At 48.6% G+C, this 69718-nt stretch overlaps 1 protein-coding gene across 4 annotated transcripts; it reads left to right on the forward strand.

Moving 5' to 3' along the window:
* Positions 1-11514: 11514 nt before the first annotated feature.
* STX2 (syntaxin 2) lies at positions 11515-57088 on the forward strand. 4 transcript variants are annotated; one of them, XM_038574714.1, is made up of 11 exons: positions 11515-11646; positions 21897-21971; positions 23958-24057; positions 29741-29815; positions 31073-31146; positions 31906-32014; positions 33322-33395; positions 33507-33644; positions 35638-35748; positions 55774-56728; positions 56926-57088. In XM_038574714.1, the coding sequence occupies exons 1-10, from the start codon at positions 11617-11619 to the stop codon at positions 55945-55947; spliced, it is 960 nt and encodes a 319-aa protein (XP_038430642.1). In that variant the 5' UTR covers positions 11515-11616; the 3' UTR covers positions 55948-56728; positions 56926-57088. The 4 variants fall into 4 exon arrangements, with proteins under 4 accessions (XP_038430642.1, XP_038430641.1, XP_038430643.1 ...); XM_038574713.1 differs by lacking the exon at positions 11515-11646 and adding an exon at positions 21410-21493; XM_038574715.1 differs by lacking the exons at positions 11515-11646; positions 55774-56728; positions 56926-57088 and adding exons at positions 21410-21493; positions 37478-37603; positions 40812-41711.
* Positions 57089-69718: the final 12630 nt, after the last annotated feature.

Here is a 69718-nt window from a genome sequence, read left to right on the forward strand (position 1 = left end):
CGCAATTCAAATGCCCGGAGACGCAGCCGACGCCGGCGCGCGCCGGGGGGGGCGGGGCAACGGCGCCGCGTCGCTCCCACGTGGCCCGGCGTGCGCGCGCACGCACGCCGCGGGCTCGGCCGGCCACACCCGTCGGCCGGGCGCGGAGGGGAGAGTCGCGGCGGGGCGGCAGTCGCGCTCGGCGCGGGCGCGCGGACGCACGCCGGCTCGCGGGGCCACGTGCGCCGGCCCAAGGGCGGGTTCCAGCGCGCGCATGCGCCGACGCCGACGCGGCGCGCCCAGCTGCGGCCGCGCCACGACACTGGGAGGAGAGCGCAGGCCTCTTGGGCGGGAAAGTCGCGGGGAGCGGCCGACACAAAGCCCCGGGCCTCCGGGCGTGGGGCCTCGCCGTGGGCGCGCGGGACGGTGCGCCGCGGGGGAAGCGGGCGCGTGCGGAGGCCTTGGGCCCTGCCCCTGTGGCCCTGCCCCTGTGGGCTCTCGCGGCACCCCGGGCGCTCCGACCCGCACCCTCTCCCGGAGCCGCCCGTCCATCTGCCACCTGCCTCCCCCGGGCCTCCATCACCCTCTCGGCCGCTTCCTGCGCCCCCGGCCCGGCCCGGCCCCGGCCCTTCCTCCCAGACCCCGGTCCGCAGAGCCTGCCCTGGGCCCCCGCCGCACCCCCTCCTCTCACCTGGACCCCGCGGGCCCCTGCCTTGTGTTTCAGGCCCCCCCACCGCCCACACCCGGTGTCCCTGGCTCCAGCCAAAACCTTACTTGGGGGTAAAGGGTGCAAAATCGATGCTTTTTCTCACCCTAAAAGGCAGCCACCCTTTTGTTAAAGCATTTCCTTGGTCAGCAGCCTTTGTGACTGTATCCTGCGCACAGGATGACGAAATCGTGTTTTCAAACCTGGCGGCTCGCATCCCAGTTACAAATTTGGATGCAATCGATGAGTATGTAGGTTCCAGACTGTGGAGACAATAAAGCTGGCAAGAATGCAGACGAGATCCATGCACTCAGAAGTCACATGCTGCTGGGGATGCCCACCTCGTAGGGCCGGTGTAGGCAGAAAGTAAGATGAGCCACAAGCTCAGCAAGTGTTGACAGTTAACTACTATTCATTCTCAGCAAGGAAGTGGGCCAAGTGGAGTCCTCTAACCTCTTACCCTAAATCTAGGGCCAGTTTTTGGCATTTGTGTGGACAGCCACAGATTCTCCATAACCCAGATCCTCTCGGCCCCCTCTGCAAGCAAACATCCGCACTCGCGGCAAGAGTAGTACCGCTGGTGGCCCCATCAGAGTAGTCTGGTTGCTCAGGAAGGATTCCACCGTGGGGACTCTTCCCAGAGCGCAGAGAACCCAGATGACGGAGGAGGAGTTAGCCACTTAGTCTTCAGTGCCCTTTGCAAGCAAACCTATTGGGAACACAAGTGATGCAAATTGGGCACAACACTTGGGCGAATCTGCCTGCTGGGAACTCCAATCCCACTGCTCTCCAGGACCCTCAGGAAAACACCAAACAGATCTCTATGCTGCTTGGGTGTGACCATTGCTTTGGCCTCTCTGGAAAGCAGGAACTGATAAAACATGAGTGCCGAGAGCTGGCGACCCTGTAACTTCCACTTCTAGAGAGATTCTCTGGAGTTAAACTCACACATATGCACAGGGAGACAGTATCTCAAGCGTTCGCTACAACATTATGGCAACAAAAAATGCAGCTTCCAGAGATACCCATTGGTAGGGAAACTACAAATATTTAACTATTACAGTATGCCATCTGAAAGGAAGCAAGTTCATCTGTATCAACAGGGTTAGATCTCAAAGGATAATGTTGAGAAAGAAGGAAGTTCAAGAAAGATGTGATAATGGTCTTAAATAGTCCACAGTATATGTAGTTTTATAGAGAGATTGTACGGTACAATACCATTTATGTACACTTTTATACATATTAGTTCTTGAATGTTATGTAGGTAATTTTTTTAATTGATTACAACAATATACACGGAATCATGAAGCTGTTGTTTCGAGAGACAGTAGGAAGGGGTATGATGGGGCGAGCAGAACAGTCACAGAAGATTCCCTCTCTTCTGTTAAAAGAAGGTAATTGAAGCAAACAGGACAACATATTAACCACCGTGTAGCTCCAGGTGGTGAGAACACCGGTGCTCCCACCTTCTGGCATTTTTTTTTTAATTTTTTTTTATTTATTTATGATAGTCACAGAGAGAGAGAGAGCGCGGCAGAGACACAGGCAGAGGGAGAAGCAGGCTCCATGCACCGGGAGCCCGATGTGGGATTCGATCCCGGGTCTCCAGGATCGCGCCCTGGGCCAAAGGCAGGCGCCAAACCGCTGCGCCACCCAGGGATCCCACCTTCTGGCATTTTTGAAAAATATTTCTTCCCACCAAAAAAAAAATCCAAGAGGAAATCTGTCAAATATGGATATTAGTTGTTCTCCATGCTTAGCATTCTAAACGGAGCTCCTGGTGGTTTAGTTTGTTCATTAGCTGCAGATGTCATTAACTGGCCCTGTCCCAGAACTTCTGAAGATGATCATCTCAGAGAGCACATGAAAAAAATGGGAACACATACTCTGGCTGACATAGATAATGAGTTTCCCCAGTAAAACTCCCCGAGCCCATCCTTTTTTTTTTTTTTTTATAAGTTTTTTTTTTATTTATTCATGAGAGACACAGAGAGGTAGAGACACAGGCAGAGGGAGAAGCAGGCTCCCTGCAGGGAAGCCCGATGTGGGATTCAATCCTAGGACTCTGGAATTGTATGACCTGAGCCGAAGGCAGATGCTCAAACACTGAGCCACCCAGGTGCCTCTCCCTCAGCCCTTCCAAATGCTAATGACTTTGCAGTCCACAGGGGGTACTTCTGGTCTCTGCCGCACAACATGGATTGCAACTCCGTGCTTACCCGGTAATTTCAAACTTTGCAGCCAAATGCACTGAGAGGAAACAGAATTATAAAAACCCAGGGATTTCAGCTGTTACCTGTAATTTCCTCAAACATCAGCATTCCTCATTGGCCTTAGTCCTCCTCTCCTTCTTTCTCTCAGTAACAATCTCATTACATATATGATTTTAAAATATATATAGGATTTTTTACCTCTGGGATGTTTGAGAATATGCAGCATGCAGGATGCTCTTCTGTGTGTATTTCTTAAAACCAAGGACATTTTGTTACGTAACCACAGTTCCGTTACCCAAAGCAGGAAACAAAGCCATCTGCAATTGGATCGCCTCCTCTACAGACCAGAGTGCCAGTGGTCTCACTGCTGCCCTAGAGCTGGTTTGAGATTATTTGGGATTACATGTGACCCTCAGCTATTCACTCTGTGTCTTTTCCTTCAGTCCAGAGCAGTCACTTCGACTTTTATGCTTCTGCAGCATATTTTGTAGTCCAGGTCTTCTGTGGAATACCCTCCGTTTGGATGTGTCTGATATTTCCAATGGTTGGGATTTGAGTTCTGCAGTTTGGGCTGGGATACCCGAGAGATGGTTATGTCCTTCTCAGTGCATCTTTTCAGGAGCACAAAGTGACCTTCGTAGAACATTTCAGACCCCCCTCCTGCCCTTTAATGGCTCGCTTCAGATACATGAAATCCATGACTGGCCAGACCCGAGGTAAGCTAAGATGGGCCTACTTTTCCATCCTCTGCTCTAGCTTTTTTTTCCCTGTAACTCTTCTGTAGCCATGCAAACCTTTCTGAACGTTACCTCCCCCAAGTTTGTCCCTGCCTTAGGGCCTTTGCACTTACTGGTCCCTCTGCTCTTTTTCTACATCCTTGCCTGACTGGTTCCTTCTCACCCTTCAGGTCACAGCTCAAATGTCACCTCCTCAGGGAAGCCCACTCTGACTGCCCTCTTGAAAACGGTGTCACCATACCAGCCATTTTCCATCTCAGCCCTCACTTGATTTTCTCCCAAGCACTTACTCCTACCTGAAAATAGCTTGCTTAATAATTTACATGCATACCATTCTGTCTTTCTTTCCCTCACTAGAATAAACAAAGCACCTTGCTTGGCACAATCCTCAAGGTATCTAGCACAGTGCCTGGCTCATAATGGGTGCTCAGTAAATATGTGTTGAATTATTGAGTGAACTACTCTTAACCCCATCTTAACACAAAAAATCAGAAATAGCCCCAATAATGCTAATAAAATAGTAATAACTTACATATACAAGCTTATCAGAATTTCAATATGCTATTTCTTGTCAAAGACTAATCATTGAGGAAATAACAAACATTTAACAAATACAGAGTCAACCTTTCCTATTTGTGCAGTTTCCATCAACTTCCTTGACTTTGCAAACCAATAAGGGAAGATCCCATTATCTACTTCACTCATCACTCCAGCTGGATATCAATGACTTGTCAAATGAAATGTTTTCCTTACTGGACACTCACTTTTCTATATAGGGAGCACACTGGTGCATAGATTACATGCTACTTCTTAGCATTAGTGCAGAAATTATTTCCCCTGACAGCAAAATCGAGAGCCTTGTCATATACTCATGCCAGATATCCATCCAATCAATGACCAGGGCAGCGTAGGGGGTACACTTTGGTGGCCCATGAGCTAAATCCTGCCTTCAGTATTCTTTGTCCTATCCTGGGGTGGATCACAACATAATTTGTATCTAAATGTGTTGCTAGCACTTAACAACGTGATGGTTTGGGGGAGATCCCTGGGTGGCTCTGCGGTTTGGCGCCTGCCTTCGGCCCAGGTGTAATCCTGGAGTCCCAGGATGGAGTCTCGCGTCGAGCTCCTTTCATGGAGCCTGCTTCTCCCTCTGCCTCTCTCTCTGTGTCTCTCATGAATAAATAAATAAAATCTTAAAAAAACAAACAATGTGACAGTTTTTAAAGTGATCCCACAGATTCTTTGAAACTTCTCTCTTTAAGGGGCACCTAGGCGGCTCAGTGGTTGAGCATCTGCTTTTGGCTCAGGTCGTGATCCCAGGGTGCTGGGATTGAGTGCTGTATCGAGCTCCCCACAGGGAGCCTGCTTCTCCCTCTGCCAAGTCTCTGCCTCTGTCTCTGACTCCCATGAATAAATAAATAAAATCTTTTTTAAAAAATCAAGATTGGGAGTCACTGGGCCTGCTTTCTTGCATGGCTACAAGCATCTGGATTAGATCCTGCCTCCCAGGGATGGGTGAACACTGCCATTTGTCTCAGGCTCTTCTGATCCCTACTATGTCTCAGACCCGAGGCATGTTGTTTGCCCTTGGCACCTGCCCTGAGACCCTACAGGATCTGAGTTCACAACCTCTGATTTGGTGTCTAAGACACAAAGATGATGAAAAATGCACCCATTAATTAATCCATTCAGCAAATATTTAGTGAGTACCTACTGTACTCACTATGGCACCAGCCATTCCCTAAGGACTGGGGTAGTGAACAGAACAGACCCAAAAGGTCTTGTCCTCCTGGAGCTTTCATCCTTGAAGGAAGAAACAGGAAATAGATTTGCTAACAAAGTAAAATATATAGGATAGTAATAACTGCTAAGTGAAGAATAAAGCAGGTAAAAAAGATATGAAATGTCAGAGGAAGAGAGGAGCAACCAACAGGTCTTCCCTGAGATAGTGACATTTGCACAAAGGCCTGTAGAAGATGAGGGTAGAAAGCACGTAGATATTTGAGTAAAGATAATTCAAAGGCCAGGGAATGGCCAGTGCAAAGGCCTTAAGGTGGAAGCCTGCATGGAGTTGTCGGGGACAGCATGGAGGCACATGGCCAGGGCAGGGGTGCGGAGATGATGAGGGGCCCCCATGCTGGCCATGCTTCTTTGTGAACCCAGGGTCTTAGAATGAGTGCAAGGAGCCTCTTGTATTAAGAACAACAATTGCTTCTTTATAGCAAGAGGAACTTTCAAACCAGACTGTTGGCAGTTCATGTAGGACAGAATGCTCTCTGTGCAAGGACTTTCATGTGTCTCATGTCACTTTAGGGCAATCTGGTCTAAGAAAGAGGATAGAAAATGGTTTAAGAAAACACAGGTATAGAACAGAGCAAAACAGTTCTCAGAGGCTGAGACAGGCCTGGGGCAGTTCAGACCACTACAGATATCATGTTTCTGCATATCTAGCTAGGTTTCATCCATCTAAAGTCCAGATGCTTATATTTACCTTCAGATCGATCTAGATCTAACATCTATACAAAATATGGTATAGCAGCTCTACAGCATCTCTGTCTATACAGATACAAGACCTGTAGATATAAAGATATATAGGCATTTATATATGGATGTGTAGATACACAACTTTTAAAGTATATGTACGAAAAATTTCAGTGTATATGTTTTCCAGTATATTTTTAAATGTATGTATATTTAAAATTTCAGTATACATATTTTTCCAGGGTTTCAAAAATTGTGGCAATTTTTAAATGCTTACTTTTAACAAACTGGCCTTTATAAGATGTAGAAATCGCCAGACAACATAACTCTGCTATTTATAAGATAATTACAGGGTGTATTGGTTTTGAGGGGCTGCTGTAACAAAATGCCACAAACTGCCTTAAAATAGCAGAAATTTTATTCTCTCACACTCCTAGAAATTTGAATTGGAGGTGTTGGCAGGGGTGTGCTCTCTCTGGAGGCCTTTGGGGAGAGTCTGTTGCAGGCTTTTCTCTGAGCTTCTGATTTTGCTGTAGATCCCTGGCAATCTTGGCTTGCCCCTGCATCAGCTTGCAGTCTGCTGGGGTATCACATGGTTTCCTATGGTCTTCCCTCTGTGTTTTTGCATCCTAATCTCTTCTGAGGAGGGCACCAGTTGTATTACATCAGGACTCACGCTAACAACCACATCTTCTAACAGACTCATGTTTGTAAAGACTGGTTTCCAAATAAGTCACACTCCCAGGTATGGGGGTGAGGACTTCAGAATATTTTTCTGGGGGACGTAATTCAACCGTAACACAGGGTTTATAATTTTTTTTAGTTTTATTTAAAATAAATAAAATGTGTGTTGTTAGTTTCAGAGGTAGAGGTCAGTGATTCATCAGTTGCATGTAACACCCAGGGCGGGAGCACCTGCGTGGCTCAGTGGTTGAGCATCTGCCTGCCTTTGGCTCAGGGCATGATCCAGAGTTCCAGAATCAAGTCCTGCATCGGGCTCCCTGCAAGAAGCCTGCTTCTCCCTCTGCCTATGTATCTACCTTTCTCTGTGTGTCTCTCATGAATAAATAAAATCTTAAAAAAATAATACAAGATTATTTATTTATTTATTTATTTATTTATTTATTTATTTATTTATTTTAAGATTTTTAAAGTGATCTCTCCACCCAAGGTGGGGCTTGAACTCACAACACTGAGATCAACGTTCCTCCAATCCTGCCAGCCAGCCTGGCGCCCCTGTCACACCACAGTTTTAATCAGCATTTCCTGATTATCAGGGATATGTGTATCTTTTCCTCTCCATGGGCTGACACTTCAGCCTGCAGGTCAAAAGGTGGCTCCTGGGGACTGATCTGATTATAGTAGCCCTTCAAGTAGTTTTTTTCTCTTAAATGACATCGATACGAAACAAAAGTCATGAGTCACAATCTACGAAGTATTTCATCCTGTTTCCTTTCCATTCACGTAAAGGAATACATAAAAAGTTCCCTGAAAAATAAGCCAAGCACATGCGTAGTAGGCAGACTACTGGCCCCAGGGACGTCCATGCTCTTGTCTCAGGACCTGTGACTCTTTGCCGTCCCCAAAAGGGACTTTGCAGAGGTGATGAGCAACACAGACGCTGAGAGGGGACACTGTCCGGGGAAGCCCCGGCTGATGACAAGAGTTCCACATGGTGGAGAACCGGCCGTGGGCAGGCAAAGGGATGGCTGCGGCTGGGGCGCCCACGCCATGCTGCAGTGCTGGCGTGAAGGAGGAAGGGCCACCGGCAGGTCACGTGGCGCCTCCAGGAGCCCAGGAAGGGGAGGAAACAGACTCTCCACAGCCTCCAGAAGAGGCTGAATTTAGCCCAGTGAGACATCTGGTCCTGCAAATGTGAGATAATAAACGTGTTTTGTGTTGAGCCACTAACTTGGAGGTCATTTGTTACAGCAGTGAGATGAATCCAATATGTGACATCACAAGGCTCTTTCCAGATAATACATTCGGCCCTGTCTTTAAGAGGGTAGCCTATTCTAAGCTAAGCATGATGATCAATTAAAAAGGCACCTGTATTTCCAAATACCCCCCAAAGGTATATGCAGGATCAGGAGGGGACTGCAGATTCTTCCATGAATGGCCAGAACAAATGCTCTATGGTCAACTGACAGTCATTCTGCAGAAATCTGACTTTGAATCTGGATTTTCGAAATTTCCCCCAGTATTTCATGAAGTCCAATGAAAATACATTAATTTAGAATCACAGAATTTTAAAATAGGCAGGAACCTTGCTGGGTTCAAATCCAGACTCTTTGGCCCAAAGTTCCGTATCCTGTACTTTGCCATCACTTTCCCATCACAGTAACGACGTTTACAATGGGTACACATGCTAAGCAAATTTTGTGGCATAATTTTTTCATTCATGTAACAAATATTTATTTCATGCCTAATGTGTGTTAGGCTCCATTCTCAGTGTTGGAAATGATTAGGGAGTAGTGGACAAAAATCCCTGACTTTGGTGGAGTGGACATTCCAGAGGAAAGAGATAAGCAGCAAACAAAATACATACATGTATGATGTAGTTCATCAGAGGGCTGTAGGTGTTAAGGGGGAGAAAAAGTAGGGTAAGGTGGTTTGGAGTATGAGGTATGGGGTGCAATTTTCAACAGAGTGGGTCAGGACAGGCCTCACACAAAAGACATCATTGGAAGTGAGGGATCAAGCTACACATAAATCTGGGGAGAGAGCAGACAGGAAGAGCCTGTGCAAAAGCCCTGAGGTGGAACGGGGCTGGGTGGGAGTGAGTGGAGGGAAGGGTACCAGAAAATGAGACCCTGGAGGTATTGGGGATAGTCGGATGGTGCAGTGCCTCCCAGGCCACTGTGAAGACTTTGGTTTTTACTCCAACTGAGTAAATAATTTACATATAAAAAGTATAAACTCTCCCACAAATCTCTATACCCTGTTACTGATGTACTGTAACCTCCAGAGTGTTGGCTTAAACCTCAGTGTATTGAAGAATCAAACATGGTGCACGCAACTGTTTCTAATGGATGAGGCAGTGTCTAGAGGCAATGTCTAGGCTACAGAGAAGAAAGTTGGAGACAATGTCATTAGGCTATCTATGGCCTGTAGGCTTCTTACCTTGATATCAGGAGGCACTGAATTCTGTTCTAACTTTACAGAGGCACTTCTCACTCCCTGGTCTAAGTAGATGATTGATTCATTCATGTCCTGTCAACCAGAGACACAGGTATACTGGTAGGAAGGAAGGACACAAAGATCAGTAGCCAGCAAAGGTGTCCTCCTCATTCCTTCATTCATTACCTGTAACATTCCTCCGAAAGGGGCAAGTAATACAGCTTATATGCCCTATCCAATGGGGGCTAAATTCCTGATTACAGTAAACCACTGTGTTACTGTTTTTCAGTTGTTGTAACAAATTATAAAAATCCAGCCGCTTTAAACAATACCTATTTATTGGCTCACAGTTTTAAGGGTCAGAAGTCTGGGGTTGGGCTCTCTGCTCTGGGGGTTCAGGAGGCTGAAATCTCGATGTCAGTGGTTCACTGTCATTGGGGGCCACAAGGATGAATCAGCTCCCAAGCTCAGGCAGGGTGCGGGCAGAGCGTGGGTCCTTGTAGTTCAGGACTGACGTCCTCATGTGCTTGCTGGCTGTCAGGTGGCAGTTGGCATCCACCCTTAGCTCCTAGAAGTTTGTCTTCAGTCTTGTATATGGACCCCATGTTTCAGAGCCAGCAGTGGAGCACTGAATCCTTACCACAGTTGGAGGTCTCTCTGATGTCCCCTCTGCCCGATCTCCTCTTTCCGCTGCAGAAAAGTCCTCTGCTTGTGAAGGTTCAAGTGGTTAGACCTGGCCCATCCCCATAACCCAAGGAAGTCCATCACCTGTCACCATGAGGCGACATGGTCACACTGCATATGTATGTATGTGATAGAGACAGCAATGACACATTATGTACTAATATTCACACTGTTAATCTTTCCCTGGCAGGGTAAGAAAGCTCTGGTTGACAATTTGACATTATCCAGTTGCTGTCCACATTACGTGTTTGGGCTGGGGCATGAGGAAGACATGAGGCAGGACCAGCACTCACCAGAGACGGGGTTAGCCCTCTGTGCTGAGAGAGGGGTGCTGGCCCACCTGCAGGGCCACATCCTGGAGGTGTGCAGGGCCCAGGAGGAGGTGGTCTTGGAGATGTGTAGGACCCACGGAGTTCTGCGACTCACAGGAGGTAAGACATGGAGCATGAGAAACTATACACAGAGGACTTTAAGTGGGATGCTCTGGTCATAGACGTTCTTTGGGATGCCTTAATCAGGACTGGACTGGGGCCTCCCATATGTCAGAGGCACCTGCACGCTGCAGACTTGGGCACGCTGCAGACTTGGATGCCATACTCAGGCTCCAGGGGCACTCCGGGCTACATCACTGGGTTTTCACGAAGTAAGTGCTGTCCAGAAGAACCTTTGCTAGGGTCCTTTGGTGCCCCACATCGCCCCAAGTGGTGTCCCTGCAGCAGGGCGTCCCTGCACCTGCCCAGTGTTCCCAAAGAAAGTGGTGTGCGTCCTTGAGACAGAGCCCCTCCAGGTGCATGTGTCCAAAGCTGCACCCAGCCCTTTCCCACGGCCTGGCTGAATTGCTCACCAGTGTGTTCACGATTTTTAAAAATAAATAAAATGCGTGCGAAAGCACAAAAAAACAAAGTAAATCAAGAAGGGACGAAACGGGACTGAGCCTGGGGGGCTCAGCGGGTGAAGCATCTGCCGTCAGCTCAGGGCGGGATCCCAGCAGGATGGAGACCTCACGTGGGCTCCCAGCTCAGTGGAGAGCCTGCTTGTCCCTCTGCTCCTCCCCGTGCTTGGGCTGTCTCAAATAAATAAAATCTTAAAAAAGAAAAAAAAAAAAAGGAGGAAGGAAAGGCCAAGGCGGTTCTTGTACAACTCCGCAGGGTACCCGGGGGTACCCTCCCCTGCGGGCCAGCCCCCAGGCCCCACCGCTTCCTCACGCAGGCCCCGCCCTCCTCCCGAGGCCCCGCCCCCTCCCCGCCGGGCCGCGTCAGCTCCCCGCCTCCAGGCCCCGCCTCCCCCCCCGGGCCCTGCCCCTGCCCCTCCCCTTCGACCCCGGCCTGTACCCAGCCGCGCGGGCCCCGCCCTCCTCCCAGGCCCCGCCCCCTCCCAGGCCCCGCCCCTCGCGGCCTGGCCCTGTGCGCTCCCTTGCCTCTGGGCCCCGCCCCATCCCGCCCGGCCCCCCCGGCCCCGCCCCTCGGCCGCGGCTTTCACCGCGAAGGCTCCCGCAGGCTGCGTGGGCTGGGCATGCGCAGAGCGTGCCGGCGCGGTTGCCGTGGCAGCGCCGGTCGGGGGGAGGGCGGCGGGAGAGCTCGCCCCGGGCCGGCGACCGGCAGGTTGAGGCGGCTGCGCGGCCCCTGAGAGTCCGCGGCGGCCGGAGGCGGCGCCGGCCAGGCCTGAGCGGCAGGGCGTGGCGCCCGCGCCCGTGGGGATGCGGGACCGGCTGCCCGACCTGAGGGCGGTGAGCGGCGGGCGGGGGCGATAGCGGTTCGGGCCGGCGGGGCGGGCAGGGGAAGGGGCGGGGGCCGCCGGGGCGGGCGGGACTGGGCGGGGGCGACCGGGTGGAGAGGGCAGGGGGCCCCCCCAGAGGGCGGGGAGGGAGGGAGGGCAGGGGGGCCCCCGGGGAGGGCGGGACAGGGCGGGCAGGGGGCGGGTGGGGAGGGAGGGCAGGGGGGTGGGGGGGGAGGGGGGCGGGACAGGGCGGGGGGCGCGAGGGGGAGGGCAGGGGGGCCCCGGGGAGGGCGGGCGGGGGGTGGAGAGGGAGGGCAGGGGGGCCCCCGGGGAGGGCGGGACAGGGCGGGGGGGGGCGAGGGGGAGGGCAGGGGGAGGGCAGGGGGGCCCCCAGGGAGGGCGGGCGGGGGGCGGAGAGGGAGGGCAGGGGGGCCCCGGGGAGGGCGGGACAGGGCGGGGGGGGGGGAGGGGAGGGCAGGGGGGCCCCCCCGGGGAGGGCGGGGCAGGGCGGGGGGGGGCGAGGGGGAGGGCAGGGGGCCCCCCAGGGAGGGCGGGGGGGGCGGGGAGGGAGGGCAGGGGGCCCCCCCGGGGCTGGTGGGGAGGGAGGGCAGGGGGGTCCCCAGGGAGGGCAGGGGGGAGGGCAGGGGTGCTGAGGGCAGGGGGGCCCCGGGGAGGGCGGGGGGCGGAGAGGGAGGGCAGGGCCCCCCCCCCAGGGGGCGGGGAGGGAGGGCAGGGAGGGTGGGACTGGACAAGGGGGAGGTGACTGGGTCTGCTGGGTCCGGGGGCTCCCGGGCTGGGCGGGGCTGGGTGGGGGTGGCGGCGCTCGGGACTGGCCGCCCCCTCGTGGGTCACTGTCTCCACGGTGTTCTGGACGCCCCCCCAGCCAAGAGACAGAAACACTTATTCTGTCGCTGACAGATGGGGAAACTGAGTCAGCCCGGGGCTGGGGGGCACGGGGCAGTGGCTGGGCTCCGAAGCCCCTTCTGAGCCGCGCCGGCCCAGCTGCTTCCCTAGGCTGAGGTCGCTCCATGGCATCGCCTCTTGGACCCTCTGCAGCAGTTAGGACCACCAGAAGTTACTGTGCTGTGGGTGGGTGGGAGCTCCCGAGAGCAGGGGCTGGTGCGGGTGCTCCTGTCCAGTCCCTGGGGCCTAACACGGGACAATGCACGTGGGAGCAAGGAAGGCACTCGGTGGTGCCACCTGCCTGTGGGCACAGGCGGGCCCTGCGCGGTGCCAGTGCCTCCCGGGAGAAGCTGGCCTTCTGAGCGCGAGGACTGCTCGCCTGCCCTTTCCTAGCGGCCAGTGCACCAGGCTTGGCCAGTCCGCCCGTGTGTAGACCCTGCCAGTGACCTCTGCGAGTTACCCTTTACTACGTGAGAGTAATGGGCAAGTTCTGATGTACTGGCCTGTGCTCATTAGGGCAACTCCGGAATCAGACAGGCAGTGGGACCACCGTGGGTGTCGGTAGAATGTGGGAGAGATGAAACATTTTATGCCAACGGTTAATGATGACTTTTTTCTTACAAATGCAAGTAGCGGTTAGTGCCGAGTCCGTACGTAGTGTGTCGCAGCTAGTGTGTCGCGGCGCAGAGGGAAAGCCTGTGCCCTGTGCAGGCAGGCTGCCTCAGAGCAGGTTGTCTGCTGCTGCCCAAGGCACCCATGGCATGTGGTGAACTACCTTCTATCCTTTGCTTCTGGAAGGTAGCTGGTTATAGGCCATGCTTTGGAAAGTAGAGGGAATAGTTGTGGTTCAAGAAGGCAATGGTTGACTCTCCCTTGGGATCATAGAAATTATGCTTTACACACATTGTAAGAACCTTTCTTCGAAGTGATTTTCTTCTCTTTTTGTGAATGGTCAGATACTCTGATCTCTGCAGTTTGCAGATGAACAGCATCATGTTAAACTTAACAAATAACCACTACCTCACCCTATAGAATGTCTTTGCCATGCGCTCAAATGTCTGTTGAGTGAACAAATGCTGAATGTATCTGCACATGAGAACTGTAACTGTTTTGGCACACAAGAGAACTCCAAACATATGTAATATTGGAGAATAGTAAGAAAAATCTGTCAGCTTTTCTTGGCTTGATTAGCAAAAATGAATTGGGCGATTATTTACCACTGTTGAAGCTTATGTGACCTCCAGCTCTCCCTGCTGCAGCGTGAAGAGCATGTGACCTATTTTGATCTAGAATTTCAGAGCTAGAAGTGGCCTTCTCTAGTCTAGTACCATCCTGCTCTAGATAAAGACACTGAGCAATTGTAGAGCAGATTGCTGGAAGTTTCTACGCGTGTAGTTGTCTAATCTTGGGCAAATTATTTTTAAAGCTTTCAGAACCTTAATTTTCCTGTACATAAGGTGGGGGATAATGATATCTCTCTTGCTTAGTCATAGAAGGAGTTGTGAAATGTGAAATTATCTCCTGTGTGTGATACTCTGGGAGAAGGTGGGAGAAAGTGCTGTGTAATTATAAGTGCTATTAATATTTATTTGTTTTTTTAAATGTTTGCTGGAAGTTCTAAAAAGCAATATTCTATCTAGAGTAAAATATTAATTTAAAATGCAATTTGACATTTTTAAAGTTTAATAACGTAATATTTAAAAACATCTGAAAATTATCAGAAATAAAAGTTAAACTTTTACTTAAAGAAATGTATCAAAAAAAAAAAAAAAAAAAAGAAATGTATCCTTTCCAAGTAACCCTGGGAGTAGGTTGTGTTTTTTGTTTTTTGTTTTTTTTTTCACTTTTATTTGACAATCAGCGATTAGTTCTCATCCACACAACAGTCTGTAGATTTTTGAAAGTGGTGACAGGTACGTAGGTAGCCCAGCGTGTAGAGCTTGTTTGGTGAATCATCATCCTTGTTACATTTTCTGGACAACTGCACACGGATACGGTATGGAACATTCCTTATTCCTTTGGCCCGGACAGCTTTGTTGAGCCTGGTGTCATTGTGCACAGCTGGAGTTCCCATCTCCTTCATGGCAAATTTCCAGCTCTCTTTGAGTGCCCAAGGGGCACGCTTCTTGAAACCCACTCCATGGACATGTTTGTGAATGTTGATGGTGTATTCTCTGGTCACTACCTTGTTGATGGCAGAACAGCCCTTCTTCTCACCACCCTTCTTTGCGGGAACCATTCTGCCGGGCCCTAGTTGGCGCCCTTGGAGTAGTTGAATGTCTGTTCATAACCATGTTCCTAAACAGCTCATGTTTTTTTCCTAGGTGAATTTTAAATTTTAATTTGGTAATTAACATACCCCATCAACAATGTCTAACCTGGCCAAATAGTTGTTTTTGGAAACCTCCAAAAAGTTTCCTTTATTAGCTATGAGTGCTTCCTCCTGAGAAGATTACCACTGATAACCATTTGGAAAAGACTTAAATGTTAGTGTGTCCAATACAATTTATCAAATACAGACTTAGCTGTTTCTAAGCAATTATTTTCTCTTTTTGAGCAGCCAATTTATTTGGGTATAGAAAATTTAAGTGACTTGCCCAAGATCTTCTAGGCTTTAAATCTAGAAAGATGTTGTTTCTGATTTACAGAAAGTAAAAGAACCTTCTGTTTAAGAGATATGTGAGTGCTAGGTGTCTACAAGGTGATGTGCCAGATGCAGAGAAACTGCATCCACAAAACTGATATGGGTGCATGTGTAGAGGTATATAGCCAGGGGAGGAGTTGGAGAGGCAGGGTGGCATATGTCTCAGGATGTAAGTATATATAAGTGGAATATCTGTTCTATGAGACAGGGATTCCAAATGTGTTATGATTGCCTTTTTAAAAAAAAGTTTGTATATGTAAATAGATGTATTTATTATAGTAAAGAGGAGAGAAGCTATGATCTCAACTGTGGGTATTGTTTACAGGATAATGAACATAAACACACGGTCCTTACATGTCTTTATTACTAGATCTAAGAGAAATGAGGGAAATGAGAAAAATCAGTATTTTTAATCCCTGGATTCAAGGTGACGAATTGCAAATACAGTTTTTTAAGGGGCAAGAAAAACTGCCCAGATATCTTAAAAGTTATTTTTTGACAGCTTAACCTGCACATGTGGTGAAGAATGTTAGAAAGATTCAGAATCCTGTTTGTAAAATGAAGCATTTTTTTCTAATCGCTTCACTGAAACTTAAAATACTAAGAATTATATAGTAGATTTATAATTTCCTATATGCGTATGTTTATAATTTAGAATTTTATGGTTTATTTGGTCCTGCCAACTTTTTATATTTCATTTGTTGTCATAGAAACAGTTCTCCCATTTGCAATCTATGGGTCCTCTATTCTTAACTATAATAAATATATTTGTTGGTATACATAATATCTCTTTTTTTAAATGACTTTTTTTGAGACAACAAAACTTTGACATTTCTACAGATTAATACTTCTTGTTTTTAACTTCAGGTCTGTTGTGAATTTAAGGAATAGCAAACCTAGGAGAACCAGTTCACAACAAGCCTGATCATAAAAAGGTTTCCTCTTTGGTGCACACTTCCCACGGCTGCCTTGGTCCCTTCATCGGGTGCTGTCTGCTGTTCCCCATGCATTCCCCCTTCTCAGCCTGCCTCACACCTTCATGGTCTCAGTGCATGCAGGCATCACCACTGTAAGGTCTTTCTGTCCTCTCTCCTCTTATGTCCCATGTCATAAGAGGTCTTATGGCCAATGTCTCCAGAGATGGCTATCCTCTTGTCGCTGAGCGCCCATGCAGTCCTGTTTTCTTCTAGACTCTTTACCCTTTCCAGGGTGGACCTGGGTGGCCAGTTCTACTCTGAAGCCTCAGTATTCTCTGCACAGAGCACCTGCCAGGTGTTGAATTGGTGTGTGTCTGTTTGAAGAGTCCATGGTGAGAAAAATGTAGATGACAGTGGAGTCTGTTGTCCTCAACGTTCTTTGGGTTGCAAAGTGCAGAAGCCCATTAGCTACAACAGAGAAGGGAGGGAGATTGATTACAAGTTAAAAGGGTGCCTCAGAATTGGAGGGCAGAGTGTGCTGCCAGACCCCCTGAGGAGTAGAACCCGGGACCAGTGAGCACCTAAAACCTCCGCCCAGGTCACACCTGCTTTGTCTCAGCCATGCGTGCATCTCTGCTTCTTGTGTCTTCTGTCCTTCCACCCTCACTGCCCTCACCTTGGTTTCATCCCCCTTCTTTTCATTTGCTCAACTGCTCCCTCTGAGTGGGTCCCGGCACTGTCACAGGCCTGATGCACGAGCTGTGAGAAGATAGGTATTGTCCTTGCTCTTGTGGAATTTGTGGGGAGTGGGGCAGGAATCAGCCAAGGAAAGCAGGATGTGGGGCTGTGGGTGGGCTGCTTGGGATGGGGCAATGGGGGAGAGTCTCTGAGCTGAGGCCTGAATGAGGAGGGGGACGAGCCCCGAGGCTGCAAGCTGGGGATAAACTGGCATTGCAGGAGGAGAGAGGACTAGTTTGTCCGTGAGTGAAGGTGAGAGAGAAGGAGAAATCTTTAAACAAGTCATGGGGAAAGACAGGGTCAAATTGCAGAAGCATCTGTGCAGTACAGTTCTGTTTATGTAAAGACTCAGGACCTGTAGAAGGTATTTGTATGATGTTTAATAGTGGAGACAAACTAGAGTAAAAACATAAAAACATGAAACGATGTGACATCCTACCATAGGGCATAAACCATAGTGATATAAAAACATGAAGAAGGCATGTTACATACAAAGGCTAGTAGACAGCTTTCACCTATATTCACTTACAGGCACGCTTTTCTCTTCTTCAGGTGATATAACTTCTATAAGTTATAAGCAGCAGAGGTATAGGTGCTGAATATATTTTGAGAAGATTTAGTTGATATGCCCAAAATTACTATCTGTGCAAGGCCCTCCTATAGGTGCACGTGGAGAAAGAAGTCAGTGTGTTTTCAAGCTTGGATTCTACTAATTTGTGATAATTCAGCTTCTGTTGAAATCTAAACAGTGAGCATTCCAGTGATGACTTATTCATGTCTGTTAAATAGTCTCTAAACACGGAAGCTATTCACTGTCTGCTCCTGACAATAGTCACACTGGGAGAATTTTATTTTTTATATAATGCTACTTTTAAGGAGACCTCTTTTAAAATCTAACAAATGGAATGTTGATATTTGAATGTTTATCTTGCACTTTGACACTCTGGAAATCAAGTGTGTCATCTTGGAATATTCCCACTGCCTTTAGGAAATGCTTTGGCATGAATCGTCTTGTTATTCACAGTGAAGCCCATGCCCCACTATCCCCACCAGAGGGACTGGACGAGGGCGCTCTGTTCACGGGGCTGTAAGGTGCCTTCAGTGAGGCAGCAGTGCCCTGGCTGCTCTGTCTCTGTTTCCCGTTTTGAGGAATGGAGAAGCTAAGAGCGATATGAAGCCTGTCTCCGGTTACAGAATAGCGTTGAGAATTCCCATTAGAAATAAGTAGAAGTAAAGGTTGTAAGATAAGGATAGATAAAGTGGAGGAAATGCATTCCTAGTCCTCTCTTTCGTGGCTGTGGGCAGAGAGGGCGGTCTGTCACCCACAGGGCTGGCTGGGGATCAAGGCAGGGCACGGGTCCGACGGAGGCTGTGTCCAAGGGCGGAGGCCACATGGGCTTCCTGGGTCAGGTTTACTGGTGGCCCCATGCATAGAGTGCAGTCAGCGCACTGTGTGACAGTGTGGCGGTAACATGCACTCCCCTGGGGGAATGGGGTCTGGACCGTCTCCCCAAGCACCAAGGTGGGCAGCCGTGTCTCCTGGACTGGCAGCTGGAGTCTTCTGCTGAGTGGGAACCCCCAGCGGGCATCTTCTGTGTGGGATTTGCCTGGGGTGACCTAGTGCCCTGGGGGTGGGCGTGGGACAGCAAGTGGAGTGAGACTGGCTGCGGGGAGATGGTGGTTGAACCATGGAATGGGTACATCCAGGGCTCATTGTAGTATTCCTTCGACTTTGTGTGGGTTTGCAATCTTCAATACGAAAAAGCAAAACAAAAGCCAGTGTGTGTGAGTCTAGAATTCCATTCAGAGCAGTGAGACCTGGGCAGCTCTGTGAGGGTCTGGTGGGCAGATGCCTTTCTCATTTCCCTGTGCTCCGGGCTGCGGGTAGAACCACCGGCACCAACTCCTACCCGAGTTCACTCCCCTTCACAGTAAGCCGGCTCCTCACGTGATGCTGGTTCACGCTGTTCCTGGCCTGGAGCTGGACATGACAGCCGTTTCCTTGAGACCCCAGAGCAGAGGCAGGAAGATGAACAGCCACTGGGAAGTAGAGTCATATAGGGCCGAGTTAAGAAGAGTGAGCATGGAATGTGCTTTCTCAAAGGCCAGGGGTGAGGCTGCCACCAGGACTGGGAGGAGGGCCTGGCAGCTGGGCTCTGTCTGGCGTGGAGGGCCTGTGGGGAGGCTCCTCTGAGGCATGGGTGGTGAATGTTTCAGAGCCAGGGCATTTGGAGTCCAATTGACAAGGGCAATCCGTCTATCCTCAGCACCTCCACCTCTTCCTTCCGGGCAGCATGGGGACAGTAAACGGGACCATTGCTGGGTGCTTGAGCTGGAGATGAAAAGCAGCCCCTGCGGCGAGAGTCAGGGGGTGGAACTGTTGGTAGAGGGTTTTGTGGATGCCCATGCCTGCCCAGGCATCTGAGCTCTGAGGATGTGAGCACTTTTCCTTCCCCGTGTGTTTTGTGTTCTGGAGCATGACTGGGGATGCTGACACCGGCCGTGGGAGGCAGCTGGAGCCCTGTGCCCGGTGCACAGGCTCTCCATGGCCATTAGCAGTGCCCTATTTCCTCAAGATGTGTGAGCCTGGGGGAGAGGGAAGAGTTGGTGGCTCACCGTGACGTTGGTTTCTGTGGAATGCTTTCTGATTGCCAGTTTGTCTTTAAGTTCAGCATTGCTCACAGCTGATACTAGAATGATGTGAAAGCCTTTGCCAGTTTATGTGCCCCTGTCACACTGAGGCCCCTTTGGTCACATGGGTAGATGGTTGTACTTAGGACCTGTCTCTGTAGGAACTGGGGTCAGTGGAGCCTGTGTTTCACAGACCAGAAGACAGAGACTTGGAGGTTCAGCTGCTGCCAGTAAGCAGGCTGGGAAAACTGTCTTGATTGGTGAGTTTGGTTTATTAGAGGGAGGCCAGTGCTCGGCAGCCCTGACTTGCTGGGTTATTATCCTCAGGCTGTTGGAACAAAGTACCACAAATGGGCTGAGACATGGCAGGAATGGTTCTGGCTCTGGAGGCCAGAAGCCTGCAATGGAGGCATAGCAGGGCCGTGCTCCCTCGATGCCTATGGGGGGGCTCCTTCCTTGCCCTTGCAGCTTCTGGTGGGGCTGGTGGTCCTTGGGTGCGTCTCGTCACATGCCCATCTTTCCCTGTGTGGCTGGACGAAGGGCCCATCTTGCTTGGCATGACCTCATGTATCTATGCCACCTGCACAGCTGTGTTCCACTGTGGTTCATGTGCTGAGGTTCTGGGGTTAACTTGTCCTGTTAAAATAGCACAAACAAGACATTCTCCGTAGCAGTCATTGCAGGCATCTTTCTCAACAACTGGTGTCATGTGAGAGCAGGGTGGTGGCTCAGTCTAACTCAAGATGCTACTGGGAAAGCCACAAAGAATGGATGCTCTGGGGAGCCCCCATTCTGGGGAGCCAGGGCAAAGGGAATAAATAGGGTTAAGGGAGTGTGTGACCACGCCTGTCTGAGAGGTGCCAGCAGGTCCCTCCCCAGTCCAGCGAGTGTGCAGGCTAATGCTGTGTGGTGCTTCTCCTTCCCTTTGCACATTGTCCTGCTCATCCACACACTGTCACCCTGTGATTACAGCTTCCTCACAGTCTCTTCCTACAAGCTGCTCCTCTAAGTCAGCCCTTCCTCTCTTAGAGAAACCTCTCTTTTCCCTTGGCCTCAGCAGACATGGCTTATCTTCACCCAGAAGTGGCCCCAGGCTGAGAGAGGTGACATCCGGAGACCTCCCGAAGTGATGAAAGATTGTTGACTTTCAGGCCAAATCTCCTTGTTTCAGTGAGGGTCCTGGATTGATGCAGAGGGAAGGCTTCCTGTGCTTTCTTGAACATTTGCTAAATTTGCAGATTTTTCTTAGCCAAATTTTAGTAGAATTTTGTCTCCGAGTTACTCCTAGGCTGTAGATCAGTAAAGCCACACTCCAGACTTGGTTGAATAGGTAAAGACTTCAGTTTTCCTAAGGGTTCTGAGAATTTCTGAAACCCATGGCTGCCTTGGCTTTCCCAGAGTTGGCAGAGAGCGGAGTCAGTCATCTGATGTGTGCTCAGGGAGGTGGTTCAAAGCCATTCCCTCCATTGTCTTTCTGGCAGGTTTTCTTTCCTTTTTTTCTTAGTCCTGCCAGCTCCACTAGGGGATGCTGCATACACAGAGTGACCTCGGGGAGCTGTGCCCTGGGCTGGCGGTGCTCTGCAAGGATGCTGTGTACAGCCATTGCCATCTCCCCAGTGCAGGCTTCCACGGGTAGATAGTTTACCTCCCTGGAAAGTGGTTCTTTACGCAGGGTCCCTGGACCAGCAGCAGCACTGGAACATGTTAGAGTGCAGCAACATTCTAGAGTGTTCTAGAATGCCCCACCCTGACCTGCTGAGTGAGAGACCCAGCCTTCCTATGATTCTCCTGCAACTCAAGTTAGAGAGCTGCCCTGGAATATTCTTTGGTGGAAGAATACAGAATCTGACTGCTGTGTAGCATCACTATGGCTCTTCCAGTGTTTGGAACAGTTCTTTTCCTTCTGCATTTTATTTACTAAGGTCTTTGTTAAGTGTTTCCTTATTAAAGTGCTTATGGATTATTTGCAGGAGCCCCTGGGGGTTACTCACCTAGGGAAAAATGAGGAATGCCAGTTAACATGTGTAAGTTTCTTGAAAATTATGTGCTTTAGAAAAGTTAGCGGTGTCAGTGTTTTTAATCTTTGTAACAAATATGCGGTACCAGGGGCTCACTTCATGTTGACTTTCATGGGGCGCAAATGAACAGCTCCCTGTTACAGAGTGCTGGGGAGTTCCTCAGTTGTTTCCCAGGACGTGGCCACGCTGCCCCTAGGGCTGTCCATTGCCTCCACCCTGTCCCCGCCTCCCCCCGCCCCCCCCCCGCCCACATCCTGGTCCACAGTGGGCAGACCCAAGTCCTTGTAGACAGCACCATCTTGTTATAGTTCTGCGCTCTGTTGGGTTGCTTTTCTCTTTCAGTTCGATGTTTGTGCATACATGAACATTTTTGCAATCTGAATTTTCCTTTTTGTATTTTCTATTTTAGTGTACAAAGAGTGATGATGGGGACACAAGTGTTATTGTTGAGAAGGACCATTTCATGGATGATTTCTTCCATCAGGTAAGAGCCATTCTGTGAAGCCCTGCCAGAATTTCTTCTTTAAACACAGTTAATGTAACTGTATGGTGGTCACATTTGAAATAATACTAAAAGTAATATTTTAAAAACTTGCTTTTGATTATGTAAATTCTCTAGGATATTTCGTGCCCTGAAAATATTTGGTAGTATTGAGCCATTCTTCCTGGTATAGGCTTGGGAGGGGCTGGTGGGAGTGGTGGTTTGCATACCCCGAGCCCCAGAACCCCTGTCTTCCCCAAGGAGGAGCTTTATGCTCCTGGTTGAGTGGTGCTTGGCAAGGTGCTTCTCAGTAATGTGGAGCTGGTGCCATGAGATGGCTCCTCCAAGGCCAGGCTACCTCTGGGAGATTCTGCCATGCCCTGTGGTAGGTTTGTGCCTCACAAGTTCTCACCCGAGGACTGGTGGTGTTCTCCCCTAGGCTATCTGGTCCTTTAGAAAGTGACAGTGCTGGTGGCAGGGGTGTCCTTCAGCTGACGCCTGCTGAGTCAGGTGTGCACAGAGTACACACGGTGATGCTTCGGTCATTTATTCCAGAATGGCAGTGAGTCCCCAAATGGTGACCATATGTGTCAAAGAGCTCATACTGTATATTTTCTAAAATCCTCGAAGAAATCTTAAATTTCTCTCTTGAAAAGTTTTATACGTAAGCAGGTATATAACTATGGCAGCACTGCTTTGCCATCTGTCAGCTTGCCCTTTCTTTGAGGTATTGGCCCAGGGGCTGCTGCTCTAATAGTTTCAATTGACTCTTGAATCCACGGACAGTCCGAAAGGAATTTTCAATGTGCAGATTTGAAAAAAATGTAATATATCGGATCACTGGATGGCCCAGTCCATTAAGCATCTGCTTTCGGCTCAGGTCGTGATCCCAGGGTCCTAGGATTGAGTCTCCGTTGGGCTTCTTGCTCAGTGGGGAGTCTGCTTCTCCCTCACACCTTGGTTGTGACTCACTCTCATAAATAAATAAATGAACAAACAAATAAATCTTTTTAAGAGGTGTAATATATTAATAAAATATATTAAAAGTTATTAGTTTTTAGTTTACCGAGTAGCTAGCATAAGCATAACCATTGAGTTGCTTTGGGGCAACTCAGACAATCCAGGATAATTTCCCGTCTGCACAGTTCCCTTTGCCCGGTAAGGAAACACTCATGGGATTGGGATGTGGACTTCTGTCACAACGTGGAATGATTTTGTAATTGCTACTTTAAAATGAGTCAAATATTTAAGCTATTTTTCCAGTGTCGTGATTATGGATGCATAGATCCACCTGGATTAATCGCGCTGATGAGTACCTTACATTTTGAAACAAGTGTTAAATCATGTATTTATTTATTATTTTATTTTATTTTGTTTTATTTTATTTATGATAGGCACACAGTAAGAGAGAGAGAGAGGCAGAGACATAGACAGAGGGAGAAGCAGGCTCCATTCACCGGGAGCCCGACGTGGGATTCGATCCCGGGTCTCCAGGATCGCGCCCTGGGCCAAAGACAGGCGCTAAACTGCTGCGCCACCCAGGGATCCCCAGTGTTGACTCATTTAGATGATTAGAAGTAAAAACAATGACTGAAAGGCTTCGCCCCATCACCTGTAAACACCTCCCCACATGGAGTATTAGTGCTAAAACACCCTCTTCCTTCTTGACTGCACAGAGTGCTGGATGCATGGCCGTGTGCTTCCTGTTGACACCATTTGTAATAGCACTTGGGTCTTGACTGTAAAGGTTTTTACAACCTGGTAGGTTTTGTTGGTGTATCTTGATTGATATTGCCTTAGTCATGTGGATATGGATCTTAACATGGTACATTTTTCTTTATCTTTCAATTAACTATCAATGTGAGCATGGAAAAGCTGATATTTCTTCATGTATTTATTCATTTACTTCTTTCTTTATTTTTAGGTAATGGAAAGTGGTAGCAAATTTGAATTTGCCATAATAGTAATGGCTGTTTGTATCTGTCTTAGGTCGAGGAGATCAGGAACAGTACAGCTAAAATAGCTCAGGATGTTGAAGAAGTAAAGAAAAACCACAGCATCATTCTTTCTGCACCAAATCCAGAAGGAAGTAAGTCATTGGCTTTAAAAATGGTGCCCCTCTCTCTCTTGTTTGTGAAATAGGCCTCAACCCTGACTGTGCATGAGGTCACGCAGTGCGCTTGTAAAAATCCTGGAACCAAGCAGGCTGCCTGTCTGTTCTGATGCCCCTGACTGTATGAGCCAGAGAATCAGATGGTTTTGTGCTGTTGTGCTTCCAGTGCCCTGCCAGACTGGGACCACTGCTGTGTCCTATCCAGAGGAATACACAGAAGTGGCTTTGCTGAACTGTGGGGCCTTATCAGTGAGTGGGCCTAGATGGGTACTTTTTATGTCGATAGTTAAATAGGAATGACAGAATTCTGTGTTTAGATGAAAGTTAATTAGAGGAGTGCATGGGTGGCTCAGTCAGTTGGGCGTCCAACTCTTGATTTGGGCTCAGGTCATGGTCTTGGGGTCCTGGGATCAAGCCCTGCCATGGGCTCCACACCTAGTGGGGAGTCTACTTGTCTCTCTCTTTGCCCATACCCCCACTTGCACTCCCCCTCTTTTCCTAAAGTAAATAAATCTTTAAAAAATAAGTGAAAGTTAAAAAATTGACTTGGAAAACAGCATTTGTTAGGGTAGGTTTTCAGGCAATGGTAAGTCTTTGGGAAAGGCTTTTGTATGGAGTATGCTGTCTGGATGTCTGTTAAGGACAGCGTGTAAGAAATTATTTTAAATTAACCAAGAACAGGGGCGTTGGCCATTATAAGGGAGTGTTTCCTTGATCTGGAGAGATAAATTTTGAAAATTTCAAAGGTAAAATGGATCTAGATAAGCCAGAGATTGTGAATTAGAATCCATACCTCATTTTGGGGAAGAATTGGTATCTTTACAATACTGCATCTTTTAATCCATGAGAATGTTCTGTCCCTCTACAATTTACGTCTTCTTTAATCTCTCTGGTAGCGCTTCACGGGGTTTGGTGTAGGGACCTCACACATCCCGCATTGTGGTTTTGCTAGGTGGTTGAGGTCTTGACGTTAATGTGAATGGTATCTGCTGTAAACTTTATTTTCTCTTTGTATAGAATTACGATGGGTTTATATGTAACTCACCATTAACTCACCTAATTACTTATTAATGCTACTAACTCCTGTGTAGATTCTGTTGGGTTATTTCTGCACCCAGTCATGTCATTTGTGAATGACACTTTTCCCTTAGCTCTATGCTTTCTATTTTTAGTGGGCATATGTCAAGACCTCTGGTATGGGGTTAGGTGAAAGTGGTTGTGTGGACACTTACTCTCAACTTTGGAGGACAGTTGAAAGCAACATTTTGTTAGAGGGTTATTTGGTGTAGCCTTACATTGAAAAAATAAAGATATTACATGGGAAAAGAACACGTTTTTAACTTTAAGATTTTTCATGTCTTGTAAAACAATGCTTTGACCTTCATTAAGCTCCTTATTTTACAGTTTAGAAGAACATTTCCCAAAGTGTGTTCTAGAGCATGAATGCTGTCAGCTAGCCTGTGAAACAGGAGGTGTGTCACCAGGTGCATCTGGGAGCCTCATTATGCTTTCTCCCCTCTTGAGAAGTTACAGTGTCCTCAGCAGTAAAGACTCTGAGCAATCCTGCAATAAAGAAGCCTATTTAACTTAGTGTACAGTGTTTTACACACTTATTTGCGCACAGAACTTTTTATGTAACACCTATTAACATCTTAATTCTTGGGAAAATCAAGTTTGAATAAATATTAGTGTATTTTTTTGAATAATTTACCTCCAGAAAACTTTTGCTGCCAAGAAATAGCAGATAGCACTAATATTTGAATACATGTAGAACTCTTAATGCTTCACAGTAGTCCCTTCTGGGCTTTAAATAAAACTATTGCTTTTGCGTGAACCAAAATGTGGGAGGCAGTGTCCAAGTGCCTATTTAATTCCTCTCTGCAGAACTGGTCCCCCAGGATAGGGAGCCCAGGTGATGCAGATGGCAGGAGCCTGATGCCCCTTTCAGCCCTCTGCCAGGTGGGAGGGGCGGCACTCCTGGTGCTGGGCTCCTGGATGTCATACAAGATGGGTAAACCTGGGTGGCCAGCCCCACCAGCCTCGGGGCCGTTTGGTGCCTGAGCACAGGAACCAGCAGGTGGCGCCTGGCCGCACCCTGGTGCCCAATTCCTAGGCTTGTACCTGAGGGATCAAGGGCTGGTACCATTAAACATTCTTTTCAGACTTTTAGTGTGAACATTTTCAAATCAATGGGGAAGTTGCAGTGACGGTACAAGGAAATTCAAATTTCCTTCACCTAGACTCACTGGCTGTCCCCATCTGCCAAACTGCTCTGTGCACGTATGTGTACGTACCCATGTGCATGCCTGTTTGGACACACACTGTACACACTGTGGTGTTGATACGTGTGTTCCATGTGCCCGTTATTTTTGCTGACCTCTTTCAGAGTGCCCACTTGGTATTTATCTCCACGGAAGGATACTCTCTTCTATGCCAACACTGTGTTCATCTAACTGGGAGAAGGTAACACTGATGTGCAGCCTGTTCTCATCTCAAGCCTGCTCCTGGTGGCGCCCTTCATAGCTGGCTGTTTCCTTCCTTCCAAGTCGGGCCATGCACACGTGCATGTAGAGCTGGGGGTGAATACCTTCAGAACTGTGAAGTCTTGTGCTGCGCTGGGCCTTTTTTTTTTTTTAAAGATTTATTTATTTATTCATTCAGAGAGAGGCAGAGACACAGGCAGAGGGAGAAGCAGGCTCCATGTAGGAAGCCCGACGTGGGACTCGATCCCGGATCGCCAGGATCACACCCCGGGCTGCAGGTGGCGCTAAACCGCTGCTGTCATGGGGGGCATCTTTCCTGTCCCCACAGATGGATGTTCTGTGCCCTCATGGCCGCTTTGCCCAAGTGAACAGAGCTCCCTGGTTTACCTTGCTCAGTGGGAGTGGGATAGGTGTCCTGCTATTTCCTGTTAACCTTTCTGGAGCCTTGCGTCTTGTCTCTTATGAATAAAATATTGTGGGGCTTTGTCTTTTTTCCAGTTTCATCATTTTTTGTCTCAAAGTGCTTTTAGGTGGTTTGCTAGAATTATTGATATATTGGGGCGGACATTTGTAAGCTTATGTGCTTTCCGTTTTTCTTGCTTGTTCTCTGTTACTTCTTTCTTTTAATGCTTTCTTCTGGATTGGGTTTGAAGAGTTTCATCCCTTCCACCACTAGCTTGTTGATATGTAATACTGTTGTTTTAATGGTTGTCCTCTGGGCTATACTACACATTCTTGACTTAAGGTCAAATATAAATCTGTATTTTTACTATTTCCAGGTAATGCAAGGATCTTAGGAAACTAACCCCATCATTTTTTAGTGCTCATATTGCTGTATGTATATAATAGATGAAAGTGACATAAATATTTGTACTATGGCTGCTTTGCACCATTAACATCTGTTTGGATCTACCCATACCAGTGCTGCTTATTTTTCTGTGAGTCTCACAACTTCCTTCTGAGATCATTTCTTTTTAAAAAACACCCTTTGTTTACTGCTTTTAGTAGGGAATATACAGTTCTCTGAAAATTCCTGTCTGTAATCTTGTTTTTATTTTTTTTTATTTTTATTTTATTTTTTTTTTTGTAATCTTGTTTTTAAAAGATGTTTTTGTGGAGTGTAGGAATCTGTTGGGAAGTTATTTTCTTTGACCCTCTTGAAGATTTTGAACTAATCTTTCCAGTTCCTTTTTTTTTTTTTTTTTTTTTAAGTCAGGTGTTGAATCATAGCTTTTAAGATACTTGATGTTTGGTCTTTGGTTTAACAATTTTGCATTGCTGTTTCTGGATGCAATTTTCTTTGTTTGTGCTGCTTTTCTTAAGGTGTCCTGGATCCCTGGGGCTGCACACCTGGCCACCTGGGCCACTTTCTCTTTGAGAGCTGTCCCTGCCCTGTTCCCGTTCTCTGTCTTCGGGAGACCTGGGATCTGTGTGTTCCAGCCTTTCCACAATGCCCAAGGGTCCCCAGCCATCCATTTTGTTTCCCACTACTGTCTTGTCCTTCTGTTGGGAAATCTGTTTTCTGCTTCATCCACAGTCCTCTTTTCACCTGATACTTCTGGGTGAGATATTTTTCAGTCTTAGAATCTTACTTGGTTCTTTTCTGTACGGTCTGATTTTTTTAAAAAAAGATTTTATGTATTTATTCATGAGAAACACAGAGAGAGGCAGAGACATAGGCAGAGGGAGACGCAGGCTCCATGCAGGGAGCCTGATGTGGGACTCGATCCCAGGACCTAGGGATCATGCCCTGAGCTGAAGGCAGACACTCAACCACTGAGCCACCCAGGCATTCCTACTTTCTGATTTTTTGACAGAATTCCTGATGTTCTCTTTCACCCCTTTGAACATGATTTTGCTGTCTGTGTCTGATAGTCCATTAACAGTGCCCCTGGGTGGGTGGGGGTCTATATACCTCATCTGTGGTTCTTTGCCTGCCTGGCTGTTTTTGATTGGGCCCTGGGCTTTGTGCATAAAAGCTTGTGACAATAACTTGAGCCCGTGGATAGGATTTTCTTTGTTAATAGATGATTTTTAAACATTTCTACAGCAGTAGTTCTGGGTCCCTGTGCAAGGGTTAGATGAGCTGCATCTTCCCCCTCTAGGGCAGGGCTGTCTGCATCTATGTGGCTCTCCTCTCCATTGCCTGCAGCCAGGCCACTCCTGTGGCTAGCTTCCCTCTTAGGGTATCTTTCTTCTGTATCTTCGTACCTGCCTTTTTAGCTTTGTATGCCTTTAAGCTGATTAAAAACGTATTTTGTCCAGCTTTCCTGATCTCAGTAGGAATGTTGATCACACCACATCCTTTTCTCAGTGGTTTGAAATGCTTCCTTTGCCAAAGATAACCTCATGGCCGCTTCTGTAGTTTGAAGGGTCAGATATGATCATACCTCTTTCGTTTCCCTCACTGACACCTGAGCCCCTGCCTGCCCACGTGAGCAAGAAGTCCAGGATCTCTGAGTGCTTGAACAGCCCAAGGGCTTTCTTGTCCAGAGCAGGAAGGGGGGCGGGGATGTGTTTCTGGGGAACACCAGTGGGGACGGAGCTCTGATCCACCCCAGGTTCAGTTCTCAGTTTGGAGGTTTCTGCACCTTCCATTCCCCAAGTTTGGTGTGCCTTGTCCTCAGCTGGATCACATGCCTGCACATGCTCTCTGGCTTTGTGTGCATTCTCCTATAGATTCTTGTACTGGCTCTCCCAGTGCAGACACAGTGCCTGGGTCTAGGGGCTTAGCCCCAGGTCTCCTGGTGTGGGGACCAGCATACCTGCGAGGGGCCTGCTCTGATTAAGTAGAGATGAGCACAAAAGAGATCAAACACATGAGAGAATTTTTTCCCAGAATATGATTACATTTCTGCTTCCCCTCTTTGGTCTAGATGTGTTAGTGATGGACTCAGTGAACTCTTTCATCAATTAATTGCTATATACCACCTCTTCTCAAGTACAGGCGCACATATAGTCAGTCCCCTGGGGGCTTATTAGGTGGGATTGCTGGCCGCAGAGGTCTATGCGAAGAAGGTCTGGGTGGGCCCAGGAATGTGTGTGTCTGCCAGGCCCCACATGGTTTGGGGGCCTCACTTTGACAACTAAACACTTGAATATTTACCGAGAATGTTGTTCCATTTAAGTTCATTGGATACTATAGCTCAGATGCCTTTTTTTTTTTTTTTTTTAAGAAATAAAAGAAGAGCTTGAAGATCTGAATGGAGAAATCAAGAAAACTGCTAACAAAATCCGAGCCAAGTTGAAGTGTGAGTTTATGGCTTTGGCTGCATGTCATCAGTGATGGTGGCATGTGGGTTGTCTGTATTTCCTTTGTAATGTCTTGTTCTTGGACATTTTTTCAAGTCAGAACTCTGAGCACTTTAAATGATCTGTATGAACTTGGAGTAGTGGCCTTTATGAGATGCATCGTTCTAGAATTCTTCAACCTGTGGCTCTAAGGGCTGTGCCAAGGCTCCTGGTTGCTGATCCCACAATTTAGGATAGAAGTGTTAATTACTTTGTATTCAACAAGGTTAATCATTTGCTTATAAATTGTTGCTGTCTTATAGAGACCTATTTTTAGCTTTTTGGCTAAATCGTAGATATTTGAGAAGGTGAGTAGCCTTTCATACGTATCTCCTATTCTTCTTAAATGGTTCCTTAAATTTGCAGGAGTTTAGCTTCCAGTGCTGGAGGTTCAGCACTGAGAGGTGGCTTCTGAGAGGTTCGGGGTGTAAGCAGGGATGCCAGGAAGACACGTCGTATCTGATTTGACAAAAGATCACTGAATCCAGACAATCTCTGTGGATCAGAAAGAACTTTTGTTAGGGCACATTTCAGACAGGTGGGGGCAGGGAGATGACCACCTGTAGCTGTGGTTGCACCCTTCTCCCTGCATTCTGGGGTGCTTGCCTGCCCACGCACTTCAAAGCCATCCATATGGCAGCTTCATCAGTGTATTCCAAAACAGAAGGATTTTCACCCAGAAATACAACCACAGTGCCATGACTGTATCTAGGTTAAATCATTGTGGTTATTATGAAATATCCCATCAGAATTTACACTTCTCTGTTGTCCTTTGAATTTCTTTTTACAGTATGCTTGAATTGGGTTCCATATAAAGACTATACCCTATGATTGGTGGTATGTCACTTAGAGTTTTTAAAACTCAGACTCTCCTTCCATCTTTTCCCCCACTTTTTTCTTTTGGTTGGAGAAGCCAGGACATTGTTCATTAGAATTTACCATGCTTCAGGGTTTGAAAGTTGGTTTCCCCCATAGTCCTCTGTACTGCCTGTAGATCGATAGTTAAGTTCTCTAATCTCCATCAGTCAGGTGGTTTCTTTGTTCACTTTTATTTTAAATGTTAAGATAGGACATGTTTTATCTTGTGATAATAGCAATAATTAATGCTTATTATTGAGGTCTATGAGGAATGGAAAAGATAAAAGCAGTTGGAGGTTTGGCTTGAGAAACTTCCATTTTTTTAGTTTAAAAGGTGAGTCTTGTCATGTTTTTTTCAGCTATTGAGCAAAGTTTTGACCAGGATGAGAGTGGGAACCGGACTTCGGTGGATCTTCGCATACGGAGAACCCAGGTTTGCTTGTCAGCTTCGTCCAGACCGAAGTGATGTGAAGAATAAGTCTTTCTCTATTTCCTTTTTTTTTTAAAAGATTTTATTTATTTATTCATGAGAGACAGAGAGAGAGAGAGAGAGAGGCAGAGACACAGGCAGAGGGAGAAGCAGGCTCCATGCAGGGAGCCCTATGTGGGACTCAATCCCAGGACTCCAGGATCACGTCCTGGGCTGAAGGTGGCGCTAAACCGTTCAGCCACCCCGGCTGCCCTCTATTTCCTTTCAAATTCATCTTTATGTCACATTGATCCTTATGACATCTCTGCAGAAAAGGAGGTGATCTCTACAGATGACTTCCTTATTATGAAGAAAAAAACGTATTCATCCATCCACAGAGTTCTGCTCTGGAGAGCAGTGTTATCTGAATTATTAGAATCCCTAGAGGGTGTGGGGTGAGGTGAGGTGTGGTGTGCAGACAAGGGGGTCCAGGCTGCTTGCTTCTGTTTGACAAGGGGGGGGGCACTGTGCAGGCTCTGGGGTGCCAGCTGAGGTGCCAGGCTCCATCTGGTCAGCGGGGAGTGGTGGCAAGCTCTGAGTCATGATGTCCACCCATTAAGTAACAGGTGCTGGGAGAGTCCAGCACGGTGGTGCTTGTGCAGCTCTCAGTGTGGTTGCTGCTCCTGTAACAGTTGTAGTTTACCTGATACAATGTTTTGTATGTCACTTTCAGCAGAAGAAATGACTATTGTGTATTAATTTAATTTTTCCCATGTTTAATAGCATTCTGTACTATCTCGGAAGTTTGTAGAAGTGATGACGGAATATAACGAGGCACAGACGCTGTTCCGGGACCGAAGCAAAGGACGGATTCAGCGTCAGCTAGAAATTAGTGAGTAAAGGAAAATGCTACTTTTGTTAAAAGCATATTTTTTTCTGAAGTTCTGACATCAAAGTACTGTAAACATTCCATCTTTTTTTTTGCCAATATTGCAAAACCTAAGCTTTCTTGTAGCTTCCAGTTCATTGAATCACCAAAACTTTTTCTTTATTTACATCCTTCAGAAAATCCTTGGTAAATGGATTTTTTTTTAAAAGGATTTTATTTATTTATGAGAGGAACAGAGAGAGGCAGAGACATAGGTAGAGGGAGAAGCAGGCTCCCCACAAGGAGCCCGATGTGGGACTCGATCCCGGATCCCAGGATCATGCCCTGAGCCAGAGGCAGATGCTCAACTGCTGAACCACCCAGGTGTCCCTGGATTTTAAATTACTTTCTAATTAGCATTATTCTTAGAGTGCTAATCAGATTTGGAACACTTTCAGCTATCATCACTTCACACACTTTCCTGTTGCCCCCAACAGGGGGGCAGATATGGTCTCTGTGGGCCTCAGGGCACTGCATATAGGGCGAGGCAGCACAGACTGCCCTTTGTACCAGCTTGCCATAAAAGGATGCATGCAAAGCCATCAGCCTGGGAAGGGGGGCTTGGGCCTCCCTCTGGGCAGGAGGCAGTTTGCTGATCATGTAAAGGTCAGTCAGGTGGGCCACCTCCCTGTGAGCGAAGACTAGGGCTCCACAGCCAGGGCCCAAGCTCATGATGGGCTAGGTGGCCACTGGGGCTGTGCACACCTCCCTAGGGACTTGGGGAGCCTGGAACAACCACAAGTGGGAACTTCATCAAATGACATTTCAGCGACTTTACTGAAATATAATTCTATGCCATGACGATGATGTGCAAAGGATACAGGTCAGCAGCTTTTTTTTTTCTTTTTTTTTTTTTTAATTTTTTTTTATTTATTTATGATAGTCACACAGAGAGAGAGAGAGAGGCAGAGACATAGGTAGAGGGGGAAGCAGGCTCCATGCACCGGGAGCCCGACGTGGGATTCCATCCCGGGTCTCCAGGATCGCGCCCTGGGCCAAAGGCAGGCGCCAAACCGCTGCGCCACCCAGGGATCCCCAGGTCAGCAGCTTTAGTGTATCACACAGTTGTAGAACATCTTTGTTGCCCCCAGAACTACCTACCATCTTTCACTCTCTGCACCTTTTCTGTGGAGCCCTAGCCTCTATCAATCTGCCAGAAAAACATTGTTTGAAAATGTTGACAATTCAGATTTTAGTTGCTAACTTAACAGTTGAAAAAGTTATTTGTAAGTGTTGGCATGTCCTGAGTGGAGGCTCTGTTCATCTTGCAGCTGGAAGAACCACAACAGATGATGAGCTGGAGGAGATGCTGGAGAGTGGAAGTCCTTCTGTCTTCACGGCAGACGTGAGTACCTGGGAGGTTGCGGCTGCACGCCTGCATGCACTTGACCTGCATTTGATTTCCAAAGCGGCCCTGAGTTCATCAGTATTTCTCTTTTGTGTTTGTTTTCCAAAGATTATATCAGATTCACAAATTACTAGACAAGCTCTCAATGAAATTGAGTCTCGTCACAAGGACATCATGAAGCTAGAGACCAGCATCCGGGAGCTGCATGAGATGTTCACGGACATGGCTATGTTCGTGGAGACCCAGGTATCTGCACACATGTCCCTGTCTCTGGTACGGTGGCATGGACTCGTGAATTCTCACATGAGATTCCAGTATAGCCGAGAAAGCCAGGATTTTGGATCCAGTCTCAAAACTCAGAAGTTGATTGCAGTTATATTGTGAGACAGGAATGCTTAAATACTCAACAGTACGGGATTGGCTTCCTTACTTAAATTCCGTGTGTCTGCTGGACAACTTACTAGGCAGCCACAGGTGGCAGACTTTAGTTTAGAGGGATATTTAGAAAGACATAGAAATATAGTGTTGGAATTATAGGTGAAGGGGGAGATACAAAATCTTACGTGTCTATGTATACACACATCTGTGTTATCCTAGATTATGCTTGCACACATGTGTATGTCTGTGGCATGAACTCGGCTCCATAAAATAGTATTCATAGAAGGAAAGAAATATACCAAATAGTATAATAACAGTGAGATGGTGGGGATTTTAATTTTCTTCTCTAAAGTACATGTATTTTCAAGTGTCTGAAAGGAGTGTGTGTTAGAATGATAATTGGCAGAAATGTTTAAAAGAATAAGCTGGGAGCTATAGTTCATGATCAACCAGGGATGTGAGGATGGAAGGAGCATAGGCAGTTCCTCACAAAATCCAAAATCCAGCATAAGATACAAGTTGGTGTGTCCTGTTAGGTGTGTGGATATGTTCGTTCTGACTCCTGGACCTGAATCAGGCTCTTGGTGATGTTTCCAAGATGGAGTGAAGCCTGCATGTGGCCATCCACTGATTCAGGGGTTAGGATTGTGTTGATGCCCATGCCATGGGAGTGTCTGTGTCTGTGTCTTAGGTAGATTGTGTCCTCATGCCCCCAAAGGCTAGTTTTGGAATCTGCTCTGGGAGGAGCAGTCTGCTGAGATGTTTTGAACCTGATCAGTTTATTTTCTGGATTATGTGAGGGAGGACAGGAAGTCCATCCTGTATAGGACTCTTTCTCCATGTCACTGACCTTTGGAAGAACACTGTTGATTTTGAGGAGGTTTATCATAAAAATATGTGGAAATCTCAGGTTCTGTGTGATTTCTGGGAAAAACCAGTAGCCCCTGGGGCAGGGGGCGGGTTCATGGGGTAGAGCCCTTGCTTCCCCACACTAGAAGTTTCTGCCAGCTTTGTATTTTCAGGGAGTATTCTGAAGAGAGCCACTAGGCAGTAAGGACAGTATGTTGTGTTAGTAATTTTGAAAGATTTTAGAGTACCAGAGACTTTAATCTTGATGGTTCTACACCCCATGTATGACCTTAAGCTTCAGTAGGAAGATGGCTGTATCAGTTTTGTTTCACCATGTCTCCTTTTAGAAGTTTGTTGGTATTGTGTTATTTTTACTTCTTTAACTCAAACTGTGTGCATAGTCAGAACTGCTAGTAAGCTTGAGGTTTCAACACATGAGGTAATTGTACATCATTTCCCACTGCTGTACTGTCACTGCTGCAGACTGTGTGTGCTGTGGACACGGAGGCAGGTATGGTTCCCCTTCCATCCACCTCCCTGCACTCTCCTCACCCATACTCTTCCTTCATCTAGTCTACTTAATATTAAGCAGATGGTGGTCTAAGTTTACTGACATTTAAAGAAATCACCACAGTTTTCCACCCACTGGAAACGACGTCATTATACATTGTGTGTGTGTGCGTGCGTGCTGGGAAGGTGTCAGACTGTGCTCACCTTCAAAAGGCACTCCCATGCGAGAGCACCTCTCAGAATGGGCTTGATACGCCTTTAATCATCTGCATTGTCACCCGACCCTCTCATCCTCATTCAATCTTTTTAAAGTATAAATTTTGATTACTTTGTGTTGGCATGTTTATAACATTCTCATCTTTTTGTAAATGTGAGCAACATTTGGTGCTCATTCCTTGCATATGACATCCATGTGAGCACTTTATCAGTGCTCTCTATCTGCCTTAAGATATGTGCTCAGGTCATTCAAAAACATTCTCTGAATCTGAAACTTTGTTTTAAGGGTGAAATGATCAACAACATAGAAAAAAACGTTATGAACGCCACAGACTACGTAGAGCATGCTAAAGAAGAAACAAAGAAAGCTATTAAATATCACAGCAAAGCTAGAAGGGTGAGTTTGGTTTTTAAGAATTAAGGTGCATTCTTCTCTTCATTTGGCTTTAAGTGTAATAAGTCCACGTAGTCCTCCTTTAAAGGTCTTCCAGTAAATAAATTCTTATATTCTTATTTCACTTTAAAACTGAAGTGATGATTTTGCTAAAAATTTTTGAAGGTTATGTAGGCAAATGTGTTCTGTGACCTTTATGTTCTGAGTGGCTGACCTCATGTTTCTCCAGAGGCCCCTGTGCCACTATCTGGAGGGGGATGGAGAGCTAACAGGATGGGAATTTTAGAAGCTGTTGGTTACACACTTTGTTCAGTGAACCGTGGCTTCTTTCCTTGGGTTGCTTGCTAATTCTCTGGTTTGGAGGGTGAAGGGCGCTGCTGAGACTGGACATGTGCTATGTGGCTCCGAGTTCAAGCTTTGTGAATGAGTTTACCTGAATCCCGAGTGTGTGGTGTGTGAGCAAAGCTCTTCTAAGAAAACAGTGAAATGACAGAATTAAGCTCTGACTCAGGGACAAGGAAGCTCTCTATGTTCCATGGGGGTCCTGGTCTGGTAATTCTTGGCTTCCTTCTTCCCAGAGTGGAGAAGGCCCACACAAAGCACACACCACTGCTTCCCTGTCCTGGTAGAGGGCTGTGAGGGTTCACAGGGTCTTTCTGGTTGGGTGGTTTCCCTTGCACTGCCCATGGCAGTCTTGTAAGGAGGCAGTTCCAGAGTGCTGGGAGGAAGGGAAGGGTCAGGGTGCAGAGTGCACTGGGCAGGGTGCTGGCCTCCACTCAGGGGCATGCCTGGGCTCCACTCTCAAACTGTAGGGCACCACACTCTGCTTTCTCTTGGGCATATCTGTGTTCGTTCTTTGGAACATGAGAACTGCTTGTGATGTTATTCTGTATTCACACTTTTTAAAAGTACTCCTCCATGAAGTGAGGTCCTGAGGTCCACAGGTGAGTTCTTAGCCGACTTCCTGTAAAAGTCACTCACCAAGGGCAGATTGCTTCATTTCACTGTGACATAACCAGCACATCAGTCCAGTGGACATGTTCATGAACAGTTGATGGGTTTTACAAAGATAACAGCCCTACTGGGAAGTACAGACTTATCCACTGGGCAAGCCTCACTGTGCCGCACAGTGTCACCTGCTCAGAGAGGTGGGCCTGGGTCAAGAATTGTCACCATTTCTGCAGGGAAACAGCTGACACCACTTGTTCAGACTTCTCACTCTGCTCCCCAGATGGCAGCTGTCCCCCTCCTGGGCTCCTACTTTCTCCCCTGCACTGGGGGTGCTGTGTTTTCTGGGGTATGGTGGGAGCAGTGAAGGGTTTAACTGCTGGCAGTGAACACAAGTGGAACAGAAGAGGGTGAGCTTATTCCCTACATTGCTGGTCTCCTGTTGTCCTGAACTGGCCCTGTAGCTCTGTCCCAGGACTGTCGTGGGTCTCAGCCCGGGAAACTTACCCAGATACTGTGACCTGTAGATGGAGCTGCGTCCATCTCATTGATGGAAATGGATATCCTCAGGGTTCTAGAGCCATTCATCTCCAAGCCGTCTGACCTGTGAAATTAAACATCACCCTTTTAAGAACTAAAGACTGTCAAACAATGAATCAGATGTCCTGTAACTTAGATTTTAAAACCGCTTCCTGTGGATTGTTTTACTTTCAGTGAATGATGTCTTCTAATGTGGTGTGATAGGAAATTACCATAATGTAATCAGCTTGCTTTTCTTTGACAGAAAAAGTGGATAATTGTAGCTGTGTCAGTGGCTCTGGTTGCTGTAATTGCTCTAATTATTGGTTTATCAGTTGGCAAATGATGATGTGGATCACGTCCATGTGCATGCCCCCCTGCCAGCGAGGCAGTAAGTAACTAACAACTAATCTACTTATTAACTTTGCTGATGAGCTAGTAGTAATGCTTGCTCAATTTTAATGTACTTACAAGTCCTACCAGCCTGCCAGCAGAGCAGAGCGGGGCCAGGAGTATCACTTGGCAGTGCGTGTCCCTGGCTGCAGAGGCCAGTCCGGCTACCACGGGTACTGAAGGTTAATGGGCTGGTAGAGGGTCATCTCTAAACAGAGGCCTCTATCTCATGTGGCCTGTTAAAGCCTCTGGGTCCCTTGCACTCCTGCCCAAGGTGCACTCATGCTCCATGTAGCGACTACAGCACAGAGGCACTTTCTCCTTGAACTGGCATTTAATAGTTGAATGTACCTTTTAAGTTTTTAGCTTTTGGAATAGCTGCAATACCTGAAAGTTTCTTTGTGCGATCTACCCACTGGTGGTGTTACTGTGGGTTGGAAGGAGTGGAAGCAGAGTTCTCTGGAAAAGTCTAGGGCCTGAAAGTCCTTCCTCTCGCTGGTGCCCCTGTGCCAACTCCAGTGATTTTCCCATACTTCCTTACAGAAGCAGACTGTTCAGTTAGCATGCCTGGTAGTTCAGGGATTCTGAGGAGAAAAGATAATTACTGATGAAAGTGTTTTTGTCCACCGTTATGTCATCTTTCCCCAAACTTCAGTACATTTTATGTTTCCCCTTGGGTCTCTTGTTCATTTGGGAGCCTCCTCCCCATGGGAGCGCTCCGGTGAGAATGCTGGCTGGTGTGCTGAGCCCCTCGGCCTAGCGTGCCAGTGCCCCCATTTTGGGGTGCTGACGGCTGCCCTGGAGGAGCTCATTCTTTTGTCGTGAGAGCCACTGCAGCCCCAGGACAGACAGCAGACTAGAGAGGAGGTCTGTGTGCGGCTCCACCACTGTTGTCAGCCTGTGAGAGTTCTGTCCCTGAGTGCACCCCGGAGGCCCTGGGTGCGTGCTGCGTGTGGGGAGAAGCTAGCGCGGTCCATGTGCTGCCCTCATGCGCCACAAGATCACACTGGAACTTGTTTCAGAAATAGGCTTGGGGATGGTGAGTTGGTTGAAGTTTGTTCTTTAGAAGGAAGGAGGCTTAAAAAAAAAAAAAAAAGGGAAGGAGGCTTAGCACTCTGTTAGGACATTGATGTGACTTTCCTGATGCTGTCCTGTTAGCTCTGCTGGAAAAATAGCGTATATAATTTCCTTCACTAACATAATTGCATTTAAAAATATTTTTATGATTGTTTTGGATATGTATTTTCTTAATTTTTCCTGGTGTTCATAGTATGGTTATAGCAAAGATTAAAAATGATTTTTAGATTGGACCCAGTAATGGTGTTTGGTAAGGCCATTGAATAAAAGCAGGTTTTTCAGTGTGATTCTTGGGGGAGCAGTGGGCTTACTGTGGGCCCTGGGCCTGCATGGCTGGTGTACCCTCATGTCTTTCAATATGAACATAGGACAGCCCTCATTAATAAAAACACACCAAAGTGCACACCAACAATTTTTTTTTATAGAAATGCAGTGGTTGATACCTATAATACTTTGGAAAAATTAACTTATTCTTTCAGCAAATAGTTCAGCAGACCCTCCCAGTAGGCCAGACACAGAGTGTGGGCACACTGTGGAGGTGATCCTAATCCCACAGCCTGCAGCGTGGCCAGGATGGTCGATGTCCTATCTGGAGACAGGTGGAGAGCGTGCTGTGCCCATGGTTTATGTCTCCTAGGGGGTCAAGCCATGACTTTACCCCAGAACAGGGCTAGTGCCCTGGGCTGTGCTCTGCCCACTAAGGGGTGGGGGGCAGGCATGTGTTTGGCTGGAGCTGTTAGGGTGTCAGACAAGAATGTGGTGCAGTCTGTGGCATCTGGGGTGTGGGAGTTTGGGAGAGCACCTCCTCAAGCCAGTGGGAAAGGAAGGAGACGTGTGCACAGTGCCCAGACCCCCGCAGAGCAAGTACTGTGGGCAGGGAAAGTCCGAGCTCTCGGGCAGGGTGGCTGGTTTTCCCTGGGGACCTCAAGTTCATGAGCAGGCACTGAACCTGAAGGGTGGCTGCCGGTGGGAAGGAAGATGGGACCACAGGCTCGGATTGAGGTGCTGAGTGGAGTTCACGGGGCTGTGGTGGGATGAAGCTGGGGCTGTGGTCCTCATGCCAGCAACATGTGCAGCTCAGACGAGAGGGGACGTCCCCAGGGCCATGCTCCCTCGCCCCCTGAGTCGCTGACTAAAGGGTTCCCGAGGGCCTGGCCCACGGACTGTTGAGAGCTTGGTGGCTGCCAGAGCTCCTGGTGCACATGCTACCTTGGAGTCGCGGTGAGGCCTGCACGGGCTGATGGTCAGTTAGGGAGATGGCCCTGCCTCAGTGTCCTGCAGCATCCTGCAGCAGGGGTGCCCTTCATTGTTGTCACTTCTCCCAAGTCCTGGGAGGAGAGCAGGTTCCTTGAGCCACAGGTGGTTTAGCTTCCCTCTGGGCAGGGTTGCTTGTTAACTGAACCTAGCGCAGTGCTGTTGCCTGGGGGCGGGGATATGGTGGAAGACCCTCCTGGACCTCCTGGGTTTCTTACAGACTGCACGTGTGCCTTGGGCAAAACACGGCTAAGGAAGCTGTCAGCAGACGGGACCTTCATCTAGTGAAAGGGATTATAGGGAAAAGGAGGGGAACTGGGTAGGAAAAATCAGAGAGGGAGACAGGACATGAGAGACTTCTAATTCTGGGAAACGAACAAGGGGTGGTGGAAGGGGAGGTGGGCGGGGGGATGGGGTGACTGGGTGATGGGCACTGAGGAGGGCACTTGATGGGATGTGCACTGGGTGATATGCTATATGTTGGCAAATCAAATTTAAATTTAAAACATGTAAAAGAAAGTCTTGAAAGGATGTGCAGTGCGCCCCAGGAAACGCAGTCTGCAACTAGTATGATCAGTAGGAAGTGTTCATTAAGGGCCCACAGGGCACCAGGGAGGCGTTGCCTTTGCCCCGGGAGCAAGTAGCTGTTTTGACACCACCTATTTTCACTTACTGCATCCCCTTAGCATAACAGACACATGTGCATATCTCAGCTGGCCCGTGCACATTACCTGTCCACCTCTCCCTTGTCTGTGACCTGGAGGACTTGTATTTTAAACTCTCAAATTCCAGGAGGATTTTGTTAAGAAATGACATTAATGATTTCTTTCTTTGTATACCTTGGAAATTAATTAATGTTTTTCTTTATCTTTCAGAAAATGATGTTCATTATTATTTGTGTAATTATTTTGCTTGTGATCCTTGGAATTGTCCTAGCAACAACACTGTCATAGCAGCCAGATCCCAAGAGCCACTCTCTCTGGAGTCACACCACACCTGCAGCAAGTCCATGTCCTCCCAGTCCAGGACTGAGCTCCAGGCACTGTGACGTGTGGTGCTGGGTGCTGGTCTCTGGTTAGAGAAGGCCAGGGGAAACTCGAGGGACACATCATTCAGGGGAAGTCTGTGTGGGATGGGTGTGACGAGTTACCCCAAACATCCCTGGACTCTGAGCAGCACACAACAAAAATGTAACAATGTGAAACTTATTTCAATGGCCTTAAAATAAGGAATTATTGAAAATTTCAATTTTTTTTTATATTTCAGTGTTAAAAATGCATGTGAAGTTTAATAAGGAATATTTTGTTAGGAAGCTCGTAGATGTCAGGTCTGAGCTTTCCTTCCCTATCCCCTCCCAGCTAACATGCTAATTGAGACGTTTTTGTACTGTGTTTAATTTGTGTTTGTTTGCAACAAAAATTTTTATCACAGAGCTGTTTTGTAAGATATCTATAATTTTAAATGTTTATATTGTTTAATATATTAACATCTTAATTTACTCCATTTTTATATATTGAGTATTGCCTTTTGAAAGAAACTTCATAATATTATCAGAACCTCCTTTGCACAGCTGTTTACAGTTTGCTGTTGGCATAGCACACATGGGCTGCAAAGCCCCTGAAAAGTCTTTCAAGTGCCTTCTGTTGATGCTGATTTGTGAGGTTCCAGTGCACCTGACACCCCCAGGAAAGCCCTCATTGTTGTACTCCTGTCCACTCCTCTGTACTCACGTCCACTGCCCGAGATAATAAATCAGTTACTGCACTGTGAAAGACCACGGCCTTGTGTTTATTCATTAGAAATAGTGTTTATGTGCTCCTGTTTACTTCAAAGGTGGTGAGAAGACCGAGATCTCAGGCTTTCTAAACTCATAGAAATTATTTCCAGACGTTAACTCTTCTAACCATAAACTGTGTACAGATTGCTTAACTGCGCTTTAAGTGCTTACTGTTCTGCTGAACCTCAAAAGTGAATTCACAAAGTTGATAGGAATCTATGATAAACATTTGTATTGCCCATTAATGTTTTTTAGTATACTATGTGTTTTATTTTTTGACTTGTAAAACGTAGGAGTCTTACTAGCAAGTGGACAAGATCGCAGCTGGTCAGAGTTGTAAATGAATGTGAAGGATGCTCAAAATGTTACTAACTCACTGCTGTTTGTGCCTCTGTTCTGATGTCAGTTCTGACTGAGGGAGACATTTTTGATTTTATGTAGTAATTGTGAACATCGAGCAGTTTGGAGACTGCCTTATGTAATACAATTCTGCATTCCACCCTAACATCTGCATCCAGCGGCTTAGCTTAGACTCAGGTGTGAACGGATGCATTTCGTCTGTTTGCTGATTACCACTGTGTACTCAGTGTTAGGAGAGGAGTGTTCTGGCTATCACGTGTGTTTTTAAAAACCTTTAAATGGCCTGTGAATGGGGTGTGCTCACTGACATGTGCATATGTTGGAAACATGCCTTGAGGGATCTTTAAATATTTAGCAATCATGCTTGAATTAGTACAGCTTCTGTGCACTTGTCTGTGTAATCATGTCCGTGTGCAGATGGCGTCCCTGTGGATACTGGCCTGCGTCTTCCTCCAGTCCTGCTTCTGCCTCATACCAGTGCTTGGTTCTGGCCACTCACCCTCCATCTGAAGGCCTTACTGGATCTGTGCTTTTGTGGATGAAGTTACGGATTTCTTTTTAAATAAACATTTATGTCAGCAGCACGTCTGTGTGTGTAAGCCTCAAGCACCTGTTTGAGGTGAGATTTTTAAAAATATACCTACAGGTTTGTGTGTTACTTTTTATCATTTCTTCAAATATTTTATGTTTACATTAAAAAAAAAAACTGCCAGAGAACCGAAAAAAAAATTTACTTTCTGTCTTGTCAATTCTGGAAAGATATTTGGGGAGATACTTAATTGCATATCCATTAATAAATTGTTCTACTAAGAAAATTACTTGTGGCCATTATTATGTATCATAATGTAATGTGATTTGATGATGTTAGGGCTTTTGATACATTTTGATTATTTGATGATTTGTGTTGTTATTACAGTTCCTCTGTGCTCACGTCTCAGATGTCAGCAGTGCGTGTGGAGAAGCCTGTCTGGGTTCTCTGCTTATGACAAACGCTAATTCAGGGGACTTGGGTTATACTTCAGAGTCACTGGCTTCAAAGGCTTATGTCCACTCGACGGATTCTCCTTTGTTAATGGGGTGGGGGATGGAGTGCCCCAAGCTGTTCATTGTCTGTATTTCTTAATCCTCTTTCAGAATTTTTCTTAAGTGGGATTTCCTAGATTCATAATCCTTAAATTCTAAAGTGATGTTCAAAACCCAGAATTGTAAAGAAGAAAGTGAACTCAGCCCTGGAGGGAGCAGGTGGTAGAGCCAGGTTGCCAAGCCCCTTCCTCACTGTGTCTCCTTTCTAATTGCCATCTTGATGTACACATTCAGTAAGCTCCTCCATTTGTACTTCTTATATGTAGTTTAGAAGGTAAAGTAATGGATTTTGTTCATTTGAACCCTCTGGAGCTTCTGGGGGGAGTCTGAAACTGGCCCACTCTGAGGACAGGGAGGGGCCCCAGATGGACAGGCGGTGGGTGCAACAGGCAGGGAACTCCCTCCAGTCTTGTCCCAGGTGACGAGGAGCAGGGTTTGGCCCTGTCTATCAGCATTTGGGGTTCACGGGGAGGCCTTAGTGGGGTCCCACACCGTCCACCTGGCCTCAGCGCCACATGCCCCTCAAGGCTGTGGCCTGGAAAGTTGCTCCCACTCTCCCACTGTGGGAAGGACAGCGGAGCCCCATCCCAGGGATGGGAGGGCGAGGGACCGCCCACAGCCCAGGCCCAGCTGTGGGTTGGCTGTCCTCTCTGTGACCTCTGCCAACATTTCAATGCATCTAAAGTAACCACCTCCCATGAGCTTGAAACAGGATCCAGTTGGAATAGAATTCATACCTGCAGGGTTGCAGGGCAGCCCCAGGCCGGCAGCGGGCCAGGGCTGAGGGGTGCAAGCTGGGCCCGGGCCAGTGCAGAGGGCATCCCTGGCGTCCCTCGGCCCCTCCCACAGCAGCCTGCAGTCCACCCTGCACTTGGCTAATCCCACTGCTCCCTGTTAGCTTTGGCCCGTGTGCGCGGTGCAGAGGAGACATGCAGGGCTCAGGGCTGATCACGGGCGAGCCCACTGGTGGTGCCCGCGATGGCCATGGATACATCTGGAGCTACTAGGCTCCAGCCGCCCTCCACCTTGACCTCAGGGCCATGGAGAGCCTGATGCCTCCATTTCTGCCCTTGGGCTGGGGCCACTGCAGGAGAGGAGGTGCGCTCAGAAATTGTAGAAGGTGGCTCAGGCCTTGACTTCCCCACAGGGTAAGTTCCAGAAAAGGCTGCCTGGAGTGCTGGAGAGGTCTGCCCTGGGTGTGCCCTTGGTCCCCTCTGAGAGAGGAGGTGGATGGGGTACTGAGAACCTCGAGGGACCACCAGCCAGAGCGGACAAAGAGTTCCACACCGCCTCTCCCCCAACAAGCGGGCCAGGCCTCTGCATGTTGCTTGTTTCCCACTGGGTGCCCGGGGCTGCAAGGCCTAACTAAGGGCAGACAGATGTGGGAGGTGGCAGGGGTGGCCTCTGTGCCATCTGCCTCCATGTGCTGGGGCTTGCTGTCTCAGGGTTCAGACCCTGGGCAGACCCTCCCTGCAAGAGTCTGCTGGGACCAAGCACCCCCAGCTCAGGCAGCTCCAGCACCCACCCGAGTTCCCTGGGCTTCCTTTGGCAGTTAGGGTCCGGACCTGGACCCAGGATGCCCCAGGCCACGGCTGCTTGTGCTGTAGGCTGGGGCAGAGCAGCAGAGTGCCATGAGTTCATCTATGATGCCTGTATACTTCTATGATTTTTGGTAAACTTATAGGCTTATGTAACCACGCACCCTCCGGCTTTAGGATATTTTACACACATGCACATGCACACACAGCACTAGGAACTTTGCAGAATGCTTCCTCTTACTGACTCTGTCTTTTCTGGACATTTTGTGCACACGGACTCAGTCCAGCTGCTTTTCAACATCCCGCTAGTGGGGTCCATCCATTCTGTCCCACAAATCCCTAGTTTATTCCTTTTTATGGTTTTTAGTGTAAACCACACTTTGTGTATCCACTTAGCACATCATGGACATTGGAGCCGACCGCACGTCTAGCCATGGTGAGTGGTGCTGCCTGAGCATTGCGTACATGTGTGTCTGTGGACATACGGTGTCCTCTCTCTTGGGGACATTCTAGGGCCACATGAAGGTGTAACTTGCTAAGAAACTGCCAAGCTGTTACTGCATCTGCAATACCCTTTCCCAGTCCTGCAGGCAATGTGCAGGGACCCCAGACTCCGTGTCCTCACCAGCACAAGGTGCTTTGTGTGACACCGCACTGTGCTGTCCGCTGTGGCTTTAATCTGCATTTCCCCCAGCTCGTGAAGTGGAGCACCTTTTCATGTGCTTATTTGTCATTCATTGATGTCTCCTAGTGAAATATCTGCTCAAACCTTTTGTGCTTTTTAAAAATTGGGCCGTTGGTCTTTTTGAATTATAAGAGTTCTTTGTATGATCAGACAATAAAATTACAATTTAAAAACAATAAAATAGGGATCCCTGCGTGGCGCAGCGGTTTAGCGCCTGCCTTTGGCCCAGGGCGCGATCCTGGAGACCCGGGATCGAATCCCATATCGGGCTCCTGGTGCATGGAGCCTGCTTCTCCCTCTGCCTGTGTCTCTGCCTCTCTCTCTCTCTCTCTCTGTGACTATCATAAATTAATAAAAATTTAAAAAAAAATAAAAAAAAAATAAAAACAATAAAATTATTGTTTGTACATGACTTGTGTCTTTCAAAGTCTTAAGAGAAGAAATGAGAAAGATACACCTGCAGTGCCTTTGAGGAATTCCTGTATATATTTTTTTTCCATCAAATTTGGGAAGTTTTTGGCCATTATTTCTTCAGATATTTTTTCTGATCCCTCCTCTTCTTGCCTTCTGGGATTCCTTTAATACATATCTTAATATTCTTATTGTTGTCCCCCCTGGCTCTGAGGTTCCATTCATTCTTTTCCACATTTTTTTCTTTCTGTTTTTCATATTGGGTAACGTCTACTGATGTAACTTCAGGTGCTCTGATTCTTTACTACCTGGAATCCACCACAAAGCAAATCTGTTGCTGATGCTGCACTTTTCAAACTCTGGAGTTTTCATTTGGATCTTTGTTTTTTTAAAAAAATAATTTCCATCTACTTGAGAGTCATTGATTCATTGCTGTCATACTTTTAATTCCCTAAGCATGATTTCCTTTGGTTCTTTAGTCATATACACAACAGCTGCTTTGAAGGATGCCTGGGTGGCTCAGTGGTTAAGTGTCTGCCTTTGGCTCAGGTCGTGATCCCGGAGTTCCAGGATCAAGTCCCACATCGTGCTCCCTTCATGGAGCCTGCTTCTCCCTCTGCCTATGTCTCTGCCTTCTCTCTATCTCTCATGAATAAATAAATAAAATCTTAAAAAAAAAAAAAACAACAGCTGCTTTGAATCTTTGCACAGTGAGCACCTGAGGACAGAGTCTCTATTGCTTTTTCCCTGAATAGGGACCTGTTGGCATAAAATGAATAAACTTTAAAAAAATTTTTTTTGAGGAAAAAGGAAAAGAATTTTATTCAAGCCCCAGTTAGGACGGCTGCTCAGGATATACAGTCTTCATGAAGAAAAGTCCTCTGGGGAAGGAACATTTGGGGCAGGGTTAGAATTTTTTTTTTAACATAAAGTTACAAATCATCATGGTGAAAGACATTCCAGAGAGTTATAGACTATCCTGTGTGTTTAGTATGTGAGGCTGCATGGCTCCATCTTTTGGAAACTTAGGGAGATTTTACTCTTATTTTATGTTTGAGATTCTTCGCTTAAGGTAACTTGCTAGCGAACAGATGTTCAGTGTGTGCTCAGGGCAGAACCAGAGTCCCTACTTTGAGGGGTGGCAAAGTCCTTCTGACCTCAATAGATGTTATAGCTTCCCTGGGGGCCCGGGAGGAGGGCCTGCAAACCTAAAGTTGAAGATTTCCTTGAAAGTTTCCTATCTGGGGTGCCTGGCTGGCTCAGTTAGTGGAACATGCGATTCTTCATTTCGGGGTTGTGAGTTTGAGCTCTGTGTTGGGTGTAGAAATGACTTAAAAATAAAATCTTTAGGGGGTCCCTGGGTGGCTCAGTGGTTTAGTGCCTGCCTTCAGCCAAGGGCATGATCCTGGAGTCCCGGGATTGGGTCCCACATAGGGCTTCCTGCATGAAGCCTGCTTCTACCCCTGCCCGAGTCTCTGCCTGTCTCTCTCTCTGTGTCTCTCATGAATAAATAAGTAAAAAAAAAAAAAAAAAAAAATATATATATATATATAAACTTTTTTAAAAAAAGGAAAATTTCCTTTATTTTATCATAACACACCTTAATGTTGTTTCACACATCTTACAGCCTATTGTTTAAAACTGGACACTTTAGATAACATCTTATGTCTGCGTGTTGTCACAGTGAAAGCTGCAGAATGTGGCTGTGTTCTGGCCCCTCCGTGCTGTGTCTATCCTGGTTCCCTAGTCAGTTCTGTTTCTTTACTTCTTGCTTTTCCTTCAAGTCTGCCTTCCAAAGGGTTCCCTTTGTCTGCATGTGTTAGTGGTCAGCCAATGATTTGATGGAAGTGGTTCAACCGCCTCAAGCCAGGAGGGCTTCCCTTCTCTGCTGATGAATCTGAGCTCAGTGGGCAGTGTTTTCAAGTGTAGGCTGTTTTCAGGTCACCATGGCTTTTACTATCTCTGGGACCCCCCAAAGTATGTTTCGTGATGGGTGAGGGGCCGCAGTAGGCCGGGTGTGTGTGCATGCTTGCAGTCTCTATGCCACCCTTCCCCTTCCTTGCCCTCCTCTTGCCCCATGCCCTGGAGGCTGACCCCTCATGCCACATCACCTGGCCTCTTGCTCTCTGGCCTCTGGCCTGGTTTGGCCAATGGGAAGCGCAAGGAGGAGGAGACCGGTGGGGTGTTTGTTCGCTGTCCCCACCTTTCTTCAGGACCACATCTGTGTTAGCAGCTGGGGAGTTTGTTAGAAAATACTGCAGACATGATAGACACGTGCTGTTCCCAGCTCTGGAGGTTGGATGGCCGAGATCAGGGTGCCAGCATGGGAGGATGAGAGCCCTGCTCCTGGGGACAGACATCTCCCTGTGCCTCATGTGGCAGAAGGGCTGGGAGCTCTGTGGGTCACACGTGAGGGCACTAATCCCGTTCGTGGGGGCGGTTCCCTCATGACACCATCACCCCCCAAGGTCTCACCTAACACCATCACACCAGGCATTAGGATTTCAAGATGAGAATTTGAGGGACACACACATGTTCAAACCACGGCAGCAGGGTCCTGCTCCGGTTCCCACCACATGGGGACTCCAGCTCTGGGAACATTAAGATCCCCAGCCTGCTGCATCCGTGTGCATCCTGCCCTTACGTCTGAGAAGAGCCCTCTCTGAAATGTCTCCTGGTGTAAGTAAGCTCTCTGCTATAAATTCTGTTTCTTACAGGGCCCTGTCTGGGGCAGAGAGAAGCAAGGTGGCTGCCAGGTGCTTGGCTCAGGGGACGGGGCGGTGGTGGGGCTGTCTGCTGAGGGGGAGTGTGGAGGGGGTGTCGGGGGCTAACAGCCGAGAGCTCTGCTTTGCCAGCACCAAGTCTGTCATGCCCTCAGGGGAGAGACCCCTGTTGTCCCAGAGCCACGTCCAGGACCTGAGGAATGTCCCAAAGGCAGAGGGAAGGTGCCAGGCACTCGGTGCCGCATGGCCAGGAGGTCCCAGCCTCTGTCCCAGGACAGTGAGCCCACAGGTGCCAACAGGAGTGCAGCTGGGGGTGGAGGTGCTGCCACTTGGTCTCTGCCCCCGGCTCCTGGCTGCGGCCTGTCCTGGTGGGTCGGGCGACACTGCTGGCTGCTTCTGGTGGCTGTGCGGAGTTTCTGGTGTCGTTGCTGCTGGAGGAGGTTTTGGGGGTTTGTTTCCAACTGTAGATAAGGAGGGTTCGCTTATTCCCAACCCCCCCAATCTGTGGCACCATAGCAGTTCAGTGGGAGGATGTGGAAGCAGATTTTTCCCGTGTGTCCTCCAAGAGGAGTTGTCACGGGACTGTGATTGCAGGTGCCCACTGTACGGAGATGCCCAGGAGCATGCATCTGAATGCTGGGACATCTCGGAGGGTGCAGGGCTGGGGGCTCAGGGTGGGCAGCACCCTGGACAGATTTGAGCATCCTCCTCCCCCTGCCCTGGCTTCCATGGGTTCTTTGGAGACACTTTTCTAGAGAAAATGCTGTGACATCTGTGCTTCTGAGCTGTGCAGTGGGCGTCCAGACAGTGATCCGGAGGGAGGGAGAGAAGGAGGGTGGGCGGGCTACACGCAGGCTGTGGGGCAGGAGTGGGCAGGGCCCCTGCTGTTCGCAGCAGAAAAGGAACGTAGGAAAGCCCTGCTCCCCAGCTGACTCCTGGTGCCATGCAGTTGGAGTTCTGGGCCTTTCTGAGCATCTGTGGCAGGAAGTATAGACATCCTTATGGCTTCTGTGGTTTGCTCCACCTGCTTCTTAGTTCGTGTTGTTCTGATGTGGGAAGCTCTGCCTCCTTCCCCCCAACAAAGAGGTGGGCATGCTCCTCCCTCCTTGTTTCCCTGAAACATGTAGCTCTTTGGCTTGACAACATATAGTACACCTGCGTGCCAGGTGGTATTCCGTGTAACAGGGACAGAGTGGTGAGCCGTCCCGGGAGAGTCCCTGAGCCCACGGGGTTATTATCATCTCGAGGAGGGGGACGGGCAATAAACAAAGTGGTGAGGTAGAGTATGCAGTGCACTCGGTACGGTGGAAGTCTCACAGGGGGTGAGGAGGGTGTGGACCTTAGACACACGCATGTAGGGAGGTCCAGGAGATCGGACTAGAGGTGATAGCTGAGTGGTGGCACGAAACAGGGGAGCCTGTGATCCATTTGGATTCTGGGGGAGGAGTTTCCAGGCTGAGGAGTAAGTAGGCACAAAGGCCCTGCGGCAGGTGGCTGCCTGGGGTGGCAGGATGTGAATCAGACAGTAGTGTGTGTGCTGGGGGTGGAGGTGGGGAGCCCGTCATTCAGTGCCTTTAGGCCTTCCCAGGGACTTTGGTTCTCGCTCTGACAATAATGGAAGGTTGGAAAGTCATGTGTAGATGGTTGGTCTGGCTTTCATGTACTGAAGGCATCGCCCTGACTCTAGTACTGAGACCTATCAAAAGGGCCAGTTAGGAGGTTATGGCAGCACCTTTCACAGACCACAGTAGAAGGTCAGCCAGATCCCTAGGCCATGTAAGGAGATCCTCAGATACGTGAAAGTGCTGGCCCTGGGGCCCGGGTCCGGGGGCTCTGGTTCAGGACACTTGCTGAGGCCGGGGCCCATGCTGGGCAATTCATCGTGGCCACAGCTGACAGCTGAAAGCAGGACGTGGGCCCCACACCCTCCCACCTGCTGCCCATCTCACTGGGAAGCGGAATCCGAGTGGGATATTTGAGGAGCGTCTTGGCAGAGGTAACAGCAGCTCTATGGCCATCCCCTCCTGCTGGGGACAATGTCCTGTGGGACTGACTGTGCCTCGGACCTCCACGATCTGGCTCATGGAGCCAGAACTGCACAGCACAGAACTGGGTGGTCCCTGGTTTCCCAGGTTAGTGGATAAGCCCTCTCTGTGGAGAGGCTGACCCTCGGCCATGCACGCCCCCTGCCCCTGAGTTAGCGAGAGCCTGGTTCCCACGCTGCACCTATGAAGGAGATGGAGGGAGGGAGGGGGGAGGACCCCTGCCTGCGGAGGGAAACAAGAGAGGTGAGGCTCAGGGAGGTGGAGAACCAGGGAAGGAGGTCAGGAGGTGCCTTGTTAGGGCCACAGCCTTGGTGGTGGTGGGGAACTTAGAGAGGTTTCCAAGTGCCAGGAGCTGGGGTGTTAAGAAAGACCCCCAGAGATTGCCACAACCTCTCTGCAAATTTACAGTTACTCTGAAATAAAAAAGAGTGAAAGAAAGCACTTCTTTGGATTAGGAGTCAGATGTCCCAGAGCTTTTGCAAGAAGCCAGCCTGGAGGTGGTAGCCAAGAGCATCCCAGCGAGGCTGGCCCTGAGGGACCGATTAATGGGTTTCTTCTCAACGACTTCCCACTTGTACTCTGTATTTGCCTTCCAGAGGGAGTTTTCACAGCTCCACCCCAACCCGGGTGACACAGCCAGGGTCACGGGCCTTGGTCCTCTAACCAGGGGGCATGTATTGTCTCTTTACATCCTGTGATGCCAGGAGGCCCCTGAAGGCTGTCTGGACCTCTTGGCCAAGTCTTGTGACCTTCCGGGGACAGGGTGCATGCCTGCACAAGGGGCCATGTGGTGCCCTTAGGCCCCTGCCCTGGCAAATAGGCTCCTTTGTTTAAAATCCTGCTCACTAGCCCTTCTCACATTTTTCTGATTAATTGAGGTAAATGCATCTGTAGGCAAAGGAGACACAGACCTGAGGGAAATCAGAGCCAGATACAATGTGTATGTAGATGATGCTGGGATCCCGATTTGAACAAAATCCACTGGAGTATTTCTGAGATAACCAGACAAATTTGAATTTGGACTGGGTATTATGGGCTGATAGGAAGGAATCAGCGTTAATTTTGTTGGATGTGATAAGGCCATGGTATCACATTAATAAAAAGTCTGTGTCCTTTTTTAAAAAAAGTATCCAGAATATCATCTGCTCCACGTTTTCAAAAAGCCAAAAGCAGAAAAATTAGCAAGGAAGTGTTGCCTCTTGTTGGCATCAGGGGGAGAGAAAGACTCTTGGGTGTTGGCCCCAAGGGGCGTATTTGCATTCGGGGTGAAGGAAGGTGGCAGGGCTCATGGGATGGGTGATGACCAAGTTGGGGAGGTGAAGGGTGAGGTGGGCCCTGGCAATGGGTATCAGGGGGACGTGTGGGACGTTAGGTCTGGGGAGGCAGGAAGGCCCGAGAAAGAAGGAGGGTTCGTTCCCTTTGCAGAATATTGAAAACCTAAAGCAATGATTCATACCTTTATTCTTTTAAGCTAAGAATCTACATTTTGGGGTCTTAAATGTGTAGATATGATTGTCCTCTGACCCGGATGCCCACCCTTGTTCATTTCTAAACAGTGTTTTCAATTTTGACTGTCTCGCTAACATGGGTGTCAGTGAGAGAACTTCTGAGTATGCAGGACAGAGGATGGCTTGCTTGTTTGAAGAAAACCAAGAGGCAACAGGGGTATAAGGGGACTTTTAAGTGGATGGAGATAAGCTTCAGCATTCTGGGTAGAAAGACAAATATTTTAGGAGCAATTTTTTTCCTCCCATATTTTTGAAAATGCCACCCAGTGATTCTCTCTCTTTTTAAAGATTTTATTTATTTATTCATGAGAGACACAGAGAGAGGCAGAGACATAGGCAGAGGGAGAAGTAGGCTCCCTGTGGGGAGCCCATTGCAGGATTTGATCCCAGGACCCTGGGATAACAACCTGAGCTGAAGGCAGACACTCAAACTCTGAGCCCCCCAGGCGCCCCACCCAGTGATTCTCCAATTCATCTAGGAAGAGTGAAAATGAGATTTCTGATGATAAAAGCTAATAAGGAAGGATCTCCCATAAATAACATTGAAAGGTATTGTGACACAATAAAGAAGACGGTTCAGCGTGGTGTCAGTGGCGGGGCATAGGAAGCAGTGAGGAAATCATTGGAACTTTCTAGCAGGTTTGATGGCCTGTTACGTCCCCTCCCATGACGTCCCCATTCCTGCACCACATCTGCCCATCTGTGCCAGGTCTACCGTTTGCATCCTCAGCATCCACGTGCATCCTTGGCCGGGTTGCCTCAACTCCCTGGGCCTCAGTTTCCTGATCTGTGAGTTGGATCTGATGGAGATGATGGCACCGGCCTTGTGGAGACGGTTGAATGCACTTGTGGTTGTTATTTGGAAGAGGTAGGCTGTAGTCACTGCAAACAGTAAGCAGGCAACAAGGTCTGTTTTCCATTCTACTTCGTGATTCTATCTGATTTACACAGACTTAATATTATTTATACTTGTTTTTGTTGAGGGGGAACACATAACTTAGACATTTTATTTACTGTGTCAAAGTGGGGAAATCGTTGGACTTGGTGCGTTGACACTGTTGTGCAGGCAACTGTACTCGCTAGGCCCTCGTGTTGTCCACTGGAGGAACCCTGCGCCCCACAGCCTCTCACCTACTGTCTGCGTGGATTTGCCTGCTGTGCGTGTGTTGGGTCACACCCTGTGTCCCCCCCACCCCCGCCCTGCTTCCTTCTCCCCAAGTGAGGTCCTCACCACCTGCAGGAAACCCCCACCTGCAGGTACCCCGGCTCCAGTGCACTCCTTAGAGACAGCACCACCTGGTGGACCCTGCTGCTGTCTGCAGCCAGATGGGACCACCTGTTTTGTCCGGCCACCCAGCAGGTGGATGGCCTTCACCTGCCATCTCCTAGGGGCCGTGGACAGACAGGGCAGGAGGATCCCAGGGATGGACAGGGCAGGACGCTCTTGCTCACAACTTGTGCTCTGGCAGAGAGATGGACTTTGGATGCTCATAAGTTGGGGGTTGTGCAGAACGCAGCCTTGGGGAGTTTGCTTGTCCAGGGGTGTCCCTGTTTTACTGGGGATGGGTGTAGGGACATGTGCTGATCTCTCCAGAGCTCAACAGACCATACACTCACCTGTTCATTCACCAGGTAACTAATGAACTCACATGGAGATGTCCCCCTGGTCCCGCTGCCCCTTGACAGGCTGCTCTCTGCATAGACCCTGGAAGCACCCTGTTCTGCTGGGTGGTGTGGGGTCAGAGCCCAGGGAATTCTGGGCTCGCAGGCAGGGTCAAGTGGGGGAGCATGACAAGCAGGAGGGAGCCATTTGCCCAGTGTGCTTTCTGGGGTGGGACAGCTCTATGGGAGCGGGGAGCAGCTGCTGGAGGCAGGACCAGTGAGGACAGTGGCATGATTGGCGGGGTCAGGTGGTGTCCTGCCTTCCTTCCTGCCAGGGTCAGGCAGGTGACATACCCAGCTGGTGAGGGGGGAGCAGGAGGTGCCACGTGGGCTCAGCTCCTGGTTTCTCTTGCAGGAAGTGAGGCAGCTTTCTTGGAGTCATGGAAATGTGGCCACGTGCTAGGGACAGTGGGGCCAAGAGGCTGGGTTCTATGGCCTTGGGGCATCCCCATGCCAGCACTGAGCACAGGGCCCGTTTCACGAGGGAGAGAGCTGTGAGCCCACTAATTTCAATTCCCACTCATACAATAGGCACATCCAGAGTGATCCTTCCTCCCTGAGGGGACAAGAGGGGAGTGGTCGGGACATTTCATTTCTGAAAGTAGGGGGGTAGGCAAAGCAAATGAGTGTTTTACAGCCAGCCAGTGCATGGAATCAGCTGTCCTGAGGAGCCCTAGCCCCCGGGACCTAGTTTGGGGGTAGCGTCTATGCAGATGGAAGTTAAGACCAGGTCACACGGCAGTGAGTGGGTCTTGATCCAATGACTGGTGTCTTCACATGAGAAAAGACTCAGATCTGTCCACATAGAGGAGACGCAGGGAGTGGCCCCTGAGGCCGGATGCAGGGATGGGAGTGATGTGTCCACATGCCCGGGGTGCAGGGGAGCCAACAGCCGCCAGAAGCTGGTGAGGAACCAGGAGTGGGCCCTACATCTGAGTCCCGGGGGGAAGCTGTCTGCGCACACCTGACTTCGGACCTCTGGCCTGCAGAACTGTGGGCACACTTCTCCGCTGTGTTTGGCCCCAGTGCATGAGACTCCCTAACCACGCTCCAGTTTGCACTGGGTCTCCGTGGATAGGAGGCACACAGGGAAGTGGTCTGAAGCTGGGGTCGTGCCTGATGTAGCAGGAACTGGAGCACAAGTGAGGTTTGGAAGCTTCCTGACCAGCCTGATGGACGATGGGCGAGCCCCTTGGCAGAGCTGGGAGCACCAGGGCCTGTTCCCCAGGGCCTCCCTTCATTTGTTCCATGTTGTTCAGGGCTTGGGGTTCTGCAGCCTAAATGGTGAGGTCAAAGGGCATGAGCCAAAGGAGGAGTTTTTTTGGCTCCCATGACTGACAGGTCCAAAGGGTAGCCCCGGCTTCAGCCGGATGGACACCAAGGCCTGGCTCTGTTGCAGGGTCCAGACTCTGGTGACCACCTCCCCCTCACCCCCCAGACCCTCGTGTCCTCCTGGGTCTCATGCTCAGCAGTTTCTCTGAGCCCCGGCTGCTCAGGGTAGTGTCCCTGTCCCCGTAATGCTTGGAGAGACCACTCCGTTCCCAAATGGCACCAGCCGATTCTGTGGTCGACTCTCAAGGGAAGACTTCACGGGATGGTTGTCCCACCACGGCCAGGGGGACACGGTCCTGTGCTCTGCCTGGAGCTGCGGCGTGGGGTCAGCGGCCCCTGTGTTCATGGACGGAGCATGGCAGAAACCGGTTCTCAAAGGAAGGAGGGACCTTGTGTCCTGAAGATGGTGGAATGGGTACTGGGTGCAAGTTTGTGAATCCCAAATTCATGTGTTGAAACCTAACCCCGAGTGCGGTGGTGTTGGGAGGTGGGGGCTGGGCAAGGGGCTGAAGTCCTGAGGGTGGGGCCCCCATGCCAGGATTAACCCCCTTATAAAACAGACCCCAGCGCCATGCCAGGACACAGCGAGCGCACGACCATGGCGGCCCTGTCCCTACACCCCCTGTGACTGGGGCTGACCGCCTCCCACCCCGCTCTCTGGGGGACGGCTGGAGAAGAGTCTGCACAGAGACCTCGTCTCTCCTGTTTGGCAGGTCCCGGTGACCAACGCTGGGAGCAGCTGGAACTCCTGTGCGTGGCCGCCCTGTGTGGCCTGGGCTTCCACACAGCGTGGCGGTGGATCCCAAAGTGAGCATCTCCGAAGGACCAGGCAGCAGCTCTCCCCTGTGACCCAGGCTTGGAAGTCACACAGTGTCACTTCGGCATAATCATTGGCCAGCTCGCGTCCGAGTGGTAGGAGCACAGACACCACCTCTGCACAGCAGCAGCGGTGACATCCTTGTAAGGAGACCCCAGGGGACAGGGCCAGTGCGGACTTCTTGGAAACCAGGGTCTGTCTGGTGTGCTGGCTGCTGGCCCGGTATGCAGGAACCCCGCGCAGCCGGCTTCCTCCACCAGAACCTCCGTGACCCAGGCTGGAGTTCGCCCGTGGGGGTAGATGGCGCCCTCCACCCATGAAAGGGTATGTCCCCGTACTAAGCCGTGGGACACATGAGCATGACCTCATGTGGGACTAGTGTCTTTGTAGATGTGATCGCATCAAGATGAGGTCCTAGCCCAGTGGCTGGCAGCCTCGTGGGAAGAAGTTCATGGAGAGAGTCACCAAGGGACAGAGGCCCCATGAGGGTGCAGGCAGAGAGGGGACTCCCAGGGGCAGGAGGATGTGGAGGGGTCCCCTGCAGGCTTCGGGGAGACCTGGCGCCTCCCACACCCAGATTTTGAACTTTTAGCTTCTGAACTGGAGGAGGATACGTTCCCTTCCAGCTGCCTGGTTTGTGTGCTTCCTATGGTAGCCAGTGAACAAGACAGTATGTATGATTTTCTCAAACTGGAATTCCTCGTGGGGTGTCAGAGGCCCAGCTGGTCCATCCCACCTGCCTCCTTCTATCCCACGCCGCTGCCCGCCAAGCACGCCCAGGTGGGGTCACCTTCCCATCCCTGTGCCAGAGAAATGAGATGGGACGACTGCAGAGCCAAAGAATGCACCATGTAAGTTGGGGGAAGCTCCTCAGGAGACAATTGGGGGGCTGTTGCAGAGTGGGGGGGATGCAGGCTCAAGAGGGGACGTCAGAGGTGTCCAGTACCAGGAGCTCAGAGCAGGGGTGGGGCAGCTTCCTGAGGGAGGCCCCGCCTCAGAGGGGCCCACGCTGACCCTTCAGTGCCCTGCTGTCCTCCGCATGTCCTAGTGCGGCCACACCCCATGGACGGGACGGCTTGAATACTTCCCTGTGGACCTGGCCAAAGGGGTGGAGATCATGGTCCTGTTACCTGATTTGGGGCTGTTACCTTACACGTCTGTAGCGTGGGACCTGCTTCTGTCCACGGAAGTGAGTGTTAACTGGAGAATAAAGCATGAATAATTGAAAACAAAGCTTTTGAAGTTACTGCATGATGTTTAAATAGCCTGTGGCTGAAGCAAACTTTTAAAACCAGTCTCTTGGTAAAAGAGGAAGAAAAGTAAAGTGAGGGGATATAGCTCAGAGCAGACGCTGGAAGGAAGCAGGGCAGGGCTCACATCCAAGTGGATAGTAGCATTCAGATGAGGCAATCTGGCTGCATTTAATGACCCATTGCTGGTGTATTTTTTTGTGCCATATTTTGGACTTTCTAAAACTCAGTGCATATTTGTTAGAAGAACAAAACAGTCAAGGCTCAGAGCTAGGAGTTGCCAACCCAAACGTCCCCTTAAATAAGTGTCTGGAACAGGTGCATGGAACAGAGACATGGCCTTCACTTCCACAAGGGAATTATGTTTTCTCCCATCTTTTCTTCAAATAGATGGAGCTCTGGGCTGTTCTGCCTCCCAATTTTGATAGACATGGGAGTATGGGAAAGGTTTCATTTTATTATAACCTGGTGGTAAGTAAAACAGCTGGACAAGTGGCTAGTGCCCAACCTCAGTGATGGGGAGGCAGCAGGGAGCAGGGCAAATGCAAGCCCCACCTGAAGAAGCAGCTGCTCCCTGGTCCCAGCTCCAGCTTGTTCCACCAACCACCCACCTCTGAGTTTTCAGAGGCTGGACATCTGGATCTTGTTGCAACTGATTTAATTTTTAAGAACCACTCCCTTATACGAGTCAGATGTGGGGCAGCCTAGGGTTAACCTCTGAAGTGGTGCCCTAGCTCCCAGGATGGGGAGAATGCAGACAAAGGGATCTGTCTGTGGGAGGCAGGAGGCAGGAGGCAGGACCGCTGGTAGGAATGTTTCATGGGGTGGCTACTTCGGAGAAAAATCTGGCCCATTTCTTAAAAGAGTGAACGTGGTCTCATCTGACTCAGAATTTACTCCTAGATATTTGCCCACAGGGGGAGAAAACGTACATACTCATAAAGACCTGCATATGAAACTTTGCGACAGCACTTTTCATAAGAGCCCTAGACTGGAGACACCTCAGATGCCCATGGACAGGGAGAGGGTACACAAGACATGGTCTGTCCACGCCACGAGACACCACCAGCACTTCGGGGAATGAACCCACCCAGCCAGAGTCAGCGAAGTGAAGGGAGGCAGACGCAAGAGGCCACGGAGGCCCCACGTAGAACAGTGGTTGTCCGGGGCTGCGGGTAGGGCTGCAGGTGGGAGGGGGCTTTCTGGGGTGAGGGAGGTGGGTGGGGAGCTGGGTTCTACCTTACAGCAGGTGTGTAGACAGTTTCTCTGGAGAAGTATGTTCAAGAAGCCGTGGTCGCCCCTCCTCACGGGACGTGGGAGTTTGCATCGTCCTGAGGACACCCTCTGGACTTTTTCTCTGCGTTGGCTGGTGGCCTGCGGGGCAGCAGATGGGCAGCTGAGGGCGCTCGGTCACAGCCCCTGGGCCAGGCTCTGCGCCGAGCGGCGGAATGCGGCTTCTTTTTGTCCTTGGCAACTGTTTTCTTAAAAACCCTGGGGTTAATAGAATCTGTGTCAATCAAATCCCATTTTCTCACTGACCTGCGCGACCCTTTAAGAGCTGTTTATCACTGCTTCTGAAGGCGGGCCCTACAGGCTTCAGTCTAAGCCAGCAGTACATGAATAATTCACAAGGGTTACCTGTAGGATCCCTGCCGGGACCGCCTTTGTCAGTCGGAGACCATTCAGGCCCTGCAAAGGATCCCCAGACAGCGGGGACTCTGGTCAATAGGTGAAAGAAAAGGCTGGGCCTGGGCTTTAATAAGCCAGGCCTCCTGAGAAGGTGGCTTTGGGGAGTTTCCCACAATGCTTAGTGGCGTCCGGTAATCCCACTGGAGATGGGCGCGGCCGGAGGAGAGGCTGTGCAGGTGACCACAGCAGGAGCTGATGATTTAGCGCTTGGCTTGTCCAGAAGCCCTGTGGGAATCTGAGCCACTCTAGAATTCCCAAGATTAAAACACAAAAACAAATCACCTGTGCCACATAAATGTACTCAAGGCCCTGACAGCCGTCTTGTTAATCATCTTCCCTCTGCCGCGGCATGAAGAGCATGAACTTGCCCCTTCAGGGTGTTGGTGGGGTGGGGATGGGTGCCTGCCTTGCTTCAGTAGGACGGAGCTGCTTCCTGGCGGCCCTGAGGAGAAGGTGGTTGAGGGCTGCTGCAGCGTGAACGGCACAGAGTGAGTTCTCAGCCACGGGAGACGCTGGGTGGGCCTGCGTGGCCACAACCCCAGGGTCCTGAAGACGGTTGTGATCCAGTGGGATTGCGGACCTTGGCGGGCTGTGTGGCCCTCGCTGGGAGACAGGACGCAATTGTCAGCGGAGCCGTGTGGCTACAGCCCCCGAGAAGTGGTCTTGCTGGAGGAAGCAGATCGATAAAAGGTGAGGCCCCCTGACTTTCAGAATCAGAGAGCAAAGAAATGAATTAGGGCATCAACGTGGCTCCCTCATCAACCATTTTTATGGCGATTTCCAAACATAAAGAATACAGGAATGAATTGTTCAGGAACACAGATACGCCCACCATCTAGATTCTACAATGAGTACTTTGCTACATTTGCTTTTGCATACATTTATCCACCTGGCCATCCCACTGTCTGTCTGTGAATTCATCATCTTATTATTATCATTTTTAATCGAAAACAGCTTTTCAGATTCTAACATGCCCCACAATTGAAAGCTACTGGCTCATGTTAGCATCTTTTCCACTCCATTGGATCAAGTTTAGATCGCATCTCCCTAATGGGTCATCGGACCCAATGTTGCTCACAAATAAATGATGTGGTTTTAGGATTGCTGCCATGAGTCAGGGTGAAAAATGCAGACCCCTGAGCCGGCTGTTGAGAGAGCACCCTCAACAGACCCATCTCAGGCCACACACAGACCCATCTCAGACTCATGCAAACCTGTGAGGCACCTGTTCTCCCATTTTACAGATGAAGAGACCAAGGCACAGAGTGTTCTGGTGGCTTGCCCAGGGCTGCACACCTGGCCAGTGCTGGTTTGCACACGGCACCCACACAGATGGAAGCAAAGGGGCACCATTTCTGACATACCAGGTGGCTATGATTTCTAAAATGTAATGAATGCCAAGTTGTCAGTGTAGATGTTGGGAAGAAGCTCTGCTCATGGGATGCACATTGACACACCCTGGAAGGCAGTTTGGCAAAGTGAGTCAGGAGCCACAGAAATGCCTGTGGCAATTGGCTCCTAGGAAAGCATTGCCATGAAAGATGTGTAGCCAACTTTGCACCCAAGGATATTCACTGTAGACTCAGTGATGTTCTGGAATGTTTCTATAACAACAATGTTCAAACACCATGGTTTTAAAAAAAGGCTTGTATTACAGGGAAGTGTTAAATAGCACATATCTGATTACAAAACAAAATCCAGGAGAAATGAAGTAACAATAATCTTCCTCTCATGTTGTATGTGTATAGAAAACATGCTTAACAAATTAAAAATGCATAAACTACACAAAATAATAATACACACAATAGAATAAACTGGAAAGATAGATACCAAAAAATGTGAACAGTAATTATTTCCAAGTGGGGCTTTCTGGGGGCGGGGGTGGTTGTAGTTGCTGTTTATCTTGGGATCGTTTGTGTTTTCTGCAGTGGGCGTGCATTAATGGACTAGGTTAGGAATGAGGTGCCTTCCCTCTGCTCCCATAACTGAGGTAAAAGGGAATGTAAGCAACTCAGTCTAAACTTTTTTTCATTAAAAAAATAATAATAAACTTTTTTTCTTATTTCTGAGCGCAAGGTGGCTTTGGGAGGAGGGGCAGGGGAATCAGCAGGTGGCGCCAGAGGGTAGTGGTCTTGTCAAGCTGTGGCCCATGCAGTAGTGGGTGTGCCAGTGGGCGAACGTGCGAGAGCCCCAGCGGGGCGCAGTCCCCGGTCCAGGTGATGCAGGCAAAGCTGGCAGTGAGGCTGCCGCAGGGAAATGCCAAGCTAGATAAGGACAAATAGCTATCATCAAGTGCACCTGGGTGCACCTAAGGTTTTATAGACCCCTGCCCTTAAAAATCAGATAATCTCAGGCACACATGACACAGTGGACGAGAGAAATCAAAATGATTGATGGAGATGAACAGTGGGCAGTGTTGCTGAGGATTTTGTGCAGCTTTATTTTCTGAGGGAAAAGAAGTGTAACCGGGGAAAACCAAAAGTGGACCTCATTGGTCTAGACCCTTACCTGTGAGGAACGGTAATAGTAATGATGATGACGATGGGACAGGTGCAGTCTACAGGGTGTGGCCAGTCAGGCACCTGGAGCTGGATGCGGGGACATGATATGCATGGGTTGGGCCTCTTGGAGGAAATGGGATAGAATTTTTCCCCATTAATAAGAATAGATAAATCTTGGTCATCTAAATTCTAGAAATGTTCATTGAATACCTTTGAAATGATGATGATGATGGTAATAGCAGCTCTGATTACCACCGTCATTTCCCAGAATGCAGGCCCAGCTGCATGCTTCCCACACTGCTGCATCTGGTTCCCAGGAGGCAGGTGTGCTGCTGTCACCTCCACAACACAGGGGATGAATGGAATCCTGTAAAACCGGAAAGACCTTCGCAGGGGGGACCCAAAGCTGGAATTTATTGTACACATAACACGAGTTATGCGGAATCAGTCAGGGTAGGTTAGCTTGTGCTGCTGTAATAAGCATACTGAAAGTCTCAGGGGCTTAGAAATAGGACGACTGCTTGCTCACTGTGTGCCAGTCTCAACCCCCTGGGCTCTGCTCAGTGCAGCTCTGAGGGACCCGGGCTGAAGGAACTCCATCTCAGTCATGTTTCTGTGGTCATAGACACAAGGAAAGTAGATCATGGAAAAGCATTGTGGGCTCTGAAAGCATTTACCTGGTGCGCCCCCCTCCAAGAAGAGCTCCCCCCAGAGCATTGGCCCAAGCACAGCACATGGCTCTGGTCGGGTCAATAGAGGGATGTTCCAGATGTGCCATGCTCTCGGGAAGGGAAGCACCTGCCATGGGACAGATGTAGTACCTCTCTGAGCTCTCGAGGTGCCATGGGGTAGGCACTGGGATTACTTCTGTTCTCAGCAAGAGGAAGCCGTGTGCACAGCTTGCCTTGGGTCCTGCAGCCTGTGAGTAGAAGTCACATGGTTCACACTCAGCGCTGGTAGAGTCCAGAATCTAGCTGTGGAGCTCTGTCCAGAGCACCTCACTGGTGAGGGCGCTCCCAGAAGCACACCTGCTGCAGTGTACTTCCCACCTTTCCTTCATAGACATGCATACGCTAGAAACAATCAGTTCTCAGATATGTATTTAACCAGAAAATAAATTCTGGATCCCCGAATAATATTTTAAGCAAAATAAGCATCCATGGTCTCAAAATACACTTAAAATGCAATTGGCAGGAACTTAAAGTTGTGTGTAGGTATTTTGGAAAGGCTGCCTGGTGTCAGCAGAAGGGCCAAACACCTCAGATACTGTTTTCAAGCCAGAGGTACTGCTTTCAAACCCACAGTTACAACAATGACGTGAATCGTCTGATAGTCAGGAGTGATGTTTTATGATTTTTTAGCTGCTGATGTGACAGTCTGTGTATGTGGCACTTCTGTTGTTTCTTAGTTATGTTGTGGGAACGTGGCTAGGGTGTCTGGGTTGGTGTGTAGCACATATTATCTCTTGCAAAGTAAAATAAAAAGGGATCCCTGGGTGGCGCAGCGGTTTGGCGCCTGCCTTTGGCCCGGGGCGCGATCCTGGAGACCCGGGATCGAATCCCACGTCGGGCTCCCGGTGCATGGAGCCTGCTTCTCCCTCTGCCTGTGTCTGCCTCTCTCTCTCTCACTGTGTGCCTATCATAAAATAAAAATAAAAAAAAAATTAAAAAAGATTTAAAAAAAAAACAAAAAAAAAACAAAGTAAAATAAAAAGAAAGAAATCCTGGGGGGGGGGGGGAATTTTGCACAGAGCTTCTGACATGGAGGACCCCCCTCCCATGCAAAGGAGTGGATCATATGATCCAGCTGTAAAATTTTCACAAATTCCTGAGTTCCTGGCTCCAAATAAAGGGTGAGAGACCAGGGCTGCGTGTCCTGGAGGTGGTCCACCGGAGTTTAGGGAACGATCAGCAGCCTCCCCCCGCCCCCCCCAGGGCTCCGGGTAATGGCCGAGCCAGGCTGCGGGGCCACCTGCGGGCTCCATGCCGTGCGTGCGCAGTAACCCAGCAGACAGCACGCGGTGGCCTTAGCTCCCATTCACAGACACATGTGACACACACAAATACTTGGTTTGTGAACGTGTAACAGCATGCCTTGGGGAAATCACCATGTGGAGCCTAAAATCTCTAACACTACCATATAATGATTTTTCTGCCTCCCACAGGCAGATGGAAGCAGGAAACCTCAAGTAGGGCTGCCGTTGCCCAGCACAGATCACAACCGTCTTTGTGCCCTTCCATGGCTCTGGCAGCCCATCTCCAGGGAGGAAGGGGCCAGGTTGGGGCTGCCCCAGGGCAAACACTCCAAGACCAGATCAACTCTCAGATCAGGGGTGTGGAGGTCAGCCGAAGGTCAGTGGCACACGCTGGCCACCCAGGGGTGGCTCTGCCTCATGCTCCGTGGTCAGTGAGGGTCTCAGCCACCTGTCTCACTCTGGGGTACGGGCTGACAGCATAGCTGCTATCAAGGGCATGGTCCTTGTGTGACAACACAGGGGGTGCAAAAGAGGAAGCCCAGTTGTGTAAACATCTTTCACACATCTGATCTGGTCAGCCTCTGATGCCGCAAGGATCGTCATCAGGGAGGCCCGCTGCCCTGGTGTCCCCAGGATCCAGGGGAGTGGCGCCTGCTGCCCTGGCGTCCCCGGGATCTCTGGTGGAGTCTGTTCCCATAACACCTCCCAGCCCCTAGACCTCTGCCAGCTATGCCTGTCCCCCTGGCGCCACAGGAGTCTCTGTGCAATGATCGCTTCTCCACCCGATAAACTAGTTATTTTTCTACTTTTACCAGAATTTGCCCATTCTGTACTCCATTCCTCCATGGTTAGCTCTCTGCCTTATTTGATAAAAGCACTGAAGAGTCCTGAGACCTTTATTCTGTAATCTATCAAGAGAAAGTTCCAATTATTTGGGCCTTTGGGGATCATAACACCTAAACCCAGATGAATACTGGTCAGTGGCAGAATTTTCGGCCCATGAGCAATCAGCCGAACGAGACCCATCTGCACTGCTGTTTCTTTGTGGAGCTTTCCCGGTGCTCTGCTCCACTTTGTCGTTTCTGATTCAGTCCTGGGTGTTGCGGTTACTCTTGTTTCTGGGTCATGCACTAGGCTCTGGAGGAAGCAGCAAGCACCACGTTGACTCTTTCCTGTGCCCCATCTCGAGATGGGCTGGACAGAATCTGTTTCCAGATGTTTTCTTCCTTTTTTGCACCTGTGTCGACAAACGAGCCTCGTGCACCGCTTCTTGGCTGACGTTAGCATTGGCTATTCCCCATGGAGCCCTGAGCTCCTAACTGTTCTGAGGGTGATCCTTACTACAACCTATCAGCTGGCTGCACAAACAGACCAGGCGGCGGGCCGCCGACTGAGGAGAGTGTGGGAGGGCAGCTGAGAGCCAGGGGAAGGCCGGCGGGAGCAGTTCATCCCTTATTCATCAGCGTAATGGAAATCCTCGCTGGAATTTTAAATATACTTTATGCTAGGGTTGCATCTTAAATATATCTGCAGCATATTAGTAATTAAATGGAAGTGGAAAATATTGGGTTTGGGGAAGGAAAGGAGGAATCATCAGCTTTATGGAGAGAACACTCCTCACGGGAGTGCTGCCTGTTTGAGGACTTGCGAATTAGCCCATAGTTTAAGTGAAAATTACCTTCTCATGGGAGGGAGAACAGGAAGGAACCCGAAGAGAATATGACGCAGTATACTTTATCACAACCCTTCTCTGGAGCCCAAGATGAAAAAGGAAAGAAAATATTGTCATATCAATTAAAAATGGGTTTGACAAAAACAATACACAGCTAACAGTGTCTTCAACAAATAAGGCTTCATTTTTCTCGTGTGAGAAGAAGTTTCTCACATGGCACCAGGCAGCTGCTGGCCATGATTTAATGGGTCAAGGATATCAGGGCTGTCGTTATACTTCTCTTGGCCTTTCTTTTTTTTTTTTTTAATTTTTTTTTTAACTTTTTTTTTATTTATTTATGATAGTCACAGAGAGAGAGAGAGAGAGGCAGAGACACAGGCAGAGGGAGAAGCAGGCTCCATGCACTGGGAGCCTGATGTGGGATTCGATCCCGGGTCTCCAGGATCACGCCCTGGGCCAAAGGCAGGCGCCAAACCGCTGCGCCACCCAGGGATCCCTCTCTTGGCCTTTCTTCATCTTGCATAATTGCAAGACAGCTGCCACAGCTCCAGCCATCAAATCTGTATTCAGGAAAGGAAATAGGAGAAAGAGGGATAACACTAACTTCATCAGGAAAGCAAAACACTTCCCAGGACTCCTTCCACCCGACACCCATCAGATGTCTGCTTACAGCTCATTGGCCAGAACAGTATAACTCAGCTTCCTCTAGCTCCAACAGAGTCTTGGTACATTGCCACCCTAAATTAATTAAATATCCTGTTTATGTAGAAAAAGGGATCAGAAAAATTTAGTACATCAGAAATAATTAGTAGTGTAGGCCACATTAGCCAAATTTTGCGCACCACTCAGCATCTCCCTTTGTTTGTTTTAGGAGAGCTGTTCATCCTGTGCTCCTTACCACACCACAGTCCTCAGGTCTACTTCCCGCCAAACCCAGGGCCTGAGTTCCACAGAGAAGCCCAGCCCTGCAGCAGGTGCCCAGGGATGCCAGGCTGGACAGGCACCCAGGAATCAGCACTTGTGTGTCTCAGGGTGAGTCCTCTTTGCATATTGGCCTGTGGAAAATGGACCTGGAGAGAGCATGAGTCACCAAGTGATTCCAAGATGAGAACTTTGTCCTTGGGGGTGATTTGGGGATTTTTCTACTTTTTTAAAAAAAATTCTACTATTCTATTTTGGCATTTAAAAACTTTTATTTTGGGGGCACCAGGGTGACTTAGTCAGTTGAGCATCCGACTCTTGATTTTGGCTCAGGTCATGAACTTGGGGTTGTGAGATCGAGCCCTGGGTCAGGCTCTGTGCTGAATGCAGAGTCTGCTTGAGATTCTCTCTCTCCCTCTGCCCCTTCCACCCCCACTTATGCTCTCTTTCTCTCTCTAAATTAAAAAAAAATCTTTAAAAAACTTTCATTTTCATATAACTTAACACATACAACAAAAACAGCATAAAGAACTCCTTTAGGGTTTAACCAGATTCATCTATTGTTTATAATTTGCCCCCAATTTCTTTATCATTTTACTGACCTACCTAGTCTATTGTATATCTATGCACAGGGAGAGAGGAAGAGGGAGACATTTGTCCCTAGAACCATCAATTTGAAAGTAAATCGCAGGTAGGTTCCCTTTTATCCCTAAATATTTATTTTTCTTTTCTTTTCTTTCTTTTTTTTTTTTTTTTAAAGATTTTATTTATTTGAGAGAGAGAGAGGGGGGGGGCAGAGGCGGGCAGAGGGAGAAGCAGACACCCCACTGAGCAGGGAGCCTGAGGTGAGATTCAATCCCAGAACCTGAGCCGAAGGCAGATGCTTCACCCACTAAGCCACCCAGACACCCCTAAATATTTATTTTTCTAAGAACAAAGATATTTTCTTACAGAATCACAGTATAATGATCAAAATCTGAAAATCTAAAACTGATGAAAAATGTTACCTAATCTGTAGTTCTTATCCCAATTTTATCAACTGTCTGATAATGTCCTGCGTTGCTCCTTTTTTCCTGGTCCAGCACTGATCCAGTATCTAACGCTGCAGATTCTCATGTCTTTTCACTCTTCAATCCTGAATGGACCCCAACCCCTCCTCGCCTCATGTGACCTTGATGTTTGCGAGGAGTACAGGTTAGTCATTTTCTAGACTGTTTGGGTTTTGCCTGATGTCTCCTCAGAGTGCATTTGGTTATGCATTTTTAACGTGGTCACTGAAGTAAATATGTGAATTCTTCTCAGGGCATCGGGCCAAAAGGCACGTGGTTTTGGTCTGTCCTTCTTCTGGGGATGTTTTGCTTCCTGGTTAAGATAGTGTCTGCCAGAGATTTTCCACTCTGAGATCACTGTTTTTTACCCTTTGTAAGTAGGAAGCAATTTTTTTTTTTTTTTTTTTTTTTTTTTTAGTAAGAAGTAATTTGTGGGGAGATATTTTGAAGCTGTGTAAATATCTTGTATCTCATCTACCTATCAGAAGTACATGGGTAGGGGTGTCTAATCAAAACATTTGGAAATCTTGGGATCCCTGGGTGGCGCAGCGGTTTGGCGCCTGCCTTTGGCCCAGGGCGCGATCCTGGAGACCCGGGATCGAATCCCACATCGGGCTCCCGGTGCATGGAGCCTGCTTCTCCCTCTGCCTGTGTCTCTGCGCCTCTCTCTCTCTCTCTCTGTGACTATCATAAATAAATAAAAATTAAAAAAAAAGTTAAAAAAAAAAACATTTGGAAATCTTTGACCAGGAAATGGCAAACTTTCTTTTTTGAAGTGGGCTCCACACCCAACAGAGAGCTTGAATTCCCCACCTTGAGATCAAGAGTCATATATTCCACCTATTGAGCCAGCCAGGCACCCCAAACTTTTTCTGTAAGGGGTCAAATAGCAAATATCTTAGTCTGTGTTGGCCATATAGTCTCTGTCAAAACTCTTCAGTTTTGCCATTACAGTGTGGAAGCAACCATAGACATATGTAAGCAAATGGGTGAGGTAATATTCCAATAAAACCTTATTTACAAAAATAAGTGGTGACCCAGAATGGTTGTTGGCCTGCATTTTATACCACTGTCAACTGGTCTACCTCTAAAAGCCATGGATTTTCCCTTATGGGTGGTTTTCCTACTCTTCTAAGGTCTGACCTAGAAGTTTTAGGGTCTTAGATTTTTCAAAGGATGAATCAAATTATGCAGCAGCCTGATGTATAATTTCAAAGGTGCTGTGACATCAGCTGAGGTCAGAATGGCCCAGTCCCCTTTAGCTCTGTCAAGAGGTTCTCACCTAGAAACTGTCAAGAAGAAGGACCCCAACAAGGGACCAAACATGGATTTTGTTTGGTCTGCACAGTTTAAAATTAATCTGAATTATTTTTGGTGGCTTGAACTCTGTCAGTTACTGCAGGCTGCCCTCTTCCCCCTAACACTGCCCTCCTTACCACGTTGATGAGTTCTGCTTGTCTCTGAAAGCATGTTTATTTTCTACCCTTTTGTGAGATCCTGACAAATAGGGAGTCACTTTCTAGAATTCCTCCTATCTCTTGTAGCCGTAGAATGCTAAATCCCAGATGGAAAATTAACCAAACCAGGATGTTTATATTTGGTGCTCCAATTAGCTGCATTCCAAGAAAAGAACCTTTGTTACACTCTGGGGACTCTGCTGGCTTGGAAAGGATGTAGTTATGAACTTAATTTGTTTAGCTCTGTTTGGTTTTGCAGAGTGCGTGGTATGACCTGCAGTGCAGGCCAGCTCTGGTTTACAGTGCTGTGCTGGTAGCGGGTTCTGGGTGGTTCAGGAGCCCAGGCTTCCAATTCCAACCCATTTGGGGATGGGCACCAGAAAGGAGGCAGCTGAGGGGAATGCATGTGAGCAGGATTCTGTTGGTTTATTTCCCAGGGAAGGAGGTTTAAGGATCTTTCGTACCATGGGACTGGTCTAAGGTTACCATCCATCAGTCTGTCTGATGTTTGTCAGAGTGGTGTTCTCATCCCGGGTCTCCAGTGGAGGAAGCAGGGTGCCACCCCATGTAAGCACAGTAAGTGAAGGGATTCACTATCACGTACTGAGAGGACTCCCAGACGTGATAGTCCCTCCTTAGGACTCCCTTGGATCTGCCTAATGGGGAGTTTATATGGAGGGAAAGTGGAGACCTACATCTGTAACCACCTTTTGTTGAAACTCATTTTTAATAGTTGAAACAGATGCTTTACCTTCACATTCTGCGGCTTTGATTTTGGGGTTATCAGAATAATGCAAGAAAGGTCAAGTTGATTCCATTAAAAAAACCCAATCATAGACTCTCCTCTCGAGGGAACATGCCTTTCACAAGAGATCTGAGCATGTCCAGAAAATGAAGAGCACCTTTGCAGAAAGAAGGTCCCATTGCCATCCAGGGGGAGGGCAGGTGTCAGGTGGAGGTCAAGTTTTGCCAAGAGCCCTTTTCTGGGCTTCCTGCCAGGGGTCTTCTCTGGGCAGTGGGGCCACATGGCTTGTCTCTGCTCCCACGTGGACACGCCTCTTTTCCGTCTTTCTCTGTTGTATGATACGCTGTACGCTGCGGTCTGCGCGCACATTTGGCAGATGTTGTCACGTGACTCAGAGTTCACAAACCCACATGGTTCCAGGGACTCTGAGTTAAGCCTACCAAGTGGGATCAAGTGAGCAGGAGGGGAGGAGGAGTGGCATCCACTATCAACCTGAGGCTGCAAGGGCCTAGTGTCGGCAGCCCTGACTTTTCTACTTAAGTCAGAAGTCTAGATGTACACATGTAGTCATGAGGTTTTGAA

The sequence above is a fragment of the Canis lupus genome, chromosome 26, assembly GCF_011100685.1.
Source record: "Canis lupus familiaris isolate Mischka breed German Shepherd chromosome 26, alternate assembly UU_Cfam_GSD_1.0, whole genome shotgun sequence".
In the NCBI taxonomy this organism is placed as follows: domain Eukaryota; kingdom Metazoa; phylum Chordata; class Mammalia; order Carnivora; family Canidae; genus Canis; species Canis lupus.

Excerpts from the sequence above, each read along its gene's own strand:
- STX2 (XM_038574713.1), top strand. The coding sequence starts at position 21,425 with ATGGATTATTTGCAGGAGCCCCTGGGGGTTACTCACCTAGGGAAAAAT. Across the intron at positions 21,494-21,896 it reads AGGAATGCCAGTTAACATGT|TGTACAAAGAGTGATGATGG; the intron begins GTAAGTTTCTTG and ends TTTCTATTTTAG. Across the intron at positions 33,396-33,506 it reads CTTCTGTCTTCACGGCAGAC|ATTATATCAGATTCACAAAT; the intron begins GTGAGTACCTGG and ends TGTTTTCCAAAG.